This window comes from Aotus nancymaae, unplaced genomic scaffold (genome assembly GCF_030222135.1).
Source record: "Aotus nancymaae isolate 86718 unplaced genomic scaffold, 86718_ANA_hifiasm-v0.15.2.pri h1tg000003l, whole genome shotgun sequence".
Lineage (NCBI taxonomy): Eukaryota > Metazoa > Chordata > Mammalia > Primates > Aotidae > Aotus > Aotus nancymaae.
In genome coordinates, this window is record NW_026988414.1 from 44,415,781 (window position 1) to 44,476,728 (window position 60,948).

General features: G+C 37.8%; 1 protein-coding gene across 4 annotated transcripts; it reads left to right on the plus strand.

Moving 5' to 3' along the window:
* Nucleotides 1-31,471: 31,471 nt before the first annotated feature.
* C9orf72 (C9orf72-SMCR8 complex subunit) lies at nt 31,472-60,650 on the plus strand. 4 transcript variants are annotated; one of them, XM_012454620.2, is made up of 11 exons: nt 31,472-31,629; nt 38,000-38,487; nt 39,558-39,617; nt 42,650-42,745; nt 43,513-43,577; nt 45,171-45,243; nt 46,884-47,000; nt 48,672-48,907; nt 56,677-56,734; nt 58,380-58,489; nt 58,618-60,650. In XM_012454620.2, exons 2-11 carry the CDS (start codon nt 38,044-38,046, stop codon nt 58,802-58,804), a joined length of 1,446 nt encoding a protein of 481 aa, XP_012310043.1. In that variant the 5' UTR covers nt 31,472-31,629; nt 38,000-38,043; the 3' UTR covers nt 58,805-60,650. The 4 variants fall into 4 exon arrangements, with proteins under 4 accessions (XP_012310043.1, XP_012310042.1, XP_012310044.1 ...); XM_012454619.2 differs by lacking the exon at nt 31,472-31,629 and adding an exon at nt 31,850-31,901; XM_012454621.2 differs by lacking the exon at nt 31,472-31,629 and adding an exon at nt 32,319-34,158.
* The last annotated feature ends 298 nt before the right edge of the window (nt 60,651-60,948 follow it).

Sequence of the window (60,948 nt, forward strand, 5' to 3'; positions counted from 1 at the left end):
GAGAGTATTGTGCTTATAGTATCCAACATTAATTACCCTCTCAACTACAACTTCTTTGTATCCATCATGTGGAAAAGGAAAGCATTTAATAAATGATTATTGAGTCTGTTACATTTTTTTACATTCCAATTATTGCTAATTCTATTTTACCTCATTTCAAGGTAAAGGTGACCAAGGGCTAAAATAGTGCTACCCAAACCAAGCCAGACATCAAAATCACTCAAAACCTTTTGAAAATACAACTTTAAAGATGCCATTCACACAGATATTTATTCAGTGGGTTTTCAAATGGAACTCAGTACTCTTCACTCTTTAACAAGCCTTCCCAAGTTATTCCGATATACAGCAGGCAAATCTGAGAACCACTGGACTAAAACATTAACAAGAAAATAAAGGATATGCCTTTTGGCATCAAGGACAATGCCTTGAACATAGAGTGCATTCAATAAAAGCATGTAGAAAGGTAGGTTTGTGGACAGGTGTAGGGACCAGCCTCGAGCAAATTAATAAGGGCAGTAATGTTTTTCATTGAAATCCTTATTCCCCCTATTTTATTTCCTCAAGGGCTCTGTGTTTCCTTTCTTCTATCAAAATCTATTCTAAGGTTGGGGGTGGGGAATAGCCTTTGCCTATTCCATAGAGCAAGGAATAAAATTGGTGTTTCTCAAACTGTGACAACAGACCCATTGAAGGCAAGTACTTTTGTAAAATGCAATAAAAATTGATTTTTAGAAAATGAAATTCAAAAATCACATTCAAAATATAAATTCCAATTTTTTTATTATTAACTGTAAGAAATTTAAAATTACATCTCAATAAATAAAATTAAAGCAAACATAAGATAGAAAAAATAAAAGCATTATGGATTGGCCCAGTCTGCAAACTACATACACTTCGCCAAACATGGGCATAAATTAGTAAGAAGCAAAATCTTCCATCTGTAAACATTTCCATTTCCATTGGAAAGGAGGCATGTTTTGTTTAGAGTGCCAGGCATAAGCTAACAAGTGACGAATATGTATTGAGACTGAGACCTCTCGAGCCCCTCAGTAGTCGGCATGAACATATTGAGGCCTGTGTTTCTTGACGAAAAATTTGGCTAGGGCCTGGGCAACATGTGCAGATCCTGAATGAAAAAAACAGCAGCAGAAATTTAACAGAATTTTCACAGCTAGGTCACAGTAAACCCTCAAGCCCTTCATCAGAAGGCACTGTGGGGCCTCATTTGTGCCTTTGTTTTTATTAAATTGGATGTGATCTTAAGATTCTTCTGTCAAAATTCCACTAGCATGTGAAGGCACCAAAAGTTAAAAATGTGGAGATGTTTAAAATGTAAAATTAAGCCAAGTTAAGCAATTCCATTCAGTAGCAGATATATTTGTTATTATATGAGAAGGTTACCAGGGAGCTAAGACTGATGTTACCGATAAGAAACAGAAACAAGACTTTAAAATTAAATAAATGAGTTATTTATTTAAAAAGAACCAATTGACAGATTCTCGATAAAGACTATAAGATGTCTTAAAACATTAGGCTGTATGGAGGTAACATTTGTAACTTCAACTATATATGATGAAAAAATTCAAGGAATTTTATTGTTTATTGGCAGAGTTCTAGAATTATAATTCCATCATTCTGTTTCAGGGACCTTTGCCTTGATGTAAATTGGTAATAGGGCTTGAAATAGTACATCTCAGCATTTTGTTTATAGAATTGTGGAATAGGTAAGGTTTGTATTGTAACTGAACCAAGATTCAGCTGCTCACAGCTTTAAAGCTACATGTGAGAGAGGAAGATTGGTGGGAGGAAAAGCAGTTTGATTTTTTTTTGAATGAAATATTTTTAATGTAATATATCAATAATATTGTCATTTTAACATGTAATCAATATAAAAAATTACTAATGAGGTATTTTAAATACTTTCACACTAAGTCTGTGAAACCTGATGGGGTTTTTTCTTTTTATATATATATAAATATACATATTTTTAATTGCCCTTTAGGTTCTGGGGTACATGTGCAGAACATGCAGGATTGTTGCATAGGTACACACATGGCAATGTGGTTTGCTGCCTCCATCCCCATCACCTGTATCTGACATTTCTCCCCATGTTATCCCTCCGCAACTGCCTACCCACCACTGTCCCTCCCCTAGTCCCCCCCAACAGACCCCAGTGTGTGATGCTCCCCTCCCTGTGTCCATGTGTTCTCATTGTTCAACACCCGCCTATGCATGAAAACATGTGGTGTTTGATTTTCTGTTCTTGTGTCAGTTTACTGAGAATGATGGTTTCCAGATTCATCCATGTCCCTACAAAGGACATGAACTCATCATTTTTTGTGGCTACATAGTATTCCATGGTATGTATGTGCCACATTTTCCTTGTCAAGTCTATCATCGATGGGCATTTGGGTTGGTTTCAAGTCTTTGCTACTGTAAACAGTGCTGCAATGAACACATGTGTGTATGTGTCTTTATAATAGAATTTATAATCCTTTGGATATATACCGAGTAATGGGATTGCTGGGTCAAATGGAATTTCTATTTCTAGGTCCTTGAGGAATCACCACACTGTCTTCCACAATGGTTGAACTAATTTACACTCCCACCAACAGTGTAAAAGCGTTCCTATTTCTCCACATCCTCTCCAGCATCTGTTGTCTCCAGATTTTTATTTTTTATTTTTATTTTTTTTGTCTCCAGATTTTTAAACGATCGCCATTCTAACTGGCGTGAGATGGTATCTCAATGTGGTTTTGATTTGCATTTCTCTAATGACCAGTGATGATGAGCATTTTTTCACGTTTGTTGGCCTCATATATGTCTTCTTTTGAACAGTGTCTCTTCATGTCCTTCACCCACTTTTGAATGGGTTTGTTTGTTTTTTTCTTGTAAATCAGTTTTAGTTTTTTGTAGATTCTGGATGTTAGCCCTTTGTCAGATGGGTAGAATGCAAAAACTTTTTCCCATTCTGTTGGTTTCTGGTTCACTCTAATGATTGTTTCTTTTACTGTGCGGAAGCTCTGGAGTTTAATTAGATCCCATTTGTCTATTTTGGCTTTTGTTGCCAATGCTTTTGGTGTTTTAGTCATGAAGTCCTTGCCTATGCCTATGTCCTAGATGGTTTTGCCTAGGTTTTCTTCTAGGGTTCTTATGGTGTTAGGTCTTATGTTTAAGCCTTTAATCCATCTGGAGTTAATTTTGTGTAAGGTGTCAGAAAGGGGTCCAGTTTCTGCTTTCTGCACATGGCTAGCCAGTTTTCCCAACACCATTTATTAAACAGGGACTCCTTTCCCCATTGCTTGTTTTTGTCAGGTCGAAGATCATGTGGTTGTAGATGTGGTGGTGTTGCCTCCTAGGACTCTGTTCTGTTCCGTTGGTCTATACCTCTGTTTTGGTACCAGTACCATGCTGTTTTGATTACTGTAGCATTGTAGTATAGTTTGAAGTCAGGTGGCATGATACCTCCAGCTTTGTTCTTTTTGCTTAGAATTAACTTGGCTATGTGGGCTCTCTTTTGGCTCCATATGAAATTTAAGGTGGTTTATTCCAGTTCTGTGAAGAGGGTCATAGGTAGCTTGATGGGGATAGCATTGAATCTATAAATTACTTTGGGCAGTATGGCCATTTTTACAGTATTGATTCTTCCTAACAATGAGCATGGAATGTTTTTCCATCTGTTTGTGTCTTCTCTTATTTCGTTGAACAGAGCAGTGGTTTGTAGTTCTCCATGAAGAGGTCCTTTACATCCTTTGTTAGTTGTATTCCTAGGTATTTTATTCTCTTTGTAGCAATTGTGAATGGGAGTTCATTCTTGATTTGGCTCTCTTTAAGTCTGTTATTGGTGTATAGGAATGCTCATGATTTCTGCACGTTGGTTTTGTATCCTGAGACTTTGCTGAAGTTGCTTATCAGTTTCAGGAGATTTTGAGCTGAGATGATGGAGTCTTCTAAATATACAACCATGTCATCTGCAAATAGAGACAGTTTGACTTCCTCCTTTCCTAATTGAATGTCCTTTATTTCTTTTTCTTGCCTGATTGCTCTGGCTAGAACTTCCAGTACTATATTGAATAGGAGTGGTGAGAGAGGGCATCCTTGTCTAGTACCTGATTTCAAAGGGAATGCTTCCAGTTTTTGCCCATTCAGTATAATACTAGCTGTGGGTTTGTCATAAATAGCTTTTATTATTTTGAGATACATTTTGTCAATACCTAGTTTATTGAGAGTTTTTAGCATAAAGGGCTGCTGAATTTTGTTGAAGGCCTTCTCTGCATCTGTTTAGATAATCATGTGATTTTGTCTTTGGTAATGTTTATGTGGTGAATTAGGTTTATAGACTTGCATATATTGAATCAGCCTTGCATACCCGGGATGAATCCTACTTGAGCATGGTGGATAAGCTTTTTGACGTGCTGTTGCAATTGGCTTGCCAGTATTTTATTGAAGATTTTTGCATCTATGTTCATCATGGATATTGGCCTGAAGTTTTCTTTTCTTGTTGAGTCTCTCCCAGGTTTTGGTATCAGGATGATACTGGTCTCATAAAATGATTTGGGAAGGATTCGCTCTTTTTGGATTGTTTGGAATAGTTTCAGAAGGAATGGTACCAGCTCCTCTTTGCATGTCTGGTTGAATTCAGCTGTGAACCCATCTGGACCTGGGCTTTTTTTGGTTGGTAGGCTCTTAATTGCTGCCTCAACTTCAGCCATTGTTATTGGTCTATTCAGAGTTTTGACTTCTTCCTGGTTTAGGCTTGGGAGGGTGCAAGTGTCCAGGAATTTATCCATTTCTTCCAGGTTTACTGGTTTATGTGCATAGAGTTGTTTGTAGTAATCTCTGATGATGGTTTGAATTTCTGTGGAATCTGTGGTGATACCCCTTTATCACTTTTTATTGCATCTATTTGATTCTTCTCTCTTTTCTTTTTTATTAATCTGGCTAACAGTCTGTCGATTTTGTTGATCTTTTCAAAAAACCAGCTCCTGGATTTATTGATTTTTTGAAGGGTTTTTTATATCTCTATCTCCTTCAGTTCTGCTCTGATCTTAGTTATTTCTTGCCTTCTGTAGGCTTTTGAGTTTTGTTGATCTTGCTCCTCTAGCTCTTTCAATTTTGATAAGAGGATGTTGATTTTAGATCTTTCCTTGCTTCTCATGTGGGCATTTATTGCTATAAATTTTCCTCTAGACACTGCTTTAAATGTGTCCCAGAGATTCTGGTATATTGTGTCTTTGTTCTCATTGGTTTCGAAGGACATCTTTATTTCTGCCTTCATTCATTGTTTATCCAGTCAACATTCAAGAGCCAGTTGTTCAGTTTCAACGAAGTTGTGCAAATCTGAGTAAGTTTCTGAATTCTGAGTTCTAATTTGATTGCACTGTGGTCTGAGAGACTGTTTGTTATGATTTCCTTTCTTTTGCATTTGCTAAGGAGTGATTTACTTCCAATTATGTGGTCAATTTTAGAGTAGGTGTGATGTGGTGCTGAGAAGAATGTATATTCTGTGGATTTGGGGTAGAGAGTTCTGTAAATGTCTGTTGGGTTTGCTTGGTCGAGATCTGAGTTCAAGTCCTGGATATATTGTTAATTTTCTGTCTTGTTGACCTGTCTAATATTGACAGCAGAGTGTTAAAGTCTCCAACTACTATTGTGTGGGAGTCTTAGTCTCTTTGTAAGTCATTAAGAACTTGCTTTATGTATCTGAGTGCTCCTGTATTGGGTGTGTATATATTTCGGATTGTTAGCTCTTCTTGTTGCATTGATCCTTTTACCATTATGTAATGTCCTTCTTTGTCTCCTTTGATCTTTGTTGGTTTAATGTCTATTTTATCAGAGACTAGGATTGCAAATCCTACTTTTTTTTTTTTTTTTTTTTTTGCTCTCCATTTGCTTGGTAAATCTTCCTCCATCCCTTTATTTTGAGACTATGTGTATCCTTGCACGTGAAATGGGTTTCCTGGATACAGCACACCGATGGGTTTTGACTTTTTATCCAATTTGCCAGTCTGTGTCCTTTGATTGGGGCATTTAGCCCATTTACATTTAAAGTTAGTATTGTTATATTTGAATTTGATCCTGCCATTTTGATGCTAGCTGATTGTTTTGCCTATTAGTTGACACAGTTTCTTCATTGTGTCAATGCTCTTTAACCATTTGGTATGGTTTTGGAGTGGCTAGTACTGGTTGTTCCTTTCTATGTTTACTGCTTCTTTCAGGAGCTCTTGTAAGGCAGACCTGGTGGTGATGAAATCTCTGAGTAACTGCTTGTTTGTAAAGGATTTTATTTCTCCTTCACTTAGGAGGCTTAGTTTGGCTGGATATGAAATTCTAGGTTGAAAGTTCTTTTCTTTAAGGATGTTGAATATTGGCCCCCACTCTCTTCTGGTTTGTAGGGTTTCTGCGGAGAGATCTACTGTGAGTCTGATGGGCTTCCCTTTGTGGGTAACCCAACTTTTCTCTCTGGCTGCCCTTAGCATTTTTTCCTTCATTTCAAACCTGGTGAATCTGACGATTATGTGCCTTGGAGTTGCTCTTCTGGAGGAATATCTTTGTGGTGTTCTCTGTATTTCCTGGACTTGAATATTGGCCTGCCTTGCTAGGTTGGGGAAGTTCTCCTGGATAATATCCTGAAGAGTGTTTTCCAGCTTGGATTCATTCTCTTCATCACATTCAGGTACACCTATTGAATGTAGGTTAGGTCTTTTCACATAATTCCATACTTCTTGGAGACTTTGTTTATTTCTTTTTACTCTTTTTTCTGTAATGTTGCCTTCTCATTTTATTTCATTGAGTTGCTCTTCAATCTCTGATATCCTTTCTTCTGCTTGGTCGATTCAGCTATTGAAACTGGTGTATGCTTCACAAAGTTCTCGTGCTGTGTTTTTCAGCTATATCAATTCATTTATATTCTTCTCTAGGCTGTTTATTCTCATTAGCATTTCATGAAACCTTTTTTCAAGGTTCTTAGTTTCTTTGCATTGGGTTAGAACATGTTCTTTTAGCTCAGAGAAGTTTCTTATTACCCACCTTCTGAAGCCCGTTTCTGTCAGTTCATCAGATTTATTCTCCATCCAGCCTTGTTCCCTTGCTGGTGAGAAGTTGTGATCCGTTGGAGGAGAAGAGGCACTCTGGTTTCATGTGTTTTCATCATTTTTGCACTGGTTTCTTCCCATCTTTGTGGATTTATCTACCTGTGGTCTTTGTAATTGGTGACTTTTAGATGAGGTCTCTGAGTGGATGTCCTTTTTGTTGATGATGAAGTTCTTTCTGTTTTTTAGTTTTCCTTCTAACAGTGAGGCCCCTCTGCTGTAGGACTGCTGGAGGTCCACTCCAGACCCTGCTTGCCTGAGGATCACATGCAGTGGCTGCAGAACGGTAAGGGTTGCTGCCAGTTTCTTCTTCTTTTATCTTTGTCCCAGAAAGATACTCACCAGATGTCAGCCTGAGCTCTCCTTTTTGAGGTGTCTCTTTGGATATACAGAGGTCGGGCAGCTGCTTGAGGAAACAGTCTGTCCTTTATAGGTGTTCAAGTGCAGAGCTGTGATCTCATTGTTCCATTCAGAGCTGCTGGGCAGGAACGTTTAAGTCTGCTGCGGTGAAACTCATAACCGCCTTTTTTTCCCCAGGTGTTCTGTCCTGGGAAGGTAGGGCTTTATTTCTAAGTTCCTGATATGCTGCTGCCTTTTTTCAGAGATGCCCTGCCCTGTGAGGAGGTAACCTAATCACAGTCTGCCAGCAGAGGCGTTGCTGAGCTGCCATGGGCTCTGCCCAGCTGCTATGTGAACTTCCTTGCAGTTTTGTTTATAGAGGTATAGTTAGAACTGCCTCAGTATTGGTGGTCTGCCTCAGTAATGGCAGACTGTCTCTGTAATGGCAGACTGCCTTGGTAATGATGGATTGCCTCGGTAATGGCAGACTGCCTCGGTAATGGCAGACTGCCTCAGTAATGGTGGACTGCCTCAGTAATGGCAGACTGCCTTGGTAGTGGTGGACTGCCTTGGTAATGGTGGATGCCCTTCCCCCCACAAAGCTGGACCATACCGAGTCCAGCTGTGCTTTCTGTGAAACTCCCAATCCAGAGCATTTCAGATAGCTGGTCTTTGTGGGGGTGGGACCTGCTGGGCCAGATCACCTGGCTCCCTGTTTCAGCCCCCTTTTTTTCAGTTGAATGGGTGACTCTGTCTCCCAGGCAGTCCAAGCACCAGTTGAAATGGTCGCCCATATTTGTATGAGTTTTTGTGTGGAGACCCACTGTGCCGGCTGAAACAGCCATGCTGAAAACTTATGGTGCTTTTCCACCCAGGAATCTCCTGGTCTGTGGGCAGTATAAACTTGTTTGGAAATGTGGTGATCATTCACCCTCTGCATTCTTGCTGGGAACTGCACTCCAGAGCTATTCCTATTTGGCCATCTTGGATCAGACCTGAAAAGTGGTTTTAATAGGAGAAGCAGCAAACCAAGATGATAGTGAACTATAGTCACCAGGACCATGTTAAATTTTAAAATATACCATAGAGTTTTCAAAGGAAAACTTGGTATGGGAGGCAAGCAGGAGTGGTGCAGGGGTCAGGGTCTGTGTGTCTTGTTCCAATGGCTATCTCAGCTAGGCACCCATCTGGAGGTCTAGGTGGTATTATTTTAAATTCAGCCCAATGGTGGTAGACTAATTGTTACTGACTGTTCACTAAGCTGGAGGATTCTGCACTCAGGGCTTCATGTATGGTTTCTTTCAAGATTGGCCTCTGGAATTTCTCAAGCAATAACATAATTAAATAAGCAGGCATTGCCAGAGGGGAGTGTCTGGAGAGGGAAGGAATGAAGAGATGAGAGTGGAGAGAAAGAAGAAAAGGAAAGTGGGTGGTTAAACTACATTTTTAAAACTGAGCTTCTCAGTTATAGCATGCTCCCCACATTTTAGCACCCCTGACAGAATTTAGTAACCTCCGCATCTTGTCCTCTGCTTCAGGTCCCCTAACTATCCTTGTACTCTCTAGGGTTTCTTTTCTTCCTTATGACCATGACCTTCTCTCCCTGCAATTTTGTAAGCTATTCCTATCCCAGTGATTTAGTTCCAGCTTATAAAATTGTGTCTTTGCCATTGTAATCAAATTGGAGGGCCTCTGCTTCATGGTTGGATTCTGTGACCAGGAGACTCTTATGAGTCATTGGCCAGGTCTCTGTTAGGAAAGTAAAAAAGAACAATGGAGGCAATTATTCCAGTGATTTCAACTATAAATCCTATTTTGCCTGAATTGTCTGAACGATGAGTATTCTGTGAAAATGCTGCTCTCTAGTGCAATAGAACTGCAAAGAATGCACTTCTATTTCTTATAATCTCAGCCAACATACCCAGAGATTCAGATCTAACAAAACAGAGGTGATTTGGTTATTGAATCATAATATAAATATGGGGAAGAGAAGGGAAATTTCAAGCCTGAGGACACTATAGTCGGAGTAAGTGTGCCGTGTTTAAGAGGTCACAGATAAAATTAACATTACTAATACATCAATAGGCAATTACTAGTAGCTTACTACACACAGAGAAATAAACTGTGAAGACAGAGGAAGTGTAAAATGGGGCCGCCAACTCTAAGGAGTTGTTTGCAGTTTGGTCTAGTAGAAAGCTGTGAAATAGGAAAATACATGATTGAGAGCTATAGAAGGTGGCACAGGCTCTGAACCCACACTGTTCAATGTAGTAGGCTCTGGCCACAATAGGCACTTAAAATGTGGCTTCTCAAAACTGATACATGCTTTAAGTATAAAATATAAACTAAATTTCTAAGACTTAGAAAAAAATGGAAATATCTCTTTGATAATTTAAGTTTATTTCGTGTGGAAATGATAATATTTCTGATATATTAGATTAAATAAATTATATTGCCAAAATTTATTTGGCCTGTTTCTACAATGTAACATAAACTTCTTATGGGATTTGCATTTTATTTTACTGGATAATATGGCTTTAAAAATGGTATTTTAGGCCAACGCAGTGGCTCACACTTGTAATCCCAGCACTTTGAGAGGTTGTGGTGGGGGGATCACAAGGTCAGGAGTTTGAGACCAGCCTGGCCAGCATGGTAAACCCCATCTCTACTAAAAATGTAAAAATTAGGTGGGTGTGATAGTGCATACCTGTAATCCTAGCTACTCAGGAAGCTGAGGCAGGAGAATTGCTTGAACCCAGGAGACAGAGGTTGCAGTGAGCTGAGATTGTGCCACTGCACTCCAGCCTGGCTGACAGAAGGAGATTCCATCTCAAAAAAAGAGGTAGGTATTTTAGAGGGAGGACAGCTTGGCAGAGAAAAGACTAATCCAGGTCCTCCAGAAGAAATGGATCTTGAATGGGTCTTGCTGACTTGAAGAGGCAGAGAGAGAAAAAGTCAAATATGGAGAAGATCCAGTTTGAGGGATATTACAGACAACAGTCTGAGAAAGAAGGATAAGAAGGGAGAGAAGGAATGCAAGGAAAGTGAACCTTTAAAGCCAGACAGAAGTTTCTGGGTTCCTCAGCAGCCAGAAAAGAAGCCCTTGAAAGGATCTGAGTAACGGAGATTCTGGATGAAAGCTGAAGTTATGGATGAGAAGTTTAGACATGGATTATTAAGCTCCTTAGCATATTAGAAGTTTCTGTTGGGTGCTGTGGCTCATGCCTGTAATCCCAGCACTTTGGGAGGCCAAGGCAGGCAGATCACCTGACGTCAGGAGTTCGAGACCGGACTGACCAACATGGAGAAATCCCATCTCTACTAAAAATACAAAATTAGCTGGGCATGGTGGCACATGCCTATAATCCCAGCTACTTGGGAGGCTGAGACAGCAGAATCACTTGAACCCGGGAGGCAGAGGTTGCTGTGAGCTGAGATCATGACATTGCACTCTAGCCTGGGCAACAAGAGCAATGCTCCATCTCAAAAAAAAAAAAAAAAAAAAAAAAAAGTTTCTTATATAATGAGTAAATTCAGACCCCAAAATACCACAAGAACTATACAGCTCAGCCACCCAATTTAATAGGAAGTTACAGCACAGTCTCACACACATCCAATTAACCTTAGCCCTTAGTCAACCTCTGGGTTCCTTTTGTCATTTTCAAATGCTATCACCCAGAGGTGCCATCATTTATATTGGGGAAGGGAGTAAAAGAAAATAAAGTCAGTAGGTGATATGGAAAAGCTTTTAGATGATTCCATCTGAATTAACAGCCCTCTTTAGTTGTCTAGGAAAGAAGATGCTTTTTCTTGAAAGTGCTTTGAAATGATGATGTGCTTGTCAATAAACATCAATTCTTTTCAAATCATAATGTTTGCAAGTTTGTCTTCCTCTAGCTCACCCTTTATGTTGGTCCAGAATATAATTGTCACAAATAACTGGGTGAGCAAGACTATGAAATGTGATCATAAAGTAAGTGATTATTTCTAAACTCATCTTTGTCACATTGTAATGCTTCACAAAGCACCTTTCCCTGGGCTACAGTTCATTTTAATTGATCCCATCAGCACTATATCTGTATCCGGAGTGACTTCACAATACCCTCTATTTCAAGAGAAACCAGTCAGGTTATGGGTTTGTTAGTAATAAAAATTACCAAGGAGCAGTTTGTGGATGGTAAAAGCAATGCAAATTCTAAAGAGAAGTAATAAGAGAAATAATGAGCATCCTCCTCACTTCTTGGAAGTGAACAATTCCAAGCTCCCTGAAGCAACACTTAACCTATTGTATTAAACAGTAACGGGCAAATATTAGAAATGACGATGTCAGCTTTCAGAATCTGTTGGCATCAAAACATCATTTAAGTTAAATTCTCCAAAGTATCATATCTGTCAAGTTTCCTTCTACACTATTCTTTTCCTACTAGGACAGAGCCTTAAACCCCAGAAGAATAATTTTGCTTGTGTGTTAATGATTTGTTTACTGGTTCATTTCAGAGTGTGAGCTGGAAAAAGGGGAAAGTGTCATAAATAGTTTTTTATGTCCCATGGTTTTTCTACTGCAGAATCTATTTGCAAAGCCTAGGAAATTAGCATTAAGCAAGCTGCTATGGAGACTTCAACAGTAACTAGAGCACAGGCTTCATGCATTTTTCCTCCACTCCAGCCTCCTCTGGAGGGTACCTGCTAAACCTTTGTGACATATAACAAAGCAAAGAAAGTGATAGAACAACAACCCAAATTACACAGGCTGATCCTTGTTTCTTCTCTCTCTACAGAATTCGTTGGACTGAAAAGCAGTTTCTTTTGGAGGATTGAGAAAGTGGTTATAGAATGAGAAGGGTTTGGGAGGGCTTCATTTTAGGAGACAGTTTTAGGATGAAAAGAGATTTCATGAATGTGATTTACCTGAGGTAACCTTTGGGGAGGGCTCTTATAAAAAGGAAGTTCATGCGGAATGGGAGGTGGCTTCTGAGATGCAGATTCTGGTGAGCTAAAAGGGCTTGATAAAGAGCAGGCAAGCGTTAAGTGGTGTCAACTATGCAGTAGCAGCCTTCTTCCCCACTCGCTTGGGACAGGTCATCACAACACTTCTCAATGAACGGGTCCAGGAGCCACTACAAATGAATGGGCATTTGTACTTGCGGTGAAACCATTTGTCGTAACTGCCTGGACTTTAAGACTGAAAATAAAAAGGACCACCTATTTCCTTTCACAGATTGATTTATCTAATGTTATTTGAGAAAGAAAGAAAGAAGACAAAGGTTCAGAAGAGACCAAAAATGAATAAATTGAGACACTAACACTAGGGGCATTATTATAGAGTTGTCAACCTCTGAGTCCCTACACTTATAATGTGCCAATAGTGTAAGTGTCATCCCTAATCCTCATGATAGCCCTTTGCAATGGGCATTCGTTATCATCTCCTTCACCTTTTTTTTTTTTTCATATGAAGAGACTGCGACTCAGAGAAGTCAAGTGATTTTTCCAAAATCAGAAAACACAAAAGTAGCAGAGCTGAGATGACTATTCTTATCTTTTAATTCCAAATTCCAAATTCATTCTTCTAAACGATTTCCCAAAACGGGAAATGGTTTTAAAGGTATATATGTATCTTCTATTTATGGGAAGCAATAGTGGTATTCTATTTAGAGAAGTTATATAAAATCTTCCTTTAAAATAAATAATATTTCAAAAATAAGCTTAATTGAAATAAAATAAGAAAGTTTGGTATGTTTATGAAAATATACCAAATGGCATTGCTCTAAATACATCTCCTTTCTAGCAAGCCAAAGTGAAACCATTTGAAATAAGTGGCATTTACTGATCACTCCTTAAAGTTCACACAAAAGGGGTAGTACTCAAACTTAAACATACAAGGTGAAGAAATAGCTTACTCAGCCTATTGGGCTTCCTCTTCTACACTCTTAGGAAACTCCCTCTGTGTTAATCAAGCATTCTCAGGCCTTGTAAAGAGTTTTCTATTTTCAGTAAACTGAGATTGCAGTTGGAAAACTAACAGGTATCTATCCTGAGCTTCATTCCCTCAAGGTCAGGATCTGTGCTTTTAATAGTGACAGTTAGCTAACATATACAATTAAGCCATGCAAATGAAGTAAGAGAAAGCTAGAGGAGAAATTCAAGGGCCAGTTTCCTTTACGAGACAGAGACAAATAGTGTTCAAAGGACTGATTCAAAAGATGGAATTCTTCACTTGAATCCAGAAGGAGGAGGTTGCAGTGATCCGAGAGCACACCACTGCACTCCAGCCTGGGTGACAGAGTGAAAGTCCATTAAAAAAAAAAGATGGAATTATAAAAAAAAAATAAATTGTACTGTGTATTTTTAAGGTATACAACATGATGTTATGAGATACATATAGGTAGTGAAAAGGTAACTGGAGAGAAGCAAATTAACATGTCCATCATCTCACACAGTTACCTGTTATTTGTTTTGTTTCGATGGGATTTTTCAGATGGTAGAAAGGAAAAGTAGGCAATAGGATAAACATTTGAGGGAAAGTAGGACTTTGTAGAACTCCTGAAATGACACAACACACTAATGTCCCCATTACCTCTAAAGGGTAACTCATTCCTACTTCCAGGGACAGCTGATGGACATCAATGTAAATTTCTAAGTGACTTCCTGAAATTTTTTATTTTCATTTTTATTTTTTGTATTTTTAAAGGAAATTCTAACAACATCAAGCCACCTCTGGACCATATCACTGCTGATATCATCAGCAAATGGCACTGTTCCTAAATCCTAAGATGCACTTTTCCCTTCACATTTCAACATTTCTGAAACTGGGTTGTACCTTATACCCGATTGCATATATAATGTAGTCTTTCCTTTTCCTTTGTCATTGCATCTTACACCTGATTTCTTCTTAGAATTGAGTAAATATGATGCTTATATGTGTTAATAAGAATTGGGGTCAGTCATAATTTTTGAAATATGCCACCAAATATAAGCCTTTCTACATATTGTTGACTTTGAAGTCATTTCTTTTTTTAACTACTAAACAATAAAACATTTTGTTGAGGAAAAAAATGCATATGAACAACAGACCAAGCAGGTAGAGAGAAAAAAACTTTTCATGATCAAGAGAATGTTACTGTGCCCCAAAGACTAAAGTCACCTTACTATCAAGAGAGAAGGACAAGAGCAGAGAAAACCAGGTAATTCACAAACTGAAAATTCCGCTGTTCATTTATCTTTATTTTTAATAATTCTATTTGTGTAAGGTGTTAGATAACAAGGTCGTAATGTAACTCTTCATACTGACTTATGCAAATTATAAATAAGTTTTTATGATAATGATTTATGGGATAAGCTATTCATCTTTCTGACGGACAGTTACCTACAAAGAAATAATTATTCTACCTCTGAGATGAAATATCATGAAAGGAGTGGTTTCCAGATATTTTGATTTCTAAAAGCTTAAAGAATATATGTAACATAAAATTCTAAAGCAGGCAAAATTAATCCTGTTAGCAATCAAGATTGTGGCTACTTTTGGTGAGAAGGACAAGGTAGTGACATAGAAGGGGCTCAAGTGTCTTTCCTGAAGACAGAAAGGTTAGCAACGATACTTTCCTTGACCTGGATGGTGAATAAACAGATGTGTTTACTTTGTGATAATTGACCAGGCAGTGTACCTGTGAATTGCATACTTTTCTGTATACGTACTATATTCTTTTTTTTTTTTTTTTTTTTTTTTTGAGATGGACTTTCGCTCTTGTTACCCAGGCTGGAACAATGGCGCGATCTCGGTTCACTGCAACCTCTGCCTACTGGGTTCAAGCAATTCTCCTGCCTCAGCCTCCCAAGTAGCTGGGACTACAGGCATGTGCCACCACGCCCAGCTAATTTTTTTGTATTTTTAGTAGAGATGGGGTTTCACCATGTTGACCAGGATGGTCTCGATCTCTTGACCTCGTGATCCACCTGCCTCGGCCCCCCAAAGTGCTGGGATTATAGGCATGAGCCACCGCACCCGGCCTGTACTATATTCTTATATTTAAAAAGAAGTTTAAAAAATAAATGCAACAGATCTAGGACTTTCTACATTGCTTGTTGACCAAAAAAATTGATTGATTCATTTTTCTTTCAGTGGCTTTGAAATCATATCATCAGCAAAGAGAGACAGTTTGACTTCTTCTTCTTCTTTTTTGGAGGTCATTTCTTTCTTTCTCTTGCCTAATTGCTCTGACTAGGACTTCCAGTACAATGCTGAATAGGAGTGGTGAGAGTAGGCATCCTTGTCTTGTTCCAGTACTCAAAAGAAATGCTTCCAGCTTTAATATTACATTGTCCAGGGGGTAAATATTGACCCTAGGAATTTTAATCTTGATACTCTTCAAAGCCATTATCTGTTCTTTCAGATTATCAGAATAGAACATATCTCTATATAAATGACAATATCTGGTCATTCTCAGAAAATAGCACTAGGCATGAAAATCAGAAATATTGATCTTGTGTTGTAATGATGTTTCTATTGATGTGAAATAGTTTCTACTAGAGTTGCTGTCCTAATACAATAAATAGATTTGCACTGTTTGGAAGACACAACTGGGAATGACTTCCTTCAGTAAGGAGTTTCCAACAGGATGCTTTAGGGATGGGGTGCTGGATTCCTTTGTCTCCAGTTACCCAGGTTATTGAGGACAGGAAGGTCAATAAGTAATGGCCCTTCTCCCACCCATAGCACAAAACAGAGGCGGATTCAGTGAATAGGTAGGACTTTGGGAGCCAGTCAGGAATGGGGGCACTGAAAACAATGATTGGAATTCTAGCACCCAGCAATATACATATGGAGATTAAATTTACTCGTGTGTTAAATTCACTTGCTCCACCACTGAATTTGGGTGATGTCTGTTAAAGGTGAGAATACAGCCATGCAGGTCCTGGTACCTTTTCCCACTCCCAGCCTGAGTAGACTCATGGCAGTGGGTAAGGGCTGCTATTTCCCAAGAAGGCTTTGAACTCTTGTAGTGGATCAAATAATGCCATCCCACTAAAAAATGTCCACATCCAAATCCCTGAAAGCTGTGAAAGTTACTTTATTTGGAAAAAGGGTCTTTGCACATGTAATTAAGTAAAAGATCTTGAAATTAGGTCATCCTGGATTACTTATGTGGGCCCTAAATTTAATGACAAGTATCCTCATAACAGACAAATGAGGAGAAGGTGATGTGAGATTTGGAGCAGGAGAAATTGGAGTGATGTGGCCACAAGCCGAAGAAGCCAGGGACTTCCAGCAGCCACCAGAAGCTGGAACAGGCAAGGAAAGATTCTGCCCTAAAGCTTTCAAAGGAGAACGGCCCTACTAGCACCTTGCTGTTGAGCTCTGGCCTGCAAAACGGTGAAAGGATAAATTGCTGTTACTTGAAGCCACCAGTTTGTAGTAATTTATTTATTTATTTTTATTTTATTGTTATTATTTTTGGAGATGGAGTCTCGCTCTGCCGCCCAGGCTAGAGTGCAATGGCACATCTCGGCTCACTGCAACCTCCGCCTCCGGCTTGAAGCAATTCTCCTGCCTCAGCCTCCCGAGTAGCTACAACTACAGGCGCATGCTGCCATTTTTTGTATTTTAGTAGAGACGAGGTATCACCATGTTGCCCAGGCTGTTCTCTAACTCCTGAGCTCAGGCAATCCTCCTGCCCCTCCCAAAGTGCTAGGATTACAGGCTTAAGCCACCGTGCCCGCCTGTAGTAATTTATTACAGCAGCCCTAGAAACTAATACAACTAAATATACCCTTAGCAACACTGCTCAACAAGAAGTAGGCAATTTCCTCCTGACTGAAAAATACTGATACTGTTATGGGATCCTTGGGGGTGTTGCTTTTCTGTCCGGAAAACTCTGTGGCCGGTGGCGCCTTTGCATGGATTTTGCTCAGATTCTTGCAGTCAGCTCGGATCCCATGCCTCCAAAGAGACCAGAGCGGAGCGGTGAGGCATGTGTGAGCGAGTGAGCGTGGGTCTGGCCACTGCACACAGTCAGGCACGCGGGCTGCTAAAGCGGAGTGGGCAACTCCAGGGGCTGGCACGGGTGCTGGCTATGCAAGGCTGCGGCTAGACCAAGCGCACCGCAAGCAGCTTCCACACCTGGCACCACGGAACGCGTTGGTGCCTGGAAGCTTGGAGACTCCAGGAACCGCAGGGCCGCAAGGGGCGAATCACAGCCCTGGCTGGGGGAGCTCCCAGGTCTGGGCTCCCCAACAGGCTGCGCTCTTCTCTCCTCTCTATTTCTCTCTTCTCTCCTCTTTGTCGCCCATAAACAGCAAATTCAGCCTTCCAGTTTTCAGACAAAGAACGCTGGAGTTGTCCTTGATTATTCTGAATTGTCGACTCAATCTATAGGAACTGAGGATACACTGATGAACCAAACAGACAAAAAAGATAGAGTCTCTCAACCCACTGTCCAACTGCTTCCTAGAATAACAGAGAGCTGTGCCTGCCCCCAGAGTTCAGGCAGAGGGCGGGCCATTGTGCTGAAGGTGATGCTGAGCCTTGTCTGATGATGGGAGTCAAGCAAAGTAACTGCTCCCTGGTACTGTAACTGTGGCTTCTATCAGGGTTGTGGCAGCTGGCATGAGACCGCTCCAGGGTCCAAGGCCTGTGAGAGTCCCTTTGGACTTGAGTTTTGCCTCTGCAAAAACTCCGACAACTCTCTATTATCAGTCTAGAGGCCTATGGACAGGGATCTGGAATTGGGATGGGGGGGTTTTCCTGTTTCCAGGATTTCATAGGTCCTGGTGGAAAGTGAGGATCCCCTAGGGGCTGTCACTCACTCACCCTTTCTGTATGTTGGGGAGTTTCTCCTGGATCCATGCCCATCTTGGGTGGGCAGCTGCCCAGCTTCGCTCTTCCCTGTTCTCTGTGTCCCCTCACTCCCTTAATCGAGCCTGATGTGGTTTCTTATATGATCTACTTGCAGAGTCGATGCTTACTTGCCACTTGGTTTTTTCTCTGTGAGAGCAGCACACACTAGCTGCTTCTCATCTACCATCTTGAATTCTTCCCATCTGAAAAGATTTCAACTGCAATCACAATTAAAGAAATGCAAAAACAATACCACACTAAGTAACAATTTCTCACCTATAGAATTCAAAAACATCCAAAAGATTAACTAAACATTTGTTTGGCAGATCTGTGGGAAAATGTGAATTCCTTGTGAACTACTGGAGAAAATGAAAATGATACAACTTTTATGGAAGAAAATTTGGGGATTCTTTTGCCGGGGAACAACATCTTTAAAAACTATAAATGCATTTATCCTAGCACTTCTATGAATGGGGATTTGTCTTAGGGTAAACCTGCACACTTGGGAAATAATGTATGAAGTCACTCATTACAGAATTATTTGTAAAGTCAACCACCTGAAAAGCAGCTCATATATCCATCCCATAGGGACTGGTTTCATGACGATGGTTCATGAATACTCTGCAGCCCTTAAAGAGAATGAGGAAGTTCTCTATTCACTGACATGGAAGGAAGACAGATCATTGAACAACAAAAGTACAAAATAAACCACAAAGTATAAGACCTTTTTGTCTAAAAAAGAAGGGTGATACAATTGCGTATTTATATTTTCTTCCATTTATATTAGGAGATAATAAAGATACACACATTGGCTAGAATAAAGTGGTTTTCTATAAAAGGTAAGAGTAATTGAGTGGATGAAGACTAGGGTTAGGTATAGATTTCTCAGTGTATTCATTTTAATTTATGTATTCATTTTATATATGTATTCATTTTTATATGTATATTTATTTTATATTTATATATTTTATTGTTTCTTTGTGTTACAGACATTCCAGTTATACTCTTTAGTTATTTCAAAATGCACAATAAATTTTCATTGGCTGTAATTACCCTGTTGTGCTATCAGATGCTAGATCTTATTATGCCTATCTATATTTTTGTACTCATTAACCATCTTTATTCTCCCCCACCACCATTACCCTTCTCAGCCTCTGGTAATCCACAGAGTGGGAGAAAATATTTGCAAATTATTCATCTGACAAGGGATTAACAACCATAATATATAAGGAACTCAAACAACTCAATAGGAAAAAAATGTATTAATCTACTTAAAAATGTGCAAAAGATCTGAAGAGACGTTTTTTGAGAGAAGACATACAAATGGCAAACAGGTATATGAAAAGGTGTTCAACATTACCTTTCTGTGCCAAAGAGGCCACTCAGGTATTCCATGTTCCAACCCTGAGAATCATAATGTAATGACTCCCTTAAAGATCTGTTTCCTCTTTTCATGGCTGCTTGGTTCCTGCCATCCAAAGAGCATTTACAAAGTGAAACCCCATTGTAACTGTAGGACAGGAACAGAAACTTACAATTACTCTTCTGATTCTGGCCAACTCATGCAGAAGAAATGTCTGTGAAAGCGGTCAAAGGGAAAAACTTTCCTCAGATGATGTAAAATTTTAAATTGGAAAGGAATGAAATAAAGACGTGAGGTTTGCTTTTTCTTCTTAATCGTGAGTTTCAATCCAACTCATTTCGAATTACTACTTTTCTTTTAAGGAAGTAGTAAAAATGACCAGGAAAATCCACTTTTGCAAAGCTACTCATTTTTTGATAATTGGGTGTGTTAAATTAAGTTTAGCCTAAAGCTTCCTCTTTACATATTTTAAGTTCTGCTTAAAAGTTTCTTCTTCCTATATAGTGAACTGCAACCTAACTGGATGTGTAAACAGACTATAATCTACTCTTGAATCAGTCACCAAGTTTCCATCAGCCAAAGGCCTCCAACTGTTCAGATTGTGTTCAAATAAGGCAAATGTCAAACTGTAACCAATCCAGCTGTTTCTGTACCTCACTTCCATTTTGTGTATCTCTCTTTTCTTTTTGTGTCCATAAATCCTCTCCAACCATGTGGCAGCAGTGCTTTGAACCACTTCTGTTTCTGGGGGTTGCCTGATCCTCAAATCATTCTTTGCCCAATTAATTTAATGTGTTTAAAGTTCTTTTTTAAAATGTTTATGGGTATATAATAGGTATATATACTTGTAAGGTACATGAAATATTTTGATGCAGGCATATACAATGCAATAACCACATCAGGATAAATGAGATATCCATCACCTCACATTTCTCTCATGATCGGTGATAGGCCACCCTTGAAATGTGTTCCAAGACAGGAACTCACTACTACTGTTATGTTGACACAACCATGTCAGAAGTTCTTATCTGATGATGGAAAAATCTCATCTCTTCAACACACTGACTACTATCAGCCTCAGAACCCTGTAAACAAGATTCGTTCATCTCAAATTGGGTTAGTCATACCAGAAGACTCACCCTGCCTTACATTAGTTTGGAATAAGGCTGTGGGGATGCTGGTAGAGGAGGGGCGTGAATGATGATTTTGGGTTGTTATTTGGTTCTAAACAAACTTTTATAAATTTTTCATTTAAAATAATTATGTTTATAACAATGTTTGGATTAATTCAAAATAGTATATTATATCCTATTATATTAAATATACTACTGAATCATCTTGTGACCAATTGCAAGTTAAATACGTAAAATGGTAAATGGTATAATAATTGTCTTCTAAGCCTGCACTGTAAAGTATTTCAGTGACCTCATTATTAGGGACCAAGGTGCACAAAGAAACAAAATTTAGTAATGATAAACTAGAGACATTACTTATTTTCCTCCAGAGTTCTGGCCACATTGAAATAAGGTGTTTGAATGCTTTTCCTGGAGAATAAGAATTATTTTGGCCAACACGGTGGCTCATGCCTATAATCTCAGCACTTTGGGAGGCCGAGGTGGGTGATCACTTGAGGCTAGGAGTTTGACACCAGCCTGGCCAACATGGCAAAACCCCATCTCTACTAAAAATACAAAAAATAGCTGGGCATAGTGGCACATGTCTGTGGTCCCAGCTATGCGGGAGACTGAGGTAGGAGAATTATTTGAACCCAGGAGGCAGAAGCTGCAGTGTCGAGATCATGCCACTGCACTCCACCCTGGGCAACGAAGTGAGAGCTAGACTCTGTCTCAAAAAAAAAAAAAAAAAAAAAATTATTATTATTTTGAACAAAGGGCTATCACTTAAGTTGGCAAAACCCCAAGCAAGGTTTATGGCTCTGTTGGGAAAGAATTAGCCTACTCATTTAGAAATTTAGTGGTGTTTAGAAAGCAGAAAGTGACAGTGAGACTGGAAAGGGATTGACTTTGGGGCTCATTTTGCTTTACAAATAATAATGAATCTTCTCCAACATGAGGTAATGTGAATTAAAAAAAATAATCTGTCCTTACAGTACAAAATTACCTCACAACCCAATCTGCATTTCTCCACTCCAAGCATATTTTCTGGGAGTTCTACTTAGAGAGTGAAAGCTGCTATGTGTATGATAATTAATTTTAACAAGACTAGGCAAACTGAGCTGGACTGTGTACAAGCTGCTGTAGACCAAGCATGAATTCAAACTGCACTTTTTATAGTGTTTTTTCCACGGTGACATTATTTACGTGTTTAAAGTTATCTGAACTACAATTCTTTGTTCTTTTTTTTAAATTTGATTTTTTAAAAAATTTCTTCCTGAATAAATAGGGAGTTTGTAAAAACTCAAGAACTGTGAGAGATAATTGGATCTTTGTGTAGTAAAACTAGAAGGGTGTTAGGTATTTGCAATTTATCAAATGAACCACTTACTTTTCTTTCTTTTTTGCCCTGTGTTCAGAAAACAAATGTGCACATCTCCTGATTTTTGATATATAGTTTATTAGTGGAAAAAATGCTTGAGAATTAGATCCTAATTTCATTTCCCATTCAGCATCTTCATTCTTTTCTAAAGCACTATTTGGTAAAAACAAGTGATAGTCCTCAGCTGTGATCAGCAATGTTTGAGCACTGTTTTCCTTTTATATCCTGCACATGGAATATGGGCAGGCAAACAAGTTATTTCCAAGTAAGAAAATTAATTTTTTAGAATTACTACTATGATTTGAAAGTAATAACCTCCTCTTTATCCATCTAGTTTGTTGTTCTATACCAAATTATTTATGCATATCTCTGCGTCTATATGTGAAACTTTGCAAAATCTTAAACAGGACAAAATAGACATTCTATAATTTCCCGGGTATGCTGTTTAAGATGGCTATCTCAGCCAGGTACAGTGGCTCATGCCTGTAATCCCAGCAGCTTGGGAGGCCCAGGTGGCTGGATCACCTTAGGTCGAGAGTTCGAGACTAGCCTGACCAACATGAAGAAACCCCATCGTTACTAAAAATACAAAAATTAGCCAGGCATGGTGATGGGTGCCTATAATCCTACTGGAGAGGCTGAGGCAGGAGAATCACTTGAACCTGGGAGGCAGAGGTTGTGGGTGAGCTGAGATAGCACCATTCACTCCAGCCTGGGCAACAAGAAGGAAACTCCGTCTCAAAAAAAAAAAGACGACTATATCTACGTATTTGAGATGAAAAACAATAACATGACAATCCATTCCTTATGTTTTTGTAAACAGACTTACTACCTGTGACTCAGTTTTGTTCTCACAGGATACTAATTAATCCTTCATGATCGTGACTTGTCAAATTCCATTGCCTTTACTTCTGTAAAGGCAATACTTTTTATTCTTTTGTATTCAAATTTCAAACTGTGCTAAATGGCATGGGTGCAACTGCAGTTTAAAAATATGTGTTTCAATATCTTATCCTTTTTGCTTGGCAGCGTATGAAATACCTGCTCTTTCTAGAAATCTTGATGATGATGAAGTGGCCTGTTGTTTTGTCACCTAAAAATGCAATAATGTTCAAATTAAGCTTTTTTTGATTAACATCAATTGATTGTATGCCATATTTAGAGCTTAGTGAAATTTTGCAATATCAAATGTACACATTGATTTAAAAAATTTATTAATTTATTCTTGTTTCTAATGGTAACTTTCTTAAATTACATCCAACATTTTAAAGACCTAACATAGGCAATTACTGTGCTTAGAGGCAAAGGGCAGACAAAAGTGAATCAGACAAGTTCCTTGCCCTCAGTAAGCTTTCAGTCTAGTGATAACAAAGACTTTTACACACCTTATGTTGATTAAAAAAAGCTCATACCTGGTTGCTAGCATATGAAGGTGTTAGTTACAGATCTGCCCCAAACTAAAGGTGTTACCCTGAGCAAGTCTCTTTCCCTTTCCCTTTCAGTCTCTTCATCTATAAACTAGGGGTTGGGAATAGATTTGTTAACAAACACAAATTGAGCATCTACCATGTGATAACAGTAGCTAAACTTACTTAGCAATTACCATGAGGCAGGTGTCAAGATAAATCCTTTATGATGATAACCTAATTTCATCCCCAAGGCAATTCTATTTTCAAGAGGAGGAAATTGAGGCTCAAAGATGTTGAGTAACTCACCCAAAGATGCAAAGTGGTTGAGCCAGAATTTAAGACTAGGTTGGTTTGACCCCAAAGCTCATGCCATTAAACCCTATTGTGTCACTGCAACCAACTCTAATAGCTTCTAATTATTAGTTCTATTAATATTATGAGACCATTATTTGCTCCAAAAATGTAAAATATAAATACAAAGAATTAGGTTTTGTATTACCAGTAGAGGTTAAAGGTGCACAATGGGGCTGGGAGCAGTGGCTCCTGCCTGTAATCCTAGCACTTTGGGAGGCCCAGGAGGGTGGATTGTCTGAGCTCAGGAGTTAGAGAACAGCCTGGGCAACACAGTGAAACCCTGTCTCTACTAAAATACAAAAAATTAGCCAGGTGTGGCAGCATGCGCCTGTAATCCCAGCTACTCGGGAGGCTGAGACAGGAGAATTGGTTGAACCTGGAAGGCAGAGGTTGCAGTGAGCCAAGATTGCACCACAGCACTCCAGCCTGGGCGACAGAGTGAGACTCCATCTCAAAAAAAAATAAAAAAAAAAAGGTGCACAATGGAATTATTCTAACTGGGAAAATCCAGGGAGATTTCGAGGAGGAGGCAGCATATGGCTGCAGTTAATAAGGTTTGCTCACACAAAATGGAGAGGTGAGGACATTTCAGGTGGAGAGAATTATATGAGAGATTACAGAGCAGTAAACAGTCATGCATCTGCAAAATCAAAGGGAAAGGACAGTATAAGAGAAGCTTGCAAGTCAAGTGGAGCCAGATTGTGGAGGAACTATAGAGTCATGCGAAGGACCCTGACATATAGAAAATGGGAAGCCACTGAAAGTTGAAGAACATGAGAGTGAAATGATTAGTAACTTTTTGCTTTAGGGCTTGTTTCTTTTGTGTTTTGGTCGCTGTTTTTTTTTATTTTGTTTTGTTTGTTGTTTTTTTAATTTACAGCCAATAAGAATATTTACTAAGATTTCCAAATACATGATGAACCTATGAAACTAGCCTGGCTCAGGGACAATAATTTTGAGTAGTTAGAGTGAAGTTTCAATCAGCTCCGTGGCATTTGCTAATCATCTGATATGAGCTAAAAATAAAGGAGTTAACAAACTGTAAGCCTACAGTCCTGGATCTCATATAGCATGTGACAAAGGTGAGAAGCAGTTTTCCATATCATACATGAAATAATGAAAGAAACTACTTACAAAGGACTATACCAGTAAGTACAATAAAATACAACCACACATGCAAAATAATGCTGACAGCTGCAAGTAGAGGGGTAAAACTAAGCCAGTTTCTCAGGGAGCCATTCTGAAGTGGATTTGAGAAGTATGTCTAGAAGGGGAGTCATTGCTGTGAGAGTACTGAGGCTCATCTGCTACTGGTCCCCCATTACTCAGGCACATGGTAGGTCAGCACCAAAACCATCATTGTGTACAGTTCTCTCCATCTAAATTCCATCAAATTATGACAAACCTATCAGGTACTACTTCAAAGTCTCCCTTCCTCTATAAGCTAGTGATCTTGACTAAAATTTAAGAAGATCATGCTCATCTTCCTACTTCTTGTTCTCTTTCTTCTGTGTTTTATGAGGCTTCAATGAACTAGGAACTTCCTCTTCCCAGAACTCTGTATTCAGGCCTTAGATCACTCAAAACTATTGCATATTAAGTGCAGATAATCAACAAAGAAGGAACAGAAGTTCATGCCTAGTCAAAGATGTGATTCCCCTTGTTGAAAAGCTTATTAGCTTATTATTTATAGAATCATAAGTCCCAGGGAAAGCCAACAGGAAATATATATTGGATTCTAATGATATTTTCTCTCTCTTTTTTTTTTTTTTTTTTTTTGAGACGGAGTTTCACTCTGTTGCCCAGGCTGGAGTGCAGTGTCGTGATCTTGGCTCACTGCAACATCTGCCTCCCAGGTTCAAAGGATTCTCCTGCCTCAGCCTCCTGAGTAGCTGAGATTACAGGCATGCACCACCATGCCCAGCTAATTTTTTTTGTATTTTTAATAGAGACAGGGTTTAACCATGTTGATCAGGCTGGTCTCAAACTCCTGACCTCAAATGATCTGCCTCCCTCAGCCTCCCAAAGTGCTGGGATTACAGGTGTGAGCCACTGCACCCAGCCTGATATTCTTTTGCAAGGGCATTGCCTACATTGTATATCATTACAACTACAGAGTGTTGTCTCCAGACACAGAACCCCTGGAGTTTTCTAAACCATTTATATCACACTGGCAGCCAGAAGTAACATTATACTTTCCAGAATCAAAATTTCACCTGGAATTATCTCAGGTAGGTGTAGGTTCATTCACATTCCAACCAAAAGATAATGTTCCATAAAGTGCATACTGCTAAGTCCGCAATGATTAAGGCAACCACATAAAATCTCATTATTTAAAAGAAATTAAATGCTCTGTGGTTTATGGAGCAGTATTCCACACCCATGTCCTACATCAGATCATTCACATGCCAGTCACGGTTAAATCTAATTTGCTGTAATCTGGATAAATCGGAGCTAATCAACAAGCTCTCAGCTTCAGCTCCAAATGAGCAGCACATATTGCATTTTTGAAATACACTGATAGCGAGAATGAAGAAAAGGCTTCCTGACAACAACTGGCATTTGTGACATAGCAGGAAGGTTATCTGGATTCTAATAATTACTGGAATCATACATAGGTACATAGCTTAAAAGGCTAATAAATCATTTGTTATTGCTTTTATTATCCCTGCAGAGTTACTAAAATTGAGATGAGAACCACTTCTTCAATGTACTGTTCTATATCCTTAGCTTGCTTGATCATACATGAGCCTCACAGTGATCCTGGGAGAAATTATTCTGCATGCCATTTTGTAGCAGAAGAAACTGAAGCACGGAGAAATATAGTACTGCCCAAAATGTCATAACTAATCAAAAAAAGAGACAATACTTACACAGCTCTGATTCCAGAGCCCACTCTCTTACCCATATGCTCTTCTGCCTCCCTTAGTTGTAGAGTCTTTTTGTATGACTGCATTAATTATATGTGAATAGTTAAAAAATTTTTATATAAGGCCTTATGGATGTCATTCTGGTTGAAAATGGAGGACTAGGGTTCTTGTTTAAAGATGCATTTCTGTAGAAAAACCTATGCTACAGTTATTTGAGGGGTTGATAAACAAGTTAACGGAGTTTGAAAGGGATAAGGGTTAAAGCCCTCCCAAGCCATCTTTCAGGCTGCTAATATGAATCACATTACTAGATACTTAATATCATTTTCTCTTTGGTTCCCAGAAGACTGGATATATGCTAGGATATTTGTCCTCCTCTTTTACCTTTTCAGGCAAGAAAGTATTTTGGACCACTGTACTATATTATAATTATTGTTTCTCTCCTGATTTTTTTGTTCCAATCCAATTAAAGACATACAAGCTACTGTGCTGCTACACTATGACTAAATACCTTCGGATTAGTTGGGGGAGGATTCACATTCACTGGCTAGAAAGCATCATGCATACAGAACCACTTTCACCATATATTTTATTTCTCATGATCATGTAGAATTTAGGCTTTGGTGTTGATTATTTCTCTCTTAGGAAACAGTTGTTTTAAGGTTGATATCGGGAAGAAAAAAAAAAAAAAAAAACAGAACCTTACTAGAGAAAAGAAAAATTATTTGTCTCTAGGCCAAATTTTGAAATAGGAAAATCAGCTTTTGGAGTTGTATTCCCCTCCCAGGCACTTAATCCAAGTCCCAATGCTACTGTAAACCGGGACTAATGTTAGTGTTAACCACCATAGGAGGAATCTGAGATGGGTTGTCATCACCTTGGTACCAGCTTGTTGTCCTCAGGACTCAGTAAGCTCTGGAATTGCATGAAACTGGCCTAATTTATCAAAGTATGTAGTCTTGAGTAAATAATTCAATCTCTCAGATGTCCAGTTATCTCCCCTGTGAAACAGGGATGACAATATCTACATCTTAGAGATATCAGGAGGATTAAGTGTAACTCTTTTTATATTGTACGTATTTTAAATGGGCAACATGATGTTTTGATATACACATATATAGTGATTACTATAGTCAAGCAAATTAACATATCCATCATTTCATAGCTACTTTTCACGTGTGTGATAAGAGTATCTAAAATCCATTCTCTTACCAAATTTCCAGTATACAATATTGATATGGTTTGATCCATGTTCCCAGTCAAACCTCATGTTCAATTGTAATCCCCTACATTGGAGATGGGGCCTGGTTAGAGGTGACTGGATGATGGGGGTGGCTTCTAATGGTTCAGCACCATCCCTTCTTGATACAGTACAGTGACGAAGTTCTCGTGAGATGTGGTTGTTTAAAAATGTGTAACATCTCCCCGCTTTCCCTCTCTCTCTTCCTCCTACTCCTGCTGTGTGAAGTGCTGGCTCGCTCTTTGCCTTTTGCCGTAAGTTCCCTGAGGCATCCCCAGAAGCTGATGCTTCCATGCTTCTTATACAGCCTGCAGAACCATGAGTCAATTAAACATCTTTTCTTTACAAATTACCCAGCCTTAGAGCATTAAGAGGCAAAATGGTGGAGTATGACCTTTGGGGGCATTCAACTGGAAAAAAAACCTCGGGTGAGCATGTATACAACTCCAGTAAACACACTGCGCATGCTCACGTCCCAAGTGCAAGCAGGGCACCATGCATTTGGGTAGCTCACCCTAAGGGAAGGACCAACGGAAAGCAGCACAAGAAGCCGGAAGTAGGCCAGCATATAAAATCCTAGGTTCAAGGTCAAACAGGGCACTTGACCTCCAAGGAGCCCACTTGGGCCTCTTCCAAATGTACTTTCCTTTCATTCCTGTTCTAAGGCCTTTTAATAAACGTTTACTCCTCCTCTGAAACTTGTCTCAGTCTCCTTTTCTGCCTTATGCCCCTTAGTCAAATTCTTTCCTCTGAGGAGGCAAGAATTGAGGTTGCTGCAGACCCACATGGATTTGCAGCTGGTAACCCAGATAACTTCCACCAGTTAGAGTACAGTTCAGGCTGCTGCTTCACAGGGTGCAGGCATAAGCCTTGGTGGCTTCCATAAGCTGTGAAGCCTGTGGGTGCACATAATGCAAGAATTGAGGCTTGAGAACCTCTGCCTAGATTTCAGAGGATGTATGAAACAGCCTGGATGTCCAGACAGAAGTCTGTCACTGGGGTGGAACCCTCATGGAAAACATCTACTAGAGAAGGGAGGAGAATAAACGTGAGGTTGGAGACCCCACAGAGAGTCCCCTGGGGCACTGCCTTGCAGAGCTATGAGAAGACAGTCACTGTCCTCTAGACCCCAGGATAGATCCAAGCTGCATCCTTAGCCTAGAGAAGCTGTAGGCACTCAATGCTAGCCCAAGAGAGCAGCTGTGGGAGCTGAACCCCGGAAAGCCACAGGGGTGGTGCTGCCCAAGGTTTTGGGAGACCACTCTTTGCATCAGTGTTTCCTGGGTGTGTGTCAAAGGAGATTATTTCAGAGCTTTAGGATTTAATGACTGCTCAGCTGGTTTTCAGACTTGCGTGGTGCCCTATAGCCTCTTTCTTTTGGCTGATTTCTCCCTTTTGGAATGGCAGCATTTGCCCAATGGCTATACCCCCACTATATCTTGGAAACAATTAACTTGTTTTTGATTTTACAGGCTCCATAGACAGAAGGAACTATCTTCATCTCAGATGAGACCTGGGACTTTGGACTTTTGAATTCATGCTGGATCAAGTTAAGACTTTGGGGAACTGTTGGGAAGGCATGAGAGCATTTTGCAACGTGACAAGAACATTAGATTTGAGGGGAGCCGGGGTGGAGTTATATGGCTTGAGTCTGTGTTCCCACCCAAATCACATAATTGTAATTCCCAATATTAGACGTCGGGCCTGGTGGGAGGTGATTGGATGATGGGGGTGGTTTCTAATCATTTAGCACCATCCCCTCTTGGTACTATATAGTGAGTTCTAACAAGATCTGGTTGTTTAAAAGTATGTAGTATCTCCTCCATTTCTCCCTTCCGCCTGCTCCTGCCATGAGAAGTGTGGGGTCCCCCTTTGCCTTCCATCATGACTGTAAGTTCCCTGAGGCCTACCCAGAAGCTGATGCAGCCATGCTTCTTATACAGCCTGCAGAGCCGTGAGCCAATTAAACCTCTTTCCTTTATAAATTACCAAGTTTCAGGTATTTCTTTATAGCAGTGTAAGAATGAACTAATACAATTAACGCTAGTCCTCATTTTGTACATTAAATGTCTAGACTTATTAGACATAACTGCAACTTTGTACCCTACCCTACAACTTTCTTTCTCCCAAAATCCTCCCAACCAAGGATCTACTCTGTTTCTATGAATTCAATTTTTTTTTCTCATTCTATGTATAAGTGAAGTACAACTCAGTGTAGAAATTCGGTAAATGCTAACTACTTGTTACAAGCTGTCAGTCAAAATAAAAATAGAGAGACGAATCTCTAAACGATTTATTTGGGAAGAAAGAAAATTAGGACGTACATGTAGATCAGATGGTCTTTGGTATAGCCACACAACAATGAAAAGGTGGGAGGTTTTATTTAAAAAGAGAAATGTTACATCCTGCTCTTTGAGAAAACTCATTGGCACTAGTAAGGTTCTAGGAAGCTAGTAAGTTTCTATTGGTGAGCAACTGTAGTAGCTAGAGTTGCAATAGGTCATTCAGCAATTAGTAGATAAAACTGTTCTCAGGTCACAACTGGCAGTTTCAGCAGCTGGACTGGAGAGAATAATATTGCAGGAGCAATGTCACTTGTCCTGAGTGCTTTTCTACCCTCTACCCCCACTGTTTTAGTTGGGTATAGAAAGAATGACCCAATTTGTACAATCAACTTTCATAAAGCATAGAACAGTAGGAAAAAGGTCTGTTTCTGCAAAAGATGTAGACGTCGAGAATCAGTTTGTATATTTATTCCTCCCTTTCTTCCTCGGTGAATGATTAAAACGTTCTGTATGATTTTTAGTGATGAGAAAGGCTAAATGCTACTCATCTATAGTAAGTGTAATCTACACACTTGCAGACCAAAAGGCACAAGGTTTAAAAAACCTTTGTTTTACATATCAAACAGAGTGGTATAAATGCCACTCATCTGTAGTGAGTAAGTGGAATCTATACACCTGCAGACCAAAAGTCGCAAGGTTTCAGAACTTTTTCACACATTCAAGCAGAAAGGTAAAGCACATTTTTCAATTAAAAAAAAAAAAACTCATCCACATATTGCAACAACAACTAGCAAAATTTACACTCCCCAGTGCGAAAATCATGCTTGAGAGAATTCTTAAATGTAAAGGAAAAACTGCGGTGGGGAGGGGCGGATTCCCGCCCGCAGTGCCCGAACGGTCCCCTACCAGGGTTTGCAGTGGAGTTTTGAATGTACTTAACAGTGTCTAACAAAATTTCATCCACCAAATATTTGTTGAGCACCCATAACTGCCAAACACAAACAAAACCATTCGAAACCACGAAATCGGCTTCACTTTCTCTGGACCCAGGAAGCTCTCCGATTAAGGTTCGCACAAGCTATTGCGCCCACGCGCCCCCAGAGCGCGTCTTCAGATAAAAGAACCCGGCAAGATGCCCCGCCCGCTTTCGCGAGCCTCCTGCGTCAACGTCATCGCATAAGGAAAACAGTCAGACGTAACCTACGGTGTCCCGCTAGGAAAGAGAGGTGCGTCAAACAGCGACAAGTTCCGCCCACGTTAAAGATGACGCTTAGTGCGTCAGCCGTCCCTGCTGCCCAGTTTCATCAGTCGTGGGGGCGGGGTCTAGCTAAAGCAGGTGTCGGTTTAGGAGGTGTGTGTTTCTGTTTTTCCCACCTTCTTTCCCCTCTGCTTGCTCTCACAGTACTCACTGAGGGTGAACAAGAAAAGATCTGATAAAGATTAACCGTTAGAAAACAAGGAGGGAAACAACCGTAGCGTGAAGCGAGCTCGGAAGTTCTGGAGACGCGCGCAAGGCGCCGGGAGCGGGGCGTGGTCAGGGCGGGGCCGGGCCGGGGGCGGGGGCGGGGCTGCGGTTGCGGTGCTTGCGCCCGCGGCAGCCGAGGCGCAGGTGGTGGCGAGTGGGTGAGTGAGGAGGCGGCGTCCTGGCGGGTGGCTGTTTGGGGGCCGGCTGCGGGAAGAGGCGCGGGTAGCCGCGGGGGCTCTCCTGAGAGCTCCATACGTTTTTACTTTCCCCCTAAATTCTCTAACCAAAGCCGGGTTTCGGGCTTTCCTCCCTAGCGACTGGTGGAATTGTCTGCATCCGGGCCCCGGGCTTCCCGGCCGCGGCGGCGCAGGGACAAGGGTTGGGGATCTGGCCTCTTCCTCGTTTTCCCCGCGCGCAGTGCCGGAGCTGTCTCCTTCCCCGGGATCCTGCGGGGACCCCCCGGGAGCGCTGCCGCTGCGGGCTTGAGAGAAAGGAGCCTCGGGCACTGAAAGGCCTCGCCCGGGGGAAGGCCAGAGGGCGGGCGGCGCGCGGCTCCTGCGGACGAAGTCGGGGTTCGCTAGGAACCCGAGACGGTCCCTGCCGGCGAGGAAATCTTGCGGGGTGCAATGAGGGTGTGGCCACGCCTGCAGAATTTCAGCCCAAGCTTCTAAGGAGTGCTGATGACTTGCATGTGAGGACAGCAGTGCCAGTCAGTGTGCTCTGATTCTGTGGGAGATGACCTGGTTGCTTCACAGCTCGGAGATGACAACAGACTTGCTTAAGGGAAGTGACCATTGTGACTTGGGCATCACTTGACTGATAGTAATCAGTTGCAGACAGAAGTGCACAGATTGCATTTCTCTGTCTTCACTGGGTCTGTCTGGCCACGATGAACTCCACGAGGCTTTGTACTCGGAAACAGGAGGGAGGTCCCTTTCAGATGCAAGCGAGTTTGTTAGGCTCTGGTAGAGTACTAGCCTGGTTGTGGCGGTTGGTAAATTGCTATGCAAACTGTTCCCATGCACCACCAGTTGTTTACAGCGAGGGTAGACAGTCTTCTGGCATTTCTTCTACTTTGTACAAAGGATAAAAAAAAAAGATACTGTTAGGTATGATTTTGCTCAGACTTTGGGAAACTTTTAACATAATCCGTGAATATCACAGAAGCAAGACTATCATTATGGGGATATTAATAACCTGGAGTCAGAATACTTGAAATGCAGTTGACGCAGGCACTATTATCACCACCTCTGCCAAACCCTGTCACTTTAGGAAAACGCTGTATCAGTTGGAAACTGCCTCACACTGACAGTATATCTGAAACAAAAACGAGAGAAATTACTGACCACATTCCAGATTGTTCGCTAAGCCAGCATTTATCTGCTCCAGGAAACAATTACAAGCAACTTATGAAGTTGTTTATTCTGTTTGGCTATGTTGGCACTCCAAAATTTGGTTTCAGAGAAAGAAGTTAAAGTAAACCAAAGACGACTTGTGTTTTTCAAGTCTGCCTTTGGATTCTATTCTACATTAATTAGGTCGTTCCTAGGAGGACTAGATTTAGCCTATTGGCTGAGAAACTTGAATCTGTGAGAAATGGCAAGATAATTATATCTTTCTGAGTCTTTCCTGATGTTGAAGATTTAGAAAGTGTTGTGAACTTTTTAGTGCTATAAGCAGTTCACTGTCCTTACAGTGGTCCTGGGCGGCTCCTGTTGGGGAAAGTGGATCGGTATAGGATCCTGCTTCACTTTGCGGTGGGAGAAAATACACAGCATGGCTACGAGTATTGAGAGCCAGGCTGGAGAAGGTGCCTTACACCTGTAATGCCAGAGCTTTGTTAGGTGGAGGCAAGAGGATCACTTGAAGCCAGGAGTTCAAGCCCAACCTGGGCAACGTAGACCATGTCTGTACAAAAAATTAAAAATAAAAACTAAGACCTGTAGTCTTAGCTACTTGGGAGGCTGAGGCAGGAGGAGCATTTGAGCCCAGGAGTTTGAAGTTACAGGGAGCTATGATCCTGCCTGGATGACACTCCAACTTGGAGACCTTGTCTCTAAAAAACAAGAAGTGAGGGCCTTATTATGGTAGAATTTTGACTTAAAATAGCGATGGACCAACCAACTTTTTAAATACCAATCAGGGAAGAGATGGCCGATTTTTAACAAATGTTTAAAGAAAAAGCAAAACCTCAAACTTAGCACTCTACTAACAGTTTTAACAGATGATAATTACTGTAGTTATGTCTGCATATATGGGATTATTTTCAGAAAGTGTATTAGGAAACCTCTCATGAACCCTGTGTTTTGTTTACAGGAGTGGCAAGCCACCGTCTCACTCAATTTGAATCTTGGCTTCCCTCAAAACACTCTGTGGCTAATGTTTGGTAACTCTCTGGAGTAGCCAGCACTACATGTACGTAAGATAGGTACATAAACAACTATTGGTTTTGAGCTGATTTTTTTCATCTGCATTTGTATGTATGGATTTTTCTCACCAAAGACGATGACCTCAAGTGTTAGTAAAATAATTTTACAGCTGTCCTAATTATACTTCTCTGTGACATTTCATTTCTCAGGCTGTTTCTTTTGATAGGATTTAAAGCTAAATAATTCAGTATGATCTTTGTCCTTCATTTTCTTTGCTTTTCTTTTCTTTTTTTTTTTTTGAGACAGTCTCGCTCTGTCGCCCAGGCTAGAGTGCAGTGGTGCTGTCAGCTCACTGTAACATTTGCCACCCAGGTTCAAGCAATTCTCCTGCCTCAGCCTCCTGAGTAGCTAGGATTACAGGCACCCTCCACCACACATGGCTGATTTTTTTGTATTTTTAGTAGAGACAGGGTTTCACGGTGTTGGTCAGGCTGGTGTCGAACTCCTGAACTCAGGTGATCCACCCGCTAGCTAGCAGTCTATAACAGTTCAATTTTTACAACATGGTAAAAAGTTTCCCTCTAATTCAGTCAGATCTTGCTCTAGGGCTCAGTTCTGTTTTAGGAAATACTTTTATTTTCAGTTTGATGATGAAATATTAGAGTTGTAATATTGCCTTTATGATTATTCACCTTTTTATTCTAAAAGAATGAAAGAAAAATATGTTTACAATATAATTTTATGGTTGTATGTTAATTCGTTATTTTGGTCTCCAGTTTGCTGTTGTTAGTTATGACAGCAGTAGTGTCACTATCATTTCGATTCAGATTACATTCCTATATTTGATCGTTGTAAACTGACTGCTTAAATTGTATTAAAAACCGTGGATATTTTAAACAAGCTATACAGCCTATATCCAGTGTGTTGTCTCTTATGACTATTAAATTGATATACCTAAAAGTATTACCTGAATGAATTTTTGAAATTAAAAATACACATGTTAACACTGTCTTTGTGTTCAACCATTTCTGCACATACTTACAGTTAACTGTTTTGCCAGGCTCTGTATGCCTACTTATAATATGATAAAAGCACTCATCTAATGCTCTATAAATAGAAGTCACTGCTTTTAATCAGACTCTCAACTCTCTTGACAAGATGTGGATAAAATTCTTTAAGTAAAATTGTTTACTTTGTCATACATTTACAGATCAAATATTAGCTCCCAAAGCAATCATATGGCAAAGATAAGTATATCATAGTTTGCCAATTGGCTGCTTTCTGTTGCTATTATGATAAATAGATTTCACAGTTTTAGACCTGCTTAAATGAAATTATAATTTTTTTTTTTTACTTTCAGTCTTGGATAACAAGTCTTCAATTATAGTACAGTCACACATTCTTTAGGAATGCATCATTAGGCTACTTTGTCATTATGCAAACATCTATTTTGTCATTATGCAAACATCATAGAGTGTACTTACACAAACCTAGATATTATAGCCTTTACATACCTAGGCTATATGGTATGCTCCTTGGCTACAAACCGTACAGCTGTTACTGTACTGAATACTGTAGACAGTTGTAACACAGTGGTAAGTATTTATCTAAATATATCCAAACATAGGAAAGGTAGAGTAAAAATATGGTATAAAAGATAATAGTGTACCTGTGTAGGCCACTTACCATGAATAGAGCTTGCAGGACTAGAAGTTGCTCTGGGTGAGTCAGTGAGTGAGTGGTGAGTGAATGTGAAGGCCTTGAACATTACTGTACACCACTGTAGACTTTATAAACACAGTACACGTAAGCTACCCCAAATTTATCTTAACGGTTTTTCTTTTTTAAATAAAAAACTAACATGAGTTTACTATAACTTTATAAACTTCTTAATTTTTTTAACTTTTAAAATAACAACTTGAAACAACCACATTGTACAGCTGTACAAAAATATTTTTTCTTAATATCCTTATTCTGGAAGCTTTTCTCTGTTTTTGTTTTTTTTACTTGTTAGTCATTTTTGTTAAAAACTAAGGCACACACACTTTCATCTAGGCATAGACAGGATTAGGATTATCAGTATCACTCCCTTCCACCTCACTGCCTTCCACCTCCACATCTCGTCCCACTGAAAGGTTTTTAGAGGCAATAACACACGTGTAGCTGTCACCTCCTATGATAACAGTGCTTTCTGTTGAATACCTCCTGAAGGACCTGCCTGAAGCTGTTTTATAGTTAACAAAAAAAAAAGGAGTGCACTCTAAAATAACAAAGGTATAGTGAATACATAAACCAGCAACATGATAGTTTAGTATCAAGTGTTATATACTGTAGTATGTGCTATACTTTCAATGACTTGCAAAATTATACTAAGACCTTATGATGGTTACAGTGTCACTAAGGCAATAGCATATTTTCAGGTCCATTGTAATCTAATGGAACCACCATCACATATGCAGTCTACCAGTGACTGAAACATTGCATGGCACGTAACTGTATTTGCAAGAATGATTTATTTTACATTAGTATCACATAGGATATACCTTTTTAAAGTGATATGTTTGTGTGGATTAAGATGTACAAGTTGAGCATGGGAACCAAGAGCCCTAGGTTCTGTCTTGACTGTGAGCTTTTACGCTATTCTCATCGTGTTTGTTTTCTCATTAAATTGAAAGGCTTGAACAGGCCCTGTTTAGCCCTTTGGTTCTTTACCTAAATAACTAAAGCTTTTTAATTCCAGCCATTTAGTATAGAACTCTATTTGCAATGATAAAGTGCTGTACTGGTTTCTTGACTAGCATATTAAATGTATTTATCTTTGTCTTGATAGTTCAATGTCATTTTAAACACCAGGATCTGGCTTTAGTATTCGCATACCCAGAGAGTTCACTGAAGATAACAGGACTGTTTGCTCCTTTTTTGTTATGGATCCAGACTTGTGGTATTGCAATCTTTATTTTTTTAAACCTTTTAGCAGCTTTAAAGTATGTCTGTTATTAGGTGTTGTATTACTTTTCTAGGATTACTGTAACAAAGCACTACAAACTGAGCGGCTTTAAACAACAGCACTTTGTTCTCTCACAATTCTAGAAGCTAGAAGTCCGAAATCAAAGTGTTGACAGGGGCATGATCTTTAAAAGACTTGAAAGAAGACTCTCTTCTTGCCTCTTCCTGGCTTCTGGTGGTTACCAGCAATCCTGAGCGTTCCTTTCTTGCCTTGTAGTTGCAGCAATCCAGTATCAGTCTTTGTCTTCACATGGCTGTCTACTCTTTGTGTCTGTGTCTCCATATAAACACAGCAGTTACTGGATTAGGGCCCACTCTAATCCAGTGTGACCCCATTTTAACATGATTACACCTATTTCTAAGTAAGATCACGTTCACATACACCAAGGGTTAGGAATTGAGCATACCTTTTTTGGGGACACAATTCAACCCACAAGTTGTAGCTTGAGCTGTAGCTGAGCCTTTCCCTTCCTGTTTTTCTCCTTTTTAGCTGCTGTGGGTTAAGGGCCAAATATCCAATCATACTAGAATTGTATATTGACTGGATATTTGGGAATAGTGAGGGTCTTCTATGAACTTCAGTATGTAACAATGTAACATTTAATATCAGTGTAAAGAAGCCCTTTTTTTGTTATTTGAACTTCTAAATGTATGCCCTGGATATACGTAACAAGTTACTATGTCTCATAATATGATCATATCAACAAACATTTAATGTGCACCTACTGTGCTAGTTGAATGTCTTTATCCTGATAGGACACAACAGGCTTCTGAGTCTCTGACTTAAGAGGACAAGCCATCTATGTCTAAATCGTTTGGGGTTTTGATGGCTATCTTTAAATTGCTGAACCTAATCATTGGTTTTATATGTCATTGTTTAGATATCTGTGGAGCATTTGGATAATGTGACAGTTGGAATGCAGTGATGTCCACTCTTTGCCCACCACCATCTCCAGCTGTTGCCAAGACAGAGATTGCTTTAAGTGGTGAATCACCTTTGTTAGCAGCTACTTTTGCTTACTGGGACAATATTCTTGGTCCTAGAGTAAGGCACATTTGGGCTCCAAAGACAGAACAGATACTTCTCAGTGATGGAGAAATAACTTTTCTTGCCAACCACACTCTAAATGGAGAAATCCTTCGAAATGCAGAGAGTGGTGCTATAGATGTGAAGTTTTTTGTCTTGTCTGAAAAGGGAGTGATTATTGTTTCATTAATCTTTGATGGAAACTGGAATGGGGATCGCAGCACATATGGACTATCAATTATACTTCCACAGACAGAACTTAGTTTCTACCTCCCACTTCATAGAGTGTGTGTTGATAGATTAACACATATAATCCGGAAAGGAAGAATATGGATGCATAAGGTAAGTGATTTTTCAGCTTATTAATCATGTTAACCTATCTGTTGAAAACTTATTTTCTGATACATATAAATCTTATTTTTTTAATCATATGCAATGAGCATAAAACAATAGATGTTATTTATTTTGCATTTACCCTATTAGATACAGCTAGATCTGGTTTGATGTCTATCATCTTCGTATTAACTGTGGAAGGCAGGAGATGGTAGCTCCACATTACAGATGAAAAACTAAAGCTTAGACAAATAAACTTTTAGATCCTGGATTCTTCTTAGGAGCCTTTGACTTTAATAACTTTTGTTTTCCTTTCGTTGCACAATCCTGTGTTTCACTTACTACTATCTGTAAGTATAACAGTTCAGAATCATAGTTTCATAAACTATTGATCATGTAGCCTTTGGTCCCTTTAACCTCTCTGCCAGGTTCCCAAGTTCATAAAATGAGGAGGTTGGACAGAATGGTTCCCAAGAGATTTCTGTTTAATTTTACAGAAGTTGTTTTCCTCTAAATCCTGTAGTGATATTTACATTTCAGTATAGTTTTGGTGTATCTAAAGAACATCTTGAATTCTCCTTCCTGTGTTCCAGTTTGGTAATAACCTGCAAGTCCATTAAGCGTTACCAATTTTAAAAGGCTTTTACCCAATAGTAACGAAAAAGAATATCTTTTAAAAGAATAATTTTTTACTATATTTGCAGGCTTACTTCCTTTTTTCTCACATTATGAAACTCTTTAAAATCAGGAGAATCTTTTAAACAACATCATAATGTTTAATTTGAAAAGTGGAAGTCATTCTTTTCCTTTTTGAAACCATGCAGATGTTACATGGACTTTTCTGTGAAGTTAACTGCTTTTTCACTGCAGAATAAAGGGTGTTTTGATTTTATTTTGTGTTGTTTATGAGAACATGCATTTGTTGGGTTAATTTCCTGCCTCTGCCCTCATTTTTTCACTAAAGTAGAAAAGTATTTTTCTTGTGAACTCAATTACTACACAAGAACATGTCTATTGAAAAATAAGCAAGTACCAAAATGTTGTCAATTGTTTTTTTAAATAAATTTTCTCTTACTCAGGAAAGACAAGAAAATGTCCAGAAGATTATCTTAGAAGGCACAGAGAGAATGGAAGATCAGGTAAAGTACAGATTGCATAATGTCAGATATCATTATTCTCTCTGCCTGTATCTGTATAAGGTTAATGGCTACATTTGTGAAGGCCTGAGGGACATACCAAGTAAGTCTTAATGGTACTTTTATGGAGCTGTGCAGAATAAACTAGAGGAAGATTTCCATATCTTAGACCTGAAGAGTTAAATCAGTAAACAAAGGAAAATAGTAATTACATCTACAAATTAATATTTGCTCCCCTTTTTTTTTCTTTTTGTACTAGAGTAAATTTTGGATAACTTCTTCATAGTAAAAATTTTTTTAATTGTCATGTTCTTTAAGGTACTACTTCTCAGACTTTTCCATAGAAGTAGCTATAACAGAGAGAGAACGTATGTACCCCTAAGGTATCTGTCTGGGGCATAGGCCCAGGTCCACACAATATTTCTTTTAAGTCTTATGTTGTATCGTTAAAACTCATGCAATTTACATTTTATTCCATGATGCAACTATTTTAATATTAAAAATTTGTCAATGGTATTTCTTACTCTCTCCTCTAGGAAAAGGTGCCATGTTTATCCCTTGGCTTTGAATGCCCCTGAGGAACAGACACTACAGTTTGAGAGGCATGGTTACAAGGGTGTGGCTTCCCCTGCAGAAATTAGGTGCAGACTATTTCAGTGTAAAGCAGAGAAATTCTCCTGAAGGGGAATCTCCAGTGAAGAAAGGGTTCTTCACTTTTACTTCCATTTCCTCTTGTGGGTGACCCTCATTGCTCCTTGCAAAACTCCAGTATTTTAAACATGGCTGTTTTGCCTTTCTCTGGCTTTTGGCATGACTGAGACAGATGATACTTAAAAAAAGTAATTTTTTAAAAAAACTTGTGAAAATACAGGGACATAATACAGAACCCTATACAATGATCTCCTTTACCAAATTGTTGTGTTTGTACTTTTGTAGATAGCTTTCCAGTCCAGAGACAGTAATTCTGTGTAAAAGTCTGATTTAACAAGAAAAGATTTCCCTTTAACCAAAGAATCCCAGTCTTTATTTGCTTGTCAGTAATCAGGGTCCCCAGGAATGGGGTAACTTTCAGCACCTGTAACCCACTAGTTACAGAGTAATTAAGTAGACTTATCTCAAGATGAGGAAATTTAGAATCAAGTAAAATTCTGCTTTTACTGGAATTTTGTCTTTTCAAACCAGAAACCATAAGTTGACCACTGTTAATGAATTTTGGTCTCTCTTTTAAGTGCTCTTCTTGAAAATATTATCCTACTGCTGAGAAGTTCAAGTTTGAGAAGCACAAGGAGGAACAGAAACTTGAGGGATTTTCTTTTAGAGCCTCTTCTGTATTTAGCCCTATAGGATTTTTTTTTTTTTTTTTTTTTTGGTGTTGTTGAGCTTCAGTGAGGATCTCCATTAACTTACAATGATAATAAATGTCTGAGATACTGTGAATGAAATACTATGTATGTCTAAACCTAAGAGGAAATATTTTCCCAAAATTATTCTTTCTGAAAACAAGGCCTTATCTTTTGATTCACGTCCTTACAAATCTCACATTGACTTTATTTTGAACAATACTGTTTGGGGATGATGCTTTAGTCTGAAACAACTTCAGTTGCAGCTGTCATTTGATAAAATTGCTTCACAGTGCAGGAAATTTAACATGGATCCAGTCATTATTCTTGTTAGATTGAATGTGTTCATTGTAATTCTAAAAGGCATATAATTATTACTTTAAAAACTAAAAACAATAGTTGTGAAAAGTACTAAAGGATGATTTTTTTAAAAAATAAAACTTTCAGTGTTATACAGATGGACATATGGCTTAGGATAAAGCTTACAGAGGTAGGATCACATTTAAATTCTCAAGCAAGTTAATAATAATAAAGGGCTCTGAAAAACTGGTTAAAGTTTCTCAAAAAATGGCCCTGGGTCTGACAGAGATTCTAACTTAAAGATGCATATGAAGACTTTGAATAAAATCATTTCATAAAATAAATGAGGACAAACAACTAGTAATGTATGATTAAAAAAATATGTTTAGCTAAAAATTCACAGACATTTGACAATTTCATTTAAATCTCAAAAAGTTTACTTACCCAAGTAGGTCACAAAACTGGTGAGATTGGTGATGGTAGTGAATTAATGAGGGACCACCCATATTTGAAACATTTTACATTTGCGACATGTTACACTGAATTTTCAATTTGATTCTATAAACTACACATTTCAAAATTACAATTTCAAGATATAATAAGTAGTAGTAGTATCTTGAAATAGCTCTAAAGGGAACTTTTTTGTTTTATTGATTCTTAAAGTATATGTGCTGATTTTGATTTGCATTTGGGTGTTGATTCAAGTTTTCCTACTGAGTTATTCGGTAAGGATTTCAAAGTCTTTTTGTGCTTTGTTTTCCTCGTTTTTAAATATGAAATATATTGATGATCTTTAACAAGATTTTTTATATATCTCAAATAAATTTTAAAGGAGATCTTTTCTAAAAGTGGCATGGTGACTTAATTATTGCATATAACAGTAAACGATAAACCAATGATTCCATGCTCACTAAGGAATAAAAGTAAGCTTTCGGGCCAGGGGCAGTGGCTCACGCCTGTAATCCCAGCACTTTAGGAGGCTGAGGCGAGTGGATCACCTGAGGTCAGGAGTTCAACATGGGGCTGGCCAACATGGCAAAACCCCGTCTCTACTAAAAATACAAAAATTTCCCGGGCATGGTGACAGGCCCCTATAGTTCCAACTACTTAGGAGGCTGAGACAGGAGAATCACTCGAACCCAAGAGGTGGAAGATGCAGTGAACTGAGATCGCACCATTGCACTCTAGCCTGGGCAACAAAAGCAAAACTCCATCTCAAAAAATAAATAAATAAAAGCGAGCTTTAGATTGTGTATAAATCCTTTAGACAAGGAGTAGACTTGTTTGGCACAAGTATTTTTATCAAAGAATGTTATTGTTTGATTTTTATTTGTTATTGCCCAGCTTATCTCATATTATGTGATTTTCTGCAATTCATGTTACTTTATTGTCCAGGGCCAGAGTATTATTCCAATGCTTACTGGGGAAGTGATTCCTGTAATGGAACTGCTTTCATCTATGAAATCACACAGTGTTCCTGAAGAAATAGATGTAAGTTTTTATATTTTTAAATGAGAGCTATTATGCCCTCTATCAGTTTTGGGGAGGTTATATTATTATTATGTGTATTATTAATATTCTAATTTTAATACTAAGCATTTTGTCATACATTACTATTCACATGCTGTATTAGCCACTTTTAACAAATAAGCACACACAAAATCCTGGATTTTATGGCAAAATCCTTGATTTTTTTCTCACTAAAGCTAAAAGAACCCTTTGATCAGTGATGACAAAATTAAATTTATTTCATTTATTCACTACTTTTGTAATTCCCAGAAGTGGGAGGATCCCAGCTCTTATAAAGCAGTGCTATTTAATGGCAGGACCTTTTGAAACCAAACAGTGTGCAGAAGTAGTAGCCATTAAGGGAAGTCTACTTGTAGTCACAAATTTTGTTTCCTTAATCATTTGTTGAGGATGTTTTGAATTACACACTATGAGTATCAAGAGAGATCTTTAAGAAACTGTTCTTGTTGTTTCCTCATTTGGTCATTTAGGTTAGTCTCCTGATTCTGACAGCTCAGAAGAAGAAGTTGTTCTTGTAAAAATTGTTTAACCTGCTTGACCAGCTTTCACATTTGTTCTGAAAGTTTATGGTAGTATACAGAGATTGTTTTATGGGGAGTCTTGAGTCTCAGAAATGAAGGCAGTGTGTTATATTGAATCTAGACTTCAGAAAACCTGTGTATTAAAAGTGTTATTTCAACACTATGTTATAGCCAGACTAATTTTTTTTATTTTTTGGCGCATTTTAGATATCTGATACGGTACTCAATGATGATGATATTGGTGATAGTTGTCATGAAGGCTTTCTTCTCAAGTAAGAATTTTTCTTTTCATAAAAGCTTGATGAAGCAGATATAAATATTATGTTCACCTATGACTAGATTTGGAAGGAAGAAAATAACAGACTGTCTACTCAGATTATTCTAGGGAAAACATTGTATATTTGAACTGTTGCTTAAATTTGTGTTATTTTTCACTCATTATATTTCTGTAATATATTTGATGTTTATCCATTTGCTGTTTAAAGAAACTGAGTTTCCATAGTTCCCAGACAAGAAATCATGACCTCTTGCTTGATTCCGGTTTCTTGTTTTACTTCTCCCTAAAGCTAAAAGAACCCTTTCAAATTAAGTTGTACTGTAAATGAACTTGAGTTATTTAGGCCTAGAAAAAAAATTATTCATATTGGTACTGATCTTTTTCCATCCAGCAGTGTTTAGTACTTAAGAGTTTGTGCTCTTAAAACAGACTGCTTGGGTTAATACTGTGTATCCCTGGGCAAGGTACCTGAATTCTCTATGCATCCATTTCCTCATCTGTAAAATGGCAATAATAATAGTAATAGTACCTAATGTATAGCATTATTGTAAGCATTGAGTAAGATAAATAATATAAAGCACTTAGTACAGTGCCTGGAACATAAAAACACTTAATAATAGCTAATAGCTAACATTTTCTATTTACATTTCTTCTAAGGAAAATGATAACAGAAATAGCCAATTATTTGTTGTGTGCCTACATGTTAGTTCCTATACTAAGTGCTCTACATGTGTTATCTCACGTTCTGCTTTAGTGTTTCTTTACAACTGCTGATTATCATTAAATTTTACTTTTAAAAAAAGAGAAGTAGGCCGGGTGCAGTGGCTCATGCCTGTAATCCCAGCACTTTGGGAGGCTGAAGCGGGTGGATCACGAGGTCAGGAGTTCAAAACTAGCCCGGCCAAGGTGGTGAAACCCCCTCCATCTCTACTAAAAATACAAAAATTTTAGCCAGGCATGGTGGTGGGCACCTGTAATCCCAGCTACTCCAGAGGCTGAGGGCGAGAATTGCTTGGACCCAGGAGGCAGATGTTTCAGTGAGCCGAGATCGTCCCCACTGCACTCTAGCCTTGTCGACAGAGTGAGACTCCCTCTCAAAAAAAAAAAAGGAGAGAGAAGTAAAAGTATAAAGTATTCACTTTTATGTCCACAGTCTTTTCCTTCAGGCTCATGATGGAGTATCAGAATGTGTTTAACCGAAGAACCTTAATGGCTTGAATCAGAAGCACTTTAGTCCTGTGTCTGTTCACTGTCAGCCTTTCATACATCATTTTAAATCTCACTTGACTTTAAGTAAATCACTTCATCTCTCTACATGTCAATTTCTTCAGCTATAAAATTATGATATTTCAATAAATAAATAAATTAATTAAATGATATTTTACTAATTGGGCTGTTTTAAGACTCAATAAGAAAATTACTGTGAAAGGTGTCTAGAAAATGTAGATCCTATACAAATAAAAGATAACATTATGCTTATAGCTTCAGTGTTCATCATGTAAAGCTATTCTGAGTTACTTTTTTTTGCTTTTAGTTTGCTAAATTGTTTTACCAGCAATGTTTTTAATCTGTTTTCTTTAACTTACAGTGCCATCAGCTCACACTTGCAAACCTGTGGCTGTTCCGTTGTAGTAGGTAGCAATGCAGAGAAAGTAAATAAGGTAGTTTATTTTATAATCTAGCAAATGATTTGACTGTTTAATACTGATGATATGTCATGGATTGTCATTTAAATGGTAGTTTGCAATTAAAATGGTCTAATAGTATAAGGAGGCAGTATAATCTCATCAAATTGCTGAGACACCTTGTGGCAGCAGTGAGTTTGAAATAAACTGTTTGAATAGGAATTATTTATCAGTTTATTTTGATAACTTGTAAATACCAGTGTCCGTTGTGTATAAATGGTTTTGAGAATATATTAAAATCATACATTTTTAAAAATATTACTTTTCTATTTCCCAATGTTATCTTTAACAAATCTGAAGATAGTCATGTACTTTTGGTCCTAGTTCCAAAGAAATGTTATGTTTATTCATCTTGATTTCATTGTCTTGGTCTTCCTTCTAAATCTATCCCTTTTAGGTAGCTATTGGAATTAAGTGGTCAGTGACAATTATACTTTATTCAGTAGTGTTTCTGACCCGTTCCTTCAGTGCTACTTGAGTTAATAAAGGCTTAATGAACAGTTACACTTCCAAGCATTAGCTAGTAAACTAAATGATTTTGCACTTTTCTTCACTGACCATTAGTTAGAAAGAGTTCAGAGATAAGTACGTATATCTTTCAATTTCAGGAAACCTAATTTTTTAAAAAAAGCTTTACGTAGGAAATACGTTGGAAATGATTATTTACTTTATAAAGGTATTCATAATTTATTTTTTCTGTACTAAGCTACTTTGTGTATTTATATGAACCTTAACTTATCAAAGTTATATTTCTCATATAACCATTTGTGAGAGCTTAGTATACCTCTGTCATTATATTGCATCTAGGGACTAGTGCTCTTACTATTTCTGTTACCTCAAACAGGTGGCTTTCCATCTGTGACCTCCAAAGCCTTAGGTTCCACAGAGAGACTACTGAGCAGCTTTATGAAGAAGAAAGGCTCCATAGTTGGGGTTGGGTTTTTTAAACATTTTTCCCATCCTCCATCCTCTTGAGGCAAAGATAAAAGGGATAAAAGGCATCCCTTTTATCTTTTTTTAATTTGAGAAAGAAGTTGCCACTGCTCTAGGTTGATAACCACTGCTTCAACATAATAATTCTGGATATAGTTTGAATTTCAAGATAGTTACATTCCTTTTTATTTTTCCTAATAGAGCTGTAGGTCAAATATTATTAGAATCAGATTTCTAAACCCCAACTAATGACCTGTTTATTTTAAATCAAATTCAATAATTAATTCTCTTTTTATTGGAGGATCTGGACATTCTTTGATATTTCTTATAAAAAATTTCACACGTAGACCCACTAAACAGAAGCCATAAAGTTTCCATGGTCAAATAAGTCTGAGAAAGTCTGCGTATTATATAATTCACCTGAAGAGTCACAATATGTACCAAATGTTAAAGGTTTTGAGATGCCATACAGTAAATTTACCAAGCATTTTCTATATTTGCTCACAGAATCCCCATTTTAAGCAACAGCTGTTATATCCCATGGATTCCTGGTGACTAAGGATTGCTTAATTCTTAGGATATGTTTTATTGATAATAACAAAATTTCTATTCAGATTTCTTTCATAAGCAAATCAGTGGTCTTTTTACTTCATATTTTAATGCTAAAATATTTTCTTTTATAGATAGTCAGAACATTATGCCTTTTTCTGACTCCAGCAGAGAGAAAATGCTCCAGGTTATGTGAAGCAGAATCGTCATTTAAATATGAGTCAGGGCTCTTTGTACAAGGCCTACTAAAGGTATAGTTTCTACTTATCACAAGTGAAACCAATTTTCTAAAATCATTTTTGAGACTCTTTATAGACAGATCTTAAATATTAGTATTTCATGTATCTCATATTGATATGCCACGGGACTGACTTCCTTTACACAGTTCTGAGCATCATCAGTAAAACACCGTAAAATACCCTTGTTTTCCTGATGGGAAACTTCCAGGTGGGAAACTACCTGTACCTACATGTCTAGCCTCAGGATTTTTTTAAAACACATGTATGAATCGGGTTGCATTATCTAAAATAAGATCATTTCTTTTTTACTAAACACATTTGAATTGTATTGAAAAAAATTAAAACATCTTAAAGAAGCATAGAGGATTTAAGCAATTCCTATGTATATGTACTAAAATGTATATATTTCTATATGTAACATGTATTAGAAAAAACTTGTATTTTTCTTTCATTTGAGTCTACTTCTCAAGGAACAAAACAGAAATGTAAATTAGCAATTATTTACAATACTTAAGGGGAAGAAAGTTGTTCACCTTGTTGAATCCATTATTGTCATTTCAATTATTGTCCCAAGACGTGAAGAAATAGCTTTCCTAATGGTTATGTGATTGTCTCATAGTGACTACTTTCTTGAGATGTAGTCACAGCAAAATGAAAGAAGAAAGTTTAAAAATTGTTAGAAATAAAAATTATGTTAGGCTTTTGCATTTTCAATAATGTGCTGCTATGAGTTCAGAATGATAGTATTTAAATATAGAAACTAGTTAAAGGAAACATTTCCTATTTGAATTATATAGATCTGTAAATTAGAACTTCTGTTAAAGACATAATAAAGTGCTTAATACTTTTGTTTCCTCAGCACCCTCTCATTTAATTATATAATTTTAGCTCTGAAAGGGGCCTCTACCAGATACACAGAGGAAATTTCAAAACTATGATTTAATGAAAAAATATTTAATAGTTCTCTATGCAAATACAAATTATATAGTTTTCCAGAATATACCTTTGACATTATACAAAGATGATTATCACAGCATTGTAAGAGTGAAAAATGGAAATAGCCTCTGTCTTCTGTGCATAGCATATAGCACAGTACTTCATATACAGTAGGTTATTACATGGTAACTGCATACACCAACAGATTAAGAAAGAAGTAAATTTGTTATTTATAAAAATACATATTCATTGAGATTTTTAAAATGTATAGAGTAACTAAGAAATTAAAAGACACTTGTAATTTCACAATCAAGTGAATAACCACTATTAATATTTGGCATATCTCTTTCTAGTCTTTTTATCCCTTTTGCATGTATTTTCTTTAAGACTCCCAACCCCACTGGATTGTCTCTGCATGTTCTAATCTGTTTTTTTCACAGCAGATTCTAAGCCTTTTTGAATATCAACGCAAACTACAACAACTTCATCTTTAGCTGCTAAATAGTAAACCCATTTTTATTTATTTAACCACTTCTTTTGGGTGCTTCGGTTGTTCTGATGTTTTGCTATTAAGATCAATGCTATAGTGAACACTCCTGTCACTAAAACTTTGCACACACTCAGGAGTAGTATCTTAGGATAACGTTTTAGAGATGAATTTACTAAATCAAAGCCCATTTTTTAAAACCAAAAAATACTTATATCGTTTGGCATATAAGACAGTAAATTTTCCTTTTATTTTGACAGGATTCAACTGGAAGCTTTGTGCTGCCTTTCCGGCAAGTTATGTATGCTCCATATCCCACCACACACATAGATGTGGATGTCAATACTGTGAAGCAGATGCCACCCTGTCATGAACATATTTATAATCAGCGTAGATACATGAGATCCGAGCTGACAGCCTTCTGGAGAGCCACTTCAGAAGAAGACATGGCTCAGGATACGATCATCTACACTGATGAAAGCTTTACTCCTGATTTGTACGTAATGCTCTGCCTGCTGGTACTGTAGTCAAGCAATATGAAACTGTGTCTTTTTTTTTTTTTTTTTTTTTTGAGATGAAATCTTGCTCTATCTCCCAGGCTGGAGGGTAGTGGCACAGTCTTGGCTCACTGCAACCTCCACCTCCTGGGTTCAAGCAATTCTCCTGCCTCAGCCTCCCAACTAGCTGGGACTATAGGCAAGTTCCACTACACCCGACTAATTTTTTATTTTTAGCAGAGACAGGATTTCACCGTGTTGGCCAGGCTGGTCTCGAACTCCTGACCTCAAGTGATCCACCCGCCTCAGCCTCCCATAGTGCTGGAATTACAGGCATGAGCCACCACGCCTGGCCAAAACTGTGTCTTTTAGGAATAAAAACAAAACAGAAGTTGCACTTAAAAGGAAAGAAATTACTAGCAGAATTATGCTTAAAGAAACATTTAATCAAGCATTTTTTCCTTAAATTTTTTTCCCCATACAATTGTCTTTACCCTAAAATAGGTATGATTAGCCCATAAAGTAAATATTTAAATATTTGTTTAATAAATATTGATATTTATTAAATATTAATATTAATATTAAATATTAATATTAAATATTAATAAATGTTAATATTTAATAAATATTAATATTGAGCTCCTAGGCACAGTACTAGGTACCGAGCTCAATAGTGGCCAAGCAGACAGCCCCAGCCCCTACATTGCGTATAGTCTATTGTATAACGGTTACTGCATGGACTTATTAACAAAACCAAAGAAGTAATTATTTTTTTCTTGACATATGAATATAAAATACAGAAAAACTGTTAAAATATATTAATAGAGCATTCTTTTACCTTGCATTTTATATTGTTACTCACTTCTTATTAAAAAAAAAATCTGATCAGTAAATTCAAAAGGAAAAGTAATAATTAAATGTTGAACATGGATCCAACTTAAATAAAAAATGGTGATGATAAATCTATTATCATAAAACACTAAGTAAACACTTAAATGATGTTCTGAAATCAGGAAAAGAATTATAGTATACTTTTGTGGTTCTCTTTTATCAGCTGAAGAAAGGCACAGTAGCTTATGCCTATAAGAATAGAGCTTTGGGAGTCCATGACACACGGATCACTTGAGGCCAGGAGTTCCAGACCAGCCTGGGCAACATAGTGAAACCCCATCTATACAAAAAATAAAAAAGAATTAGTTGAATGTGTTTCTGTGTGCCTGTAATCCTAGCTATTCAGAAAGCTGAAGCAGGAGGATCTCTTTAGCCCAGTAGTTTGAGGTTACAGGGAGTTTTATGATTGTGTCAGTGTTCTCCAGCCTGGGGGACAACGAGACTCTCTTAAAAAAAAAAATGCTTGGAATAATGCTTAGCACATAGAAGGTACTCAGTAAATGTTAACTGTAATAACCCAGGTCGAAGTGTATAAGGCAATAGAAAAATTGGGGCAAACAACCTTGTCCTGTGTTTCTACAGAATAACTTTGAGCGTAGGCCACAGGTATGTGGAGCACCAGTAATTATACACTTAAGTGTTAACCAAAAGCACAGAATAGAAACATCTTGTTCAGGGGATCCCCAGCCTTATATATCTCAAGGTGCAGAAAGATGACTTAATATAGGACCCATTTTTTCCTAGGTCTCTGGAGTTTTTATTGGTTCTTGAGAAAGTATTAGGGGATGTTTCAGAAAATGAATTGGTTGGCCAGGCATGGTGGCTCATGCCTGTAATCCCAGCACTATAGGAGGCCAAGGCAGGCATATCACCTGAGGTTGGGAGTTTCAAGACCAGCCTGACAGACATGGAGAAACTGCGTCTCTACTAAAAATACAAAATTAGCGGGGCATGGTGGTGCATGCCTGTAATCTCACCTACTTGGGAGGCTGAAGCAGGAGAATCACTTGAACCCAGGAGGCAGAGGTTGCAGTGAGCTGAGATCACGCCCTTGCTCTCCAGCCTGGGCAAGAAGAGTGAAACTCCATCTCAAAAAAAGAAAAGAAAATGAATTAGTCAAACTTCAAACTGAAATTTCATCTCAATAAGTTTTTATATATTGGTAAATTTTGGTAGACATGTAGAAGTTTTCTAATTAATCTCTACCTTGAAACATTTTCTTTTTTCCTAAAGTGCTTAGTATTTTTTCCCTTTTTTGATTGGTTGCTTGGGAGCTTTTTTGAGGAAATTTGGTGAACTGCAGAATGAGTTTGCAACCATTTAGTATTTTTGGTTTTTTTTTCAGAAGAGGTAGGTATGTATGTTTTAACATTTCTTAATCATTTTTTGCAAGCTGTTTGTTTTGCTGATTTGACAAACTATAATTAGGCAGCTTCTCATTTTGCTGATCATGACAAAATAATATCCTGAATTTTAAAATTTTGCTTCCAGCTCTAAATTTTTTTTAATGTGTGTGTGTGTGTGTGTGTGTGTGTGTGTGTGTGTGTAAGTATATATATATTTTATTGCACTTTAGGTTCTGGGGTACATGTGCAAAACATGCAGGATTGTTGCATAGGTACACACATGGCAATGTGGTTTGCTGCCTCCATCCCCCATCACCTATATCTGGCATTTCTCCCCCTGTTATCCCTCCCCTCCCTGCCCCCCACTGTCTCTCCCCTATTCCCCCCAACAGACCCCAGTGTGTGATGCTCCCCTCCCTGTGTCCATATGTTCTCATTGTTCAACATCCGCCTATGAGTGAGTACATGCGGTGTTTGTTTTTCTGTTCTTGTGTCAGTTTGCTGAGAATGATGGTTTCCACATTCATCCATGTCCCTACAAAGGACACGAACTCATCGTTTTTTATGGCTGCATAGTATTCCATGGTGTATATGTGCCACATTTTCCTTGTCCAGTCTATCATCGATGGGCATTTGTGTTGGTTCCAGGTCTTTGCTATTGTAAACAGTGCCACAGTGAACATATGTGAGCATGTGTCTTTATAATAGAATGCTTTATAATCCTTTGGATATATACCCAGTAATGGGATTGCTGGGTCAAATGGAATTTCTATTTCTACATCCTTGAGGAATCGCCACACTGTCTTCCACAATGGTTGAGCTAATTTACACTCCCACCAATGGTGTAAAAGTGTTCCTATTTCTTCACATCCTCTCCAGCATCTGTTGTCTCCAGATTTTTTAATGATCGCCATTCTAACTGGTGTGAGATGGTATCTCAATGTGGTTTTGATTTCCAGCTCTAAATTTTCTAAACACAAAATTGCCCAAAAAAATAGTATTTTCAACCACTAGACTGTGTGTTAAGTCCATGTGTTACACTCATTTTACTTTTAAGTCTGTTTTTACATGTTATTTACATTTGTTTTAGCTTTTTTTAAAACAGGGTCTCCCTGTGTCACCCAGGCTGGGGTGTGGTGACGTGATTTTGGCTCACTGCAACCTCCGCCTCCTGGGTTCAAGCAATTCTCCTGCCTCAGCCTCCCAAGTAGCTGGAATTACAGGCACCCGCCACCACGCCCGGCTAATTTTTGTATTTCTAGTACAGACAGGGTTTCATGATGTTAGTCAGGCTGGTCTCGAACTCCTGACCTCAGTTGATCTGCCCGCCTCGGCCTCCCAAAGTGCTGGGATTACAGGTGTGAGCCACCACGCCTGACCTACATTTGTTATTTTTAATTTTAACTTTTTAAAATAATTCTAGTCACTGCCAATACATGAAAAATTGGTCACTGGGATTTTTTTTTTTAACTTTTATTTTAGGTTCAGGTGTACATGTGCAGGTTTGTTATACAGGTAAATTGCATGTCATGAAGGTTTGGTGAACAGATGATTTCATTACCCAGGTAATAAGCATAGTACCCAATAGGTAGATTTTTGATCCTCACCTTTCTCTCACCCTTCACCCTCAAGTAGGCCCTGGTGTTGCTGTTTCCTCCTTTGTGTCCATGTGTACTCAATGTTTAGCTCCCACTTAGAAGTGAGAATGTGCAGTATTTGGTTTTCTGTTCCTGAGTTAGTTCACTTAGGATAAAGGCGTCTAGCTCCATCTGTTTTTATGGCTGCATGGTATTCCATGGTGTATATGTATCACATTTTCTTTACCCGGTCTACCTCTGGTAGGCATTTAGGTTGATTCCCTGTCTTTGCTACCATGAGCAGTGTGCTGTGATGAACATACACATCATGTGTCTTTATGGTAGAACAATTTGTATTCCTTTAGGTATATTCAGAATAATGGGGTTGCTAGGGTGAATGGTAGTTCTATTTTAAGTTATTTGAGAAATCTTCAAACTGCTTTTCACAATAGGTAAACTAATTTACAGTCTCACCTGCAGTGTATAAGCATTCCCTTTTCTCCACAACCTTGCCAACATCTGTTATTTTTTGACTTTTAATAATACCCATTCCTAGATAATTGATTTTCAGTTCTCTGATGATTATGATGATTAGTGATATTGAGTATTTTTTTCATATGCTTTTGGCTGTGTGTATATATTCTTTTGAAAAATTTTCATGTCCTTTGCCCACTTTGTAATGGGGTTGTTTTTTGCTTGTTAATTAGTTTAAGTTCCTTCCAGATTCTGGATATTCCTTTGTCAGTCAGATGCATGGTTTGCAGATATTTCTTTCCCCATTGTGTAGGTTGTCTTTTTACTCTGTTGATAGTTTCTTTTGCTGTGCAGGAGCTCGTTAGGTCCCATTTGTCACTGTTTGTTGCAGTTGCAGTTGCTTCTTTTTTTTTTTTTTTTTTTTTTTCATTAAAAAAAAAGGGCCTATGTCCAGAATGGTATTTCCTAGGTTGTCTTCCAGGGATTTTATAGTTTTAGATTTTATATTTACATCTTTAATCCATCTTGAGCTGATTTTCATATATAGTATAAGGAAGGGGTCCAGTTTCACTCTAATTCATTTGGCTAACAATTATCCCAGCACCATTTATTGAATACAGAGTCCTTTCCCCATTGCTTGTTTTTGTCAACTTTGTCAAAGATCATATGTTGTGTGTGGCTTTATTTCTCGGCTCTCTATTCTGTTCCATTGATCTATGTGTCTGTTTTTGTATCAGTACCCAGGTTACTGTAGCCTTGTAGTATAAAGTCAGCTAATGTGATGCCTCCAGCTTTGTTCTTTTTGTTTAGAATTGCTTTGGCTATTCGGGATTCTTTTTGGTTCCATATGAAATTTAAAATAGTTTTTTCTGGTTTTGTGAAAGATGGCATTGGTAGTTTGAGAGGAATAGCATTGAATCTGTAGATTGTTTTGGGCATTATGGCCATTTTAACAATATTGAGTCTTCCTATCTATGAGAGTGGAGTGGTTTTCAATGTGTTTGTGTCTCTCTTTATACCTGTGTATAAAGAAAAACTGTTATCATTCCTGCTCAGCCTGGTCCAAAAAATTGAGGAGGAGGAAGTCCTCCCTAATGAGGCCAGCATCATTCTGATAACAAAACCTGGCAGAGATACAACAGAAAAAGAAAACTTCAGGCCAATATCCTTGATGAATGTAAATGCAAAAATCCTCAACAAAATACTAGCAAAACAAATCCAGCAGCATATCAAAAAGCTAATCTACTTTGATCAAGTAGGCTTTATCCCTGGGATGCAAGGTTGGTTCAATATACATAAATCAATAAGTGTGATTCATAACATAAACAGAGCTAAAAACAAAATAGGTGCAGAAAAGGCTTTCAATAAAATTTAACATTCTTTCATGTTACAAACCTTCTATAGTAAGGTGCAGTGGCTCACACCTATAATCTCAGTGCTTTAGGAGGCCAAGACGGGCAGATCGCTTAAGCCCAGGGGTTCAAGACCAGCCTAGGCAGCATGGTGAAACCCCATCTCTCCAAAAAAAAAAATCAGCCTGGCATGGTGGCATGCATCTATAGTCCCAGCTACTCAGGAGGTTGAGATGGGAGGATTTCTTGAGCCCAGGAGGCAGAGGTTACAGCCAGCTGAGGTCATGCCACTGTACTCCAGCCTGGGCAACAGAGTGAGACCCTGTCTCAAAAAGAAAAAAACAAAAATAGTCCTAAACAAACTACGCATTGAAGGAGCATGGCTCAAAAATGTAAGAACCACCTATGACAAACCCACAGCCAGTATCTTACTGAATGGGCAAAAGCTGGAAGTATTCTCCTTGAGAACCGAAACAAGACAAGGATGCCCCCTCTCACCACTTCTATTCAACATAGTTCTGGAAGTCCTAGCCAGAGCAATCAGGGAAGAGAAAGAAAGAAAAGACATTCCAATAGAAAGAGAAGAAGTCAAACTATTTCTGTTTGTACGCAATATAATTCTGTACCTAGAAAATTGCATAGTCTGCTCAGAAGCTCCTAGATCAGATAAAAATTTCAGCTAAGTTTCAGCATTTTCTATACTCCAGCAGCATCCAAGATGAGAGCGAAATCAATAACACACTTCTATTCACAATAGCCGCAAAAAGAGTAAAATACCTGGGAATCCAGCTAAGCAGGGAGGTAAAAGATCTCTACAATGAGAATTACAAAACACCGCTGAAAGAAATCAGAGATGACACAAACAAATTGAGATGTTCTTTTTTAACACTGCTTTATCTAATTCACTTGTGACTAAGATATCCATTCAGTGAAACAGGTTTAATAAACCACTGGACTTAAATAAAAGCCTTATTCTCTTTCCAAAGGCCAAGAAGGGGTACTATCGGTGCCCAGTCAATAATGATGAAATGCTAATATATTTTGTTTATTTATTTATTTATTTTTTATTGTACTTTAGGTTCTGGGGTACATGTGCTATCATGCAGGATTGTTGCATAGGTACACACATGGCAGTGTGGTTTGCTGCCTCCATCTCCCCGTCACTGACATCTGGCATGAAATGCTAATATTTTTCCCCTTTACAGTTTCTTTCTTCTGTAGTGTGGTACACTCATTTCTTAAGATTAGAAAACTTGAACTACCTTCCTGTTTGTCTCTTCACACACCCATTCTCTTTTTGCCATTCTGGTCAGTTACAGGACAATCACTACCACTTTCAGTTAAGAACTCCTTCCCTTATCAAATATTATCTTACCCGTCTGGCCTGAGTAGAACCTAGGGATGATGAAAGAGAAAAGATGAAAGGGAGGTTGGGCCTGAAAAGGGAATAAATAATCTTGTTTGTGTGTTTCTTTTAGCACCTACTGTAACCTAGGTGCTGTATTAGGCACACATTATCTTAAGTGGCCATTATATCTCTACTTCTCATTCTGGTCATTGCCAAGGTAGGTAGTACTTGCTTGGATAGCTGGATGTTACTTGTAGATGGTTTCCCACTGAGGGAAACCCAGTAGATAATCATCTGAGTGTGTTCTCTAATCTCACTCAAATTTTTCTCACATTTTTTCGTTTGTTTCGGTTTTTGGTGGTGGTGGTTGTGTGCTTATTTTTGTTACTGGCTTTTGTTTTGTTTTGTTTTTGAGATGGCAAGAATTGGTGGTTATATTTGTTAATTGCCTAAGGGTCCCTAATTTTTTTTAAAAAGATGAGAATACTAAAATAGATTGATAGATACATACATACCGTTATTGGAGACTGTTCGTATTCTTCAGAGAAAAAATTACATATTAGCCTGGCAAACACCAATAAAATATATATATATCCTTGAGTTAAAATTAATGTATATTTTATATCTTCAAATATATACATCTATATTCTTACAGATATGTTTATATATAATATCAGTTTGTAAGAACTTAAAATGTTGGCTCAAGTGAGGGATTGTGGAAAATAGCATTATATAGCCATTTCAACATTTGAACTTTTTTCTTTTCTTCATTTTCTTCAGGAATATTTTTCAAGATGTCTTACACAGAGACACTCTAGTGAAAGCCTTCCTGGATCAGGTAAATGTTGAACTTGAGATTGTCAGAGTGAATGATATGACATGTTTTCTTGTTTAATATATCCTACAATGCCTGTTCCATATATATATTCCCCTGGATCATGCCCCAGAGTTCTGCTCAGCAACTGCAGTTAAGTTAGTTACACTATAGTTCTCACAAGAGACTGAGAGGATGTTAGGTGCATCATTATATTGGATGTCTCTTGTCCTAGATTTATGCTTTCGGAATTCAGACCTATGTTTACAATATAATAAATAGTGCTGTCTTTTAAAGATGTAATGATAGGGTGTAAACTTGACCATAGCTACTGTTTTTTGAAACATAGGATTCATGGTTTACATATATCAAAGTGAAATCTGAGTTAGCTTTTACAGATATAATATATACCTATATATCCTACAATGCTTGTACTATATATATAGTACAAGTATATATATGTATGTGTGTGTGTGTGTATATATATATATAGGACAGGCATATATATATTATGAGCATTGTAGGGTATATATATATGTTTGTAAGTTTAAAAAACTTATATGTAAGTTATAGACTTATAACCCTGTATGTCATATATAGAGTATATGTTATATAGGATATGTAAAATATATAACATTTACTTAGACATATAGAGTATAATATATATTTTAATTTTTTTCGTATATAAAACATAGAATTAAGTCCTAATCTTTTTTATTAGGTGCTTATCTTTTTGTAGTGTCCGGTCTTTCTAAACTGTCTAAAGAGTCTGTATATTAACAATTCAGCATGCAGCATTCCCTACTTCAGGCAACAAATATTTTAATTCAAGCATTGACCTATAACTCAATTAGGTTGTTTTTTTTTTTTTTAGAAAGGGGGGTTGTTTGCCGGAACTGAGTCAAAAATATTTTTGAAGCATAGTATACTTATTTAAACGATAGCATCTTTATTGTTTCATTCTTTTAAAAAATATCTACTTAATTATACAGTTAAAAGGAATTATATATTATATGGAACTTATTTCTTAACATTACAGTTTTGTTCTAATAACATTCTGGAGATCAGGCCAGGAAACCGATCATAGATAAAGCTTTGAAATAATGAGATCCTTATGTTTACTAGAAATTTTGGATATAGATCTCTGTGGTCTGTGACATACTGTAAAGTTCAAGGAAAATCCGTAGGCTGGAATTTCATGCTTCTCTAGCTGAAATAAGATCCCTCCCACCCTCCACCTCATCACATGCACACATTCTGCTCCTACTCACCCACCCCAACTCCTGCAAAATACAGATATAGGAATGTCTCAAAACTGTAGTCTCACCTTCTGGGAGCTTCAGTTTTATTTGAAGACATGGGCAGAGAAAAGTAATATAAAATAACTTACGAGTTTTAATAGCGAAATAAGTAATGGGTTTATTCAGAAGTAGAATGCAAAATTTGAGTGCATTTTTAAAGATAAATTAGAAAACTTCAAAAAACTGTCAGATTGTTCCTAGACCCAATGCTTCTATACCACACTCCTGTTAGGGGACATCAGGGGAAATAGTTAAGGAGATGTTTAATGTGTATTGTCTGCCAAGCACGGTCAACACTGTCATAGAAACATTGCTGTACAAGTAGAATGTGAGCAAATTATGCGTTGAAATGGCTCCTCTCCCCGCAGGTCTTTCAGCTGAAACCTGGCTTATCTCTTAGGAGTACTTTCCTTGCACAGTTTCTACTTGTCCTCCACAGAAAAGCCTTGACATTAATAAAATACATAGAAGATGATACGTGAGTAAAATTCCTACACAGAAGAAAAACCTTTGTACATTGTTTTTTGTTCTGTTTCCTTTGTACATTTTCTATATCATAATTTTTTCTTTTTTTTCTTTTTTTTTTTCTTTTTTCATTATTTTTAGGCAGAAGGGAAAAAAGCCCTTTAAATCTCTTCGGAACCTGAAGATAGACCTCGATTTAACAGCAGAGGGCGATCTTAACATAATAATGGCTCTGGCTGAGAAAATTAAACCAGGCCTACACTCTTTTATCTTTGGAAGACCTTTCTACACTAGTGTACAAGAACGAGATGTTCTAATGACTTTTTAAATATGTAACTTGATAAGTATATTCCATCACAGTCATGATCGCTGCTAAAGTAGCTCAGTGGTGTGGGGAAACATCCCCCTGGGTCATACTCCAGAGTTCTGCTCAGCAATTGCAGTTAAGTTAGTTACACTACAGTTTTCACAAGAGTCTGTGAGGGGATGTCAGGTGCATCATTATATTGGATGTCTCTTTTCCTAGATTTATGCTTTTGGAATACAGACCTATGTTTACAACATAATAAATATTATAAATATTATTGCTATCTTTTAAAGATATAGTAATAGGATATAAACTTGACCACAACTACTGTTTTTTTGAAATATATGATTCATGGTTTACATGTATCAAGGTGAAATCTGAGTTAGCTTTTACAGATATAATATTAGTTGACTTCCTATCTTTTTGTGTTCTTTGGTGTATGGAATCACTGTAATACTTCTGCAATCAACTGAAAACTAGAGCCTTTAAATGATTTCAATTCCACAGAAAGTGAGCTTGAACATAGGATAAGATTTAGAAAGAAAATTGATCAAGCAGATGTTTAATTGGAATCGATTATTAGGTCCTACTTTGTGGATTTAGTCCTTGGGATACAATCTGTAGAAATGTCTAATAGCTGGGTATAGTCTCTGCTCATGGTGAACCACAGTTAGGGTGTTTTTTGTTTGTTTTATTGTTGTTGCTATTGTTGATGTTTATATAGTTGAGCTCTGTACAAGGAAATTGTATTTTATGTTTTAGTAGTTGTTGCCAACTTTTAAAATTAATTTTCATTATTTTTGAGCCAAATTGAAATGTGTACCTCCTGTGCCTTTTTTTCCTTGGAAAATCTAATTAGTTGGAACAAGTTCAGATTTCACTGGTCAGTCATTTCCATCTTGTTTTCTTCTTGCAGAGTCTTACCATGTGTCTGCTTTGGCAATCATTTGTAACTCTGAGATTATAAAATGCATTAGGGAATATACTAACTAATAAGATCTTTTTTCAAGAACAGAAAATGGTTTCTTGAGTACTTTCTTCTTACATTTCTGCCCATGTTTTTGAAGTTGTTGCCATTTGCCTGCAACAGGCTGTAAGGAATAGCAGGAGAAATTTTACTGAAGTGCTATTTTTCTAGGTGCTACTTTGGCAGAGCTAAGTGGTCTGTTTATTTTGTTTCCTTAATGTGTTTGGACCATTTTGCTGGCTAGAATAACTGATAGATATAATTCTAACACAATATTGACATTGTAGTATACACAAACACAAATATTTTATTTAAAACTGTGGAAATAACATAAAAGGGAAAATACATTTATAAGAAAGGGATAAAGGTAAAAGAGCACTTTTGCCCCCCTCCCACCAAATTTAACAAAAAGACATGTTCTAATCTGAAAGGTCATAATAGCCTTCCCATCATGAATCAGAAAGATGTGGACATCTTGATTTTTTTGACAAACACTGAACTAGATGACTGTTGTACTATAGCTCAGTCATTTAAAGAATATATAAATACTACCTTGTAGTGTCCCATACTCAGTGTTTTTTACATAATAGATTCTTATTTAAGTGCTAACTGGTTATTTTCTTTGGCTGGTTTATTGTACTGTTATATAGAATGTAAGTTGTACAGTGAAATAAGTTATTAAAGCATGTGTAAACATTGTTATATATCTTTTCTCCTAGATGGAGAATTTTAAATAAAATATATTTGAAATTTTGTCTCTTTCAGTTGTTTGTTCAGAAAAGTATACTACTATGATATTTGAAGACTGATCAGCTTCTGTTCAGCTGACAGTCTTGCTGGATCTAAACTTTTTTTTTTTTAATTAATTTTGTCTTTTCAAATAAAAAACATTTAAAGATCCTTTATAATGTTGTAGTCTTATGTTAAAAAAAAACTTTCTGCTTTACTCTCTGGATTTCAGTTTGATTTTTCAAATTATAAATATTTCAAATGTGAAATACTATTTCAATAAATTCTTTTTAAACATTCCTATTATTATAATATCAGTATAAGCTAAACTGAAGTTATTTGTTCAGGGTATCTAATACATGTATCCAAAGTAAAAGTCCAAGGAATCTAAACACTTTTATGTGCAAATCTAGGAATAGGTTTGACATTTGCACTCCAAGAAAAAATTTTACTTGAAAATAGAAAATTG

Excerpts from the sequence above, each read along its gene's own strand:
- C9orf72 (XM_012454620.2), top strand. The coding sequence starts at position 38,044 with ATGTCCACTCTTTGCCCACCACCATCTCCAGCTGTTGCCAAGACAGAG. Across the intron at positions 45,244-46,883 it reads ATGCAGAGAAAGTAAATAAG|ATAGTCAGAACATTATGCCT; the intron begins GTAGTTTATTTT and ends TTTCTTTTATAG. Across the intron at positions 47,001-48,671 it reads TTGTACAAGGCCTACTAAAG|GATTCAACTGGAAGCTTTGT; the intron begins GTATAGTTTCTA and ends TTATTTTGACAG.